The sequence below is a fragment of the Nothobranchius furzeri genome, chromosome 4, assembly GCF_043380555.1.
Source record: "Nothobranchius furzeri strain GRZ-AD chromosome 4, NfurGRZ-RIMD1, whole genome shotgun sequence".
NCBI lineage: Eukaryota > Metazoa > Chordata > Actinopteri > Cyprinodontiformes > Nothobranchiidae > Nothobranchius > Nothobranchius furzeri.
The window spans coordinates 45,517,106-45,589,194 of NC_091744.1; the positions used below are offsets into that span (position 1 = coordinate 45,517,106).

At 43.2% G+C, this 72,089-nt stretch overlaps 1 protein-coding gene across 2 annotated transcripts; it reads left to right on the forward strand.

Moving 5' to 3' along the window:
* The first annotated feature begins 19,917 nt into the window (after positions 1 to 19,917).
* Positions 19,918 to 39,566, forward strand: LOC129160602 (uncharacterized). Of its 2 annotated transcripts, XM_054737491.2 has the most exons (12): positions 19,918 to 20,048; positions 25,281 to 25,397; positions 25,537 to 25,640; positions 26,111 to 26,383; positions 26,483 to 26,576; positions 26,700 to 26,767; positions 26,860 to 27,078; positions 27,181 to 27,246; positions 27,324 to 27,446; positions 27,580 to 27,630; positions 27,709 to 27,771; positions 27,852 to 39,566. In XM_054737491.2, the coding sequence occupies exons 2-12, from the start codon at positions 25,289 to 25,291 to the stop codon at positions 37,359 to 37,361; spliced, it is 10,680 nt and encodes a 3,559-aa protein (XP_054593466.1). In that variant the 5' UTR covers positions 19,918 to 20,048; positions 25,281 to 25,288; the 3' UTR covers positions 37,362 to 39,566. The 2 variants fall into 2 exon arrangements, with proteins under 2 accessions (XP_054593466.1, XP_054593465.1); XM_054737490.2 differs by lacking the exon at positions 19,918 to 20,048 and having other exon boundaries at positions 24,478 to 25,397.
* The last annotated feature ends 32,523 nt before the right edge of the window (positions 39,567 to 72,089 follow it).

Below are 72,089 nucleotides of genomic sequence, written 5' to 3' on the forward strand. Positions count from 1 at the left end.
AGTACTTGGACCAAAATGGCCGACCTCCTGTGCGAAATTGCGCTTGGCTCCAAGAGACTTTTTTGTAGGTCCAGAGACCCTACATGAGTGTACCAATTTTCGTAATCCTCAGTCAAACCTTGTCTTGGGGCTGACAGTTTTAATGGTCCTAGGGGGCGCTATTTCAGAATATAGGCCACGCCCACAAATCTCAGATGCCCATTTCTATTGGGGGTCAGACTAGGATCACTCACCAGACATTTTGTGGCGATGTCACGATAATTGAAGAAATGAGAGGCAAACGTATTGCCATGGCGTGATGGCGAATTTCGCCATGCTCCCAAAGCCCCGCCTTTTTTCAAAACCTGCCAGTACTGTAGACCAAGTGACCTCAACTTGTCAGCTAATATTTACCAGAGATTCCAGGTGATTGGGTAAAAGGAGTCCAATAGGGAGCTGTGAAATAAAGAGTGGCGTGGCGAAAGGTCAAAGTTTGAGGCTTAGCCACGCCCACACCTTTATACTTATTTAAAATCCGACGGTTGAATTTTTTCCTCTATGTCTTAAGAGGATATAGCAGAAGTTTGAAGGTGATTGGTGAAAAGGGCGATGCAGCATCACTCTCCAAACAACGTGTGCGAAAACCACTAAATCGAGTACTTGGACCAAAATGGCCGACTTCCTGTACGACTTTGCACTTGGCTCCGAGAGACTTTTTTGTAGGTCCTGAGACACCACATTAGTGGACCAAATTTCGTAATCCTCAGTCAAAGCATGGCTTGGGGCTGACAGTTTTAATGGTCCTAGGGGGCGCTAATTCAGAAAATAGGCCACGCCCACAAACTTAAACTGACCATTTCTATTGGGGGTCAGACTAGGATCACTCACAACAAATTTTGAGGTGATATCACGATAAATGAAGAAATGAGAGGCAAACGTATTTCCATGGCGTGATGTCGAATTTCGCCATGCTCCCAAAGCCCCGCCTTTTTTCAAAACCTTCCAGTACTGGAGACCAAGTGACCTCAACTTGTCTGCTGCTATTTACCAGAGATTCCTGGTGATTGGGTAAAAGGAGTCCAATAGGGAGCTGTGAAAAAAAGAGTGGCGTGGCGAAAGGTCAAAGTTTGAGGCTTAGCCACGCCCACACCTTTAAACTTATTTAAAATCCGACGGTTGAATCTTTTCCTCTTTGTCTTAAGAGTATATAGCAGAAGATTGAAGGCGATTGGTGAAAAGGGCGACGGAGCATCACTCTCCAAACAACGTGTGTGAAAACCACTAAATAGCGTACTTAGACCAAAATGGCCGACTTCCTGTGCGACTTTGCACTTGGCTCCAAGAGACTTTTTTGTAGGTCCTTAGACACCACATTAGTGTACCAAATTTCGTAATCCTCAGTCAAAGCATGGCTTGGGGCTGGCAGTTTTAATGGTCCTAGGGGCGCTATTTCAGAAAATAGGCCACGCCCACCGCATGTTCACATCAGATCTTTTGGGGGGCCGGACTAGGATCACTCACAAGAAGTTTAGTGACGATATATTTAGAAATGACGAAATGGGAGGCAAACGTAAGGCCACGGCGGTACGCCTGGCTTCGCCGCGCCGCCACAGCCCCGCCCTCTGCCGAAAACTCCCATAAAGTGACGCCAAGCAACCCCCACTTGTCTTGAGTTACCAGCTACAAATTTGTGGTGATTAACTGAAATGGGGCAATTTGGGACCTTTCACAGTAAAACTTGATCTTTTTGGTTCTGAGGGGGCGGGGCTTGTGTGATGTCATCATCCGACCATTCATTTTACTTTGTGGGTGGTTGTCAAATCAGCACAGAAAGTTTGGTAACTCTATTCCATTCAGTTATGAAGTTATAGCAATTTAAATATTTTTGGCGAGTAGTCAAACTTTGAGGCCTGGCCCCTCCCCTTCAACATATACGAAAACTCAGAATCCTCATCTCATTTTTTTCGTCCATCCCTTCTGAGCAATTTTACACAATTTTTGAGACGATAATGCGAAAAATGATCGAGCAATCCACTCAGAAACGGACCCTAAAAACGGCAAAAACGGCTAAAAATCGCCATTTCAACCCAAAATGGCCGACTTCCTGTTTGATATTGACCATGCTTGCAAGAGACTTTTCTGTGCGGACTGTTGAGTACTACAAGTGTACCAAATTTCATAACTGTACGATAAACTAAGCTTTATGGAGAGGTTTTTTTTTCACTTTCTAGGGGGCGCTGTTCAGCCATTTTCTTTGCGATTTTTTTGGGACCTTTAAAATATGAAATTTTTCACCAGGCCTGACAAGTATGCAAAATATCGTGAGTTTTGGGGTATGATAAGGTCCCCAAAAAGCCGTTCAAAGGGGCACCGGAATAATAAATAATAATTAAAGCTGCAAGCAGCGTCGTTCGGCCCTCGCAGCTCCGCGCCGCTCCGGCCTGGCCGGCAGCCCGGGGCACCAGGGCACGTCTGGCAGAACAGAAACGTCAACCACCCCGACACCAGAAACCGCAAATGGCCTCCTCGTCCGCACCTCACCCTGACTCAGCATCCCCTCTGAGCTCACCATTAAATTGAATTGTAAGGTTACGGCGTTACGCCAGAATTCGCCATGGCATCAAAGCCCCTCCCTATCTGGAAAGCTATCAGATCTGAATGGTCATTACAGCATCATGAAGACCGTGCATGACCTTAGTGTCATGTTGACTAAATTAGAGGGGACAAATATGGGCATTTCAGCATAAAACAATAGACTTCCTGTATTCAGGGGGCGGGGCTTAGGTGATGTCAGCTGTCCACATTGTCATTGTTTAAAGATATGGTCAATGATCACACAGACAAAGTTCGAAAAAGATCTGATCATGCACATGGGAGTTATTAAGTCAAGTAAAGTAATGGCGAAAGGTCAAAGTTTGAGACTTAGCCACGCCCACACCTTTCAACTTTTGAAAAATCCGACGGTTGAATTTTTTCTCCTATGTCTTAAGAGTAAATAGCAGAAGTTTGAAGGCGATTGGTGAAAAGGGCAACGGAGCATCACTCTCCAAACAACGTGTGCCAAAACAACTAAATCGCGTACTTGGACCAAAATGCCCGACTTCCTGTGCGACTTTGCACTTGGCTCCAAGAGACTTTTTTGTAGGTCCGGAGACACCTCATTAGTGTACCAAATTTCGTAATCCTCAGTCAAAGAATGGCTAGGGGCTGACAGTTTTAATGGTCCTAGGGGGCGCTATTTCAGAAAAATGGCCACGCCCACAAATTTTAGCTGTCCATTTCTATTGGGGGTCAGACTAGGATCACTCACAACAAATTTCGAGGTGATATCTCGATAACTTAAGAAATGAGAGGCAAACGTATTTCCATGGCGTGATGGCGATTTTCGCCATGCTCCCAAAGCCCCGCCTTTTTTCAAAACCTTCCAGTACTGAAGACAAAGTAACCTCAACTTGTCTACTGCTGTTTGCCACAGAATCCTGGTGTTTGGGTAAAAGGAGTCCAGTAGGGAGCTGTGAAAAAAAGAGTGGCGTGGCGACAGGTCAAAGTTTCAGGCTTAGCCACGCCCACATCTTTCAACTTTTGAAAAATCCGACGGTTGAATTTTTTCCCCTATGTCTTAAGAGTATATAGCAGAAGTTTGAAGGAGATTGGTGAAAAGGGCGACGGAGCATCACTCTCCAAACAACGTGTGCGAAAACCACTAAATCGCGCACTTGGACCAAAATGGCCGACTTCCTGTGCGACTTTGCGCTTGGCTCCAAGAGACTTTTTTGTAGGTCCTGAGACACCACATTAGTGTACCAAATTTCGTAATCCTCAGTCAAAGCATAGCTTGGGGCTATTAGTTTAAATGGTCCTAGGGGGCGCTATTTAAGAAAATAGGCCACGCCCACTAAATTCAGATATCTATGTCGCTTGGGGGTCAGACTAGGATCACGCACCAGAAGTTTCGTAGCAATATCACGATAACTGAAGAAATGAGAGGCAAACATACTTCCACGGCGTGATGGCGATTTTCGCCATGCTCCTGAAGCCCCGCCTTTTTTTGAAACCTGCCAGTACTGGATACCAAGTGACCTCAAGTTGTCTACTGCTGTTTGCCAGAGATTCCTGCTGATTGGGTAAAAGGAGTCCAGTAGGGAGCTGTGAAAAAATGAGTGGCGTGGCGACAGGTCAAAGTTTGAGGCTTAGCCACGCCCACACCGTTAAACTTTTGAAAAATCCGACGGTTGAATTTTTTCCTCTTTGTCTTAAGAGTATATAGCAGACGTTTCAAGGAGATTGGTGAAAAGGGCGACGGAGCATCACTCTCCAAACAAGGTGTGCGAAAACCAGTAAATCGCGTACTTGGACCAAAATGGCCGACTTCCTGTGCGACTTTGCACTTGGGTCCAAGAGACTTTTTTGTAGGTCCTGAGACACCACATTAGTGTACCAAATTTCGTAATCTTCAGTCAAAGCATGGCTTGGGGCTGACAGTTTTAATGGTCCTAGGGGGCGCTATTTCAGAAAATAGGCCACGCCCACCGGATGTTCACATCAGATCTTTTGGGGGGCCAGACTAGGATCACTCACAAGAAGTTTCGTGATGATATCTTTAGAAATGACGAAATGGGAGGCAAACGTAAGGCCACGGCGGTACGCCTGACTTCGCCGCGCCGCCACAGCCCCGCCCTCTGCCGAAAACTCACATAATGTGACACCAAGCAACCCCCACTTGTCTTGAGTTACCAGCTACAAATTTGTGGTGATTTAGTGAAATGGGGCAATTTGGGACCTTTCACAGTAAAACTTAACCTTTTTGGTCCTGAGGGGGCGGGGCTTGTGTGATGTCATCATGCGACCATTCAATTTACTTTGTGAGGTGATGACGAATGACCACAGAAAGTTTGGTAACTCTATTCCATTCAGTTATGAAGTTATAGCAATTTAAAAATTTTTGGCGAGTAGTCAAACTTCGAGGCCTGGCCCCGCCCCTTCAGTATTTACGAAAAGTCAATTTTATTGTCTCATTTTGTTCGCCCATCTCTTCTGAGCAATTTTACAGAATTTTTGAGATGATCGTGCAAAAAATGATCGAGCAATCCAATCAGAAACGGACCCTAAAAACGGCCAAAACGGCAAAAAATCGCCATTTCAACCCAAAATGGCCGACTTCCTGTTTGATATTGACCATGCTTGCAAGAGACTTTTCTGTGCGGACTATTGAGTACTATAAGTGTACCAAATTTCATAACGGTACGATAAACTAAGCTTTATGGAGAGGGTTTTTTTTTCATTTTCTAGGGGGCGCTGTTCAGCCAATTTCTTTGCGATTTTTTTGGGACCTTTAAAATATCAAATTTTTCACCAGGCCTGACAAGTATGCAAAATATTGTGAGTTTTGGGGTATGTTAAGGTCCCCAAAAAGCCATTCAAAGCGGCACCGGAATAATAAATAAAAATAATAATAAACAGAGCAAAAACAAGAGGCCTTCGCAGCGCTTTCGCTGCTCGGGCCTAATTAAAGCTGCAAGCAGCGTCGTTCGGCCCTCGCAGCGAAGCTGCTTGCCTTCCTTCCGCTCCCCCTCCGCTCCATCCCCGACGCTCTCCAAACCCAGCTCCGCGCTTCTCCATCCTGGCCGGTAGCCGGGGGCACCATGGCACGTCTGGCAGAACAGAAAGTCAACCACCCCGACACCAGAAACCGTGAACGGCCTCCTCGTCCACACCTCACCCTGACTCAGCATCCCCTCTGAGCCCAGCATTACACGTCTCACCACTAGGAGATACTCTATCTTTACCACACTGGTGATGTGATGTTCAGTCTCGGGCAAATCGGAGGCTGTTTGTGGAAGTTACAGTCAAACGTAAGGTCACAGCGTCACGCCAGAATTCGCCATGGCATCAAAGCCCCTCCCTTTCGGAAAAGCTATCAGATCTGAATGGTCATTACAACATCATGAAGATAGTGCATGACCTTAGTGTCATGGTGACTAAATTAGAGGGGACAAATATGGGCATTTCACCATAAAACAGTAGACTTCCTGTAGTCAGGGGGCGGGGCTTAGGTGATGTCTGCTGTCCACATTGTCACTGTCTTCAGATGTTGTCAGTGATCACACAGACAAAGTTTGAAACTGATCTGATCATGCACATGGGAGTTATTCAGTCAAGTAATTTTGAGGCTTAGCCACGCCCACACCTTTATACTTATTTAAAATCCGACGGTTGAATTTTTTCCTCTATGTCTTAATACTATATAGCAGGAGTTTGAAGGTTATCGGTGGAAAGGGCAACGAGACATCATTCTCCTAATAACGTGTGCGAAAACCACTAAATCGAGTACTTGGACCAAAATGGCCGACCTCCTGTGCGACATTGCGCTTGGCTCCAAGAGACTTTTTTGTAGGTCCTGAGACACTACATTAATGTGCCAAATTTCGTGATCCTCAGTCAAAGCATGGCTTGGGGCTGACAGTTTTAATGGTCCTAGGGGGCGCTATTTCAGAAAATAGGCCACGCCCACAAACTTCAGCTGTCCAATTCTATTAGGGGTCAGAGTAAGATCACTCATCAGAAATTGTGTGGCGATGTCACAATGATTGAAGAAATGAGAGACAATCGTATTTCCATGGAGTGATGGCGAATTTCGCCATGCTCCCAAAGCCCCGCCTTTATTCAAAACCTGCCAGTACTATAGACCAAGTGACCTCAACTTGTCTGCTGCTATTTGCCAGTGATTTCTGGTGATTGGTTAAAAGGAGTCCAATAGGGAGCTGTGAAAAAAAAGAGTGGCGTGGCGACAGGTCAAAGTTTGAGGCTTAGCCACGCCCAAACCTTTATACTTATTTAAAATCCGACAGTTGAATTTTTTCCCCTTTGTCTTAAGAGTACATAGCAGAATTTTGAAGGCGATTGGTGAAAAGGGCGACGGAGCATCACTCTCCAAACAACGTGTGCAAAAACCACTAAATCGAGTACTTGGACCAAAATGGCCGACTTCCTGTGCGACTTTGCAATTAGCTCCAAGAGACTTTTTTGTAGGTCCTGAGACACCACATAAGTGTGTAAAATTTCGTAATCCTCAGTCAAAGCAGGGCTTGGGGCAGACAGTTTTAATGGTCCTAGGGGGCGCTATTTGAGAAAATAGGCCACGCCCACCGGATGTTCACATCAGATTCTTTTGGGGGCCGGACTAGGATCACTCCCAAGAAGTGTCGTGGCGATATCTCTAGAAATGACGAAATGGGAGGCAAACGTAAGGCCTAAGCGGTACGCCTGACTTCGCCGCACCGCCACAGCCCCGCCTTCTGCAGAAAACTCCCATAAAGTGACGCCAAGCAACCCCAACTTGTCTTCAGTTACCTGCTACAAATCTGGGATGATTATTTGAAAGGACGAATTTAGGAAAATTTCCCAGTAAAACTTGACCTTTTAAGTCCTGAGGGGGCGGGGCTTATGTGACATCATCAATCGACCATTCATTTGTCTTTGGGGGGCGATGACAATTGTCCATAGAAAGTTACTTTAACTGTAGTCCTTTCATTTATGAAATTATAGCAATTTGAATTTTTTTGGCGAGTGCTCGAACTTTGAGGCCTGGCCCCGCCCCTTCAGTATTCACGAAAAGTCAATTTTATTTTCTCATTTTAATCGTCCATCGCTTCTGTTTGATCGTACACTATTTTTGAGACGATAGTGCAAAAAATGACCAAACTGTTCAACCAAATATAGACCCTAGAAATGGCCAAAACGGGGTCAAAATGGCCACTTTAGTCCAAAATGGCCGACTTCCTGTTTGATATTGACCATGGGTGCAAGAGGCTTTTCTGTGCGTATTGTTGAGTTCTACAAGTGTACCAAATTTCATCACTCTACTATGAAAAAAGGTCAAAGCGGAGGGGTATTTTTAATTTTCCAGGGGGCGCTGTCGAAACATTTTTTTACCAACTTTCACATTGCCAGCGAAATACGTAAATTTCACGCACTTTCTGTATTGGGCCAGAATTTGGTGACTTTTTGGATATGCTAAGACCCCCTAAAGGCCACCCAAAGACGCGGAAGAAAAAAAAAAGAAAAATAATAAATAATTAAAGCTGCAAGCAGCGTCGTTCGGCCCTCGCAGCTCCGCGCCGCTCCGGCCTGGCCGGCAGCCCTGGGCACCAGGGCACGTCCGCAGAACACAAACGTCGACCACCCCAACACCAGAAACGGCTAACGTCCACCTTGTCCGCACCTCACCCTGACTCAGCATCCCCTTTGAGCTCACCATTACATTTTATGTCTCACCACTAGGGAATCCTCTATCTTTACCACACTGGTGGTGTGATGACAGTGACCAACTTTAATGCTATTCTGACCATGTTTTTTAAAGTTATCGAAGGATAACGTTATCTAGGTGGCGCTGTGACCAACTACAGAAAAGTCCCATTGAGGTCAGCTTTGGTGACATTATATAACATTCACCAACCGTTTGTGCCTCATTGGCTAAAGGGCATGATTGTTCATTGCCATATTCAGTTTCGGGCAAATCGGAGGCCGTTTGTGGAAGTTACAGTCAAATGTAAGGTCATGGCGTCACGCCAGCATTCACCATGGCATCAAAGCCCCTCCCTTTCTGGAAAGCTATCAGATCTGAATGGTCATTAAAACATCATGAAGACAATGTATGACCTGAGTGTCATTTTCACTAAATTAGAGGGGACAAATATGGCCATTTCACCATAAAACAATAGACTTCCTGTTGTCAGGGGGCGGGGCTTAGGTGATGTCAGCTGTCCACATTGTCGTTGTCTTGAGATGTGGTCAGTGATCACACAGACAAAGTTTGAATTAGATCTGATCATGCATATGGGAGTTATTAAGTCAAGTAATGTCATGGCGAAAGGTCAAAGTTTGAGGCTTAGCCACGCCCACACCTTTATACTTATTTAAAATCCGACGGTTGAATTTTTTCCCCTTTGACTTAAAAGTACATAGCATAAGTTTGAAGGTGATCTGTGTAAAGGGCGACGGGCCATCAATGTCCAAACAACGTGTGCGAAAACCACTAAATCGAGTACTTGGACCAAAATGGCCGACCTCCTGTGCGAAATTTCGCTTGGCTCCAAGAGACTTTTTTGTAGGTCCAGAGACCCTACATGAGTGTACCAATTTTCGTAATCCTCAGTCAAACCTTGTCTTGGGGCTGACAGTTTTAAAGGTCCTAGGGGGCGATATTTCAGAATATAGGCCACGCCCACAAATCTCAGCTGCCCAATTCTATTGGGGGTCAGACTAGGATCACTCACCAGACATTTTGTGGCGATGTCACGATATTTGAAGAAATGAGAGGCAAACGTATTGCCATGGCGTGATGGCGAATTTCGCCATGCTCCCAAAGCCCCGCCTTTTTTCAAAACCTGCCAGTACTGTAGACCAAGTGACCTCAACTTGTCAGCTTTTATTTGCCAGAGATTGCTGGTGATTGCGTAAAAGGAGTCCAATAGGGAGCTGTGAAAAAAAGAGTGGCGTGGCGACAGGTCAAAGTTTGAGGCTTAGCCACGCCCACACCTTTATACTTATTTAAAATCCGACGGTTGAATTTTTTACTTTATGTCTTAAGAGTTTATAGCAGATGTTTGAAGGCGATTGGTGAAAAGGGCGATGGAGCATCACTCTCCAAACAACGTGTGCGAAAACCAGTAAATCACGTACTTGGACCAAAATGGCTGACTTCCTGTGCAACTTTGCACTTGGCTCCAAGAGACTTTTTTGTAGGTCCTGAGACACCACATTAGTGTACCAAATTTCGAAATCCTCAGTCAAAGCATGGCTTGGGGCTGACAGTTTTAATGGTCCTAGGGGGCGCTATTTCATAAAATAGGCCACGCCCACCGGATGTTCACATCAAATTTTTTGGGGGGCTGGACTAGGATCACTCACAAGAGGTTTTGTGGCGATATCTTTAGAAATGACGAAATGGGAGGCAAACGTAAGGCCACGTCGGTACGCCTGACTTCGCCGCGCCGCCACAGCCCCGCCTTCTGGAGAAAACTCCCATAAAGTGACGCCAAGCAATCCCAACTTGTCTACAGTTACCTGCTACAAATATGGGGTGATTAGTTGAAAGGGCGAATTTTGGACAATTTCCCAGTAAAACTTGACCTTTTAAGGCCTGAGGGGGCGGGGCTTATGTGACATAATCAATCAACCATTCATTTGTCTTCGGGGGGCGATGACGATTGTCCATAGAAAATTACTTTAAATGTAATTCTTTTATTTATGAAATTAAAGATATTTGAATTTTTTTGGCGAGTGCTCGAACTTTGAGGCCTGGTCCCGCCCCTTCAGTATTTACGAAAAGTCAGTTTTATTTTCTCATTTTAATCGTCCATCGCTTCTGTTCGATCGCACACTATTTTTGAGACAATCGTGCGAAAAATGACCAAACTGTTCAACCAAATATAGAGCCTAGAAATGGCCAAAACGGGGTAAAAATGGCCACTTTAGTCCAAAATGGCCGACTTCCTGTTTGATATTGACCATGGGTGCAAGAGGCTTTTCTGTGCGTATTGTTGAGTTCTACAGGTGTACCAAATTTCATCACTCTACTATGAAAAAAGGTCAATGCGGAGGGGTATTTTTAATTTTCCAGGGGGCGCTGTTGAAACATTTTTATACCAACTTTCATGTTGACAGTGAAATACGTAAATTTCACGCACTTTCTATATTGGGCCAGAATTTGGTGACTTTTTGGATATGCTAAGACCCCCTAAAGGCCACCCAAAGACGCGGAAGAAAAAAAAAGAAAAAAAAAGAAAAATTAAAGCTGCAAGCAGCGTCGTTCGGCCCTCGCAGCGAAGCTGCTCGCCCTCCTTCCGCACCCCCTCCGCTCCATCCCCGACGCTCTCCAAACCCAGCTCCGCGCTTCTCCGTCCTGGCCGGCAGCCGGGGGCACCAGGGAACGTCTGGCGGAACAGAAAGTCAACCACCCCGACACCAGAAACCGTGAACGGCCTCCTCGTCCACACCTTACCCTGACTCAGCATCCCCTCTGAGCCCACCATTACACGTCTCACCACTAGGAGATACTCTATCTTTACCACACTGGTGATGCGATGTTCAGTCTCGGGCAAGTCGGAGGCTGTTTGTGGAAGTTACAGTCAAACGTAAGGTCACAGTGTCACGTCAGAAATCGCCATGGCATCAAAGCCCCTGCCTTTCTGAAAAGCTATCAGATCTGAATGGTCATTACAACATCATGAAGACAGTGCATGACCTTAGTGTCATCTTGACTAAATTAGAGGGAACAAATATGGGCATTTCACCATAAAACAGTTGACTTCCTGTAGTCAGGGGGCGGGGCTTAGGTGATGTCAGCTGTCCACATTGTCACTGTCTTCAGATGTGGTCAGTGATCACACAGACAAAGTATGAAATTGATCTGATCATGCACATGGGAGTTGTTAAGTCAAATAAGGTAATGGCGACTGGTCAAAGTTTGAGGCTTAGCCACGCCCACACCTTTATACTTATTTAAAATCCGACGGTTGAATTTTTTCCTCTATGTCTTAAGAGTATATAGCAGAGGTTTGAAGGTGATCGGTGGAAAGGGCGAGGAGATATCATTCTCCTAATAACGTGTGCGAAAACCACTAAATTGAGTACTTGGACCAAAATGGCCGACCTCCTGTGCGACATTGTGCTTGGCTCCAAGAGACTTTTTTGTAGGTCCTGGTACACTACATTAGTGTGCCAAATTTTGTGATCCTCAGTCAAAGCATGGCTTGGGGCTGACTGTTTTAATGGTCCTAGGGGGCGCTGTTTCAGAAAATAGGCCACGCCCACAAACTTCAGCTGTCCAATTCTATTAGGGGTCAGAGTAGGATCACTCATCAGAACTTGTATGGCGATGTCACAATGACTGAAGAAATGAGAGACAAACGTATTTCCATGTCGTGATGGCGAATTTCGCCATTCTTCCAAAGCCCCGCCTTTATTCGAAACCTGCCAGTACTATAGACCAAGTGACCTCAACTTGTCTGCTGCTATTCGCCACTGTTTGGTGGTGATTGGTTAAAAGGAGTCCAATAGGGAGCTGTGAAAAAAAAGAGTGGCGTGGCGACAGGTCAAAGTTTGAGGCTTAGCCACGCCCACACCTTTATACTTATTTAAAATCCGACGGTTGAATTTTTTCATCTATGTGTTAAGAGTATGTAGCCGAAGTGTGAAGGCAATTGGTGAAAAGGGCGACGGAGCATCACTCTCCAAACAACGTGTGCGAAAACCACTAAATTGCGCACTTGGACCAAAATGGCCGACTTCCTGTGCGACAATGCACTTGGCTCCAAGAGACTTTTTTGTAGGTCCTGAGACACCACATTAGTGTACCAAATTTCGTAATCCTCAGTCAAAGCATGGCTTGGGGCTGTCAGTTTTAATGGTCCTAGGGGGCGCTATTTCAGAAAATAGACCACGCCCACCGGAATTTCACATCAGATCTTTTGGGGGGCCAGACTAGGATCACTCACAAGAAGCTTCGTGGCGATATCTCTAGAAATGACGAAATGGGAGGCAAACGTAAGGCCTAAGTGGTACGCCTGAATTCGCCGCGCCGCCACAGCCCCGCCTTCTGCAGAAAACTCCCATAAAGTGAAGCCAAGCAACCCCAACTTGTCTTCAGTTACCCGCTACAAATTTGGGGTGATTATTGGAAAGGGCGAATTTTGGAAAATTTCCCAGTAAAACTTGACCTTTTAAGTCCTGAGGGGGCGGGGCTTATGTGACATCATCAATCGACCATTCATTTGTCTTCGGAGGGCGATGACAATTGTCCACAGAACATTTCTTTAACCGTAATTCTTTCATTTATGAAATTATAGCAATTTGAATTTTTTTGGCGAGTGTTCGAACTTTGAGGCCTGGCCCCGCCCCTTCAGTATTTACGAAAAGTCAATTTTATTGTCTCATTTGAATCGTCCATCGATTCTGTTCGATCTCGCACAATTTTTGAGACGATGGTGCGAAAAATGACCAAACTGTTCAACCAAATATAGACCCTAGAAATGGCCAAAACGGGGTCAAAATGGCCACTTTACTCCAAAATGGCCGACTTCCTGTTTGATATTGACCATGGTTGCAAGAGACTTTTCTGTGCGGACTGTTGAGTACTACAAGTATACCAAATTTCATAACTGTACGATAAACTAAGCTTTATGGAGAGGGGTATTTTTCACTTTCTAGGGGGCGCTGTTCAGTCACTTTTTGACGAACTTTCACATCGCCAGTGAAATACGTAAATTTCACGCACTTTCTATATTGGGCCAGAATTTGGTGACTTTTTGGATATGCTAAGACCCCCTAAAGGCCATTCAAAGACGCGGAAGAAAAAAGAATAATAATAAGAAGAAACGGAGCAGATACAATAGGCCTTCGCAGCTTCACTGCTCGGGCCTAATAAACGGAGCAGATACAATAGGCCTTCGCAGCGCTTCGCTGCTCGGGCCTAATAATAATAAACGGAGCAGATACAATAGGCCTTCGCAGCGCTTCGCTGCTCGGGCCTAATTAAAGCTGCAAGCAGCGTCGTTCGGCCCTCGCAGCGAAGCTGCTCGCCCTCCTTCCGCACCCCCTCCGCTCCATCCCCGACACTCTCCAAACCCAGCTCCGCGCTTCTCCATCCTGGCCGGCAGCCGGGGGCACCAGGGCACGTCTGGAAGAACAGAAAGTCAACCACCCCGACACCAGAAACCGTGAACGGCCTCCTCGTCCACACCTCACCCTGACTCAGCATCCCCTCTGAGCCCACCATTCCACGTCTCACCACTAGGAGATACTCTATCTTTACCACACTGGTGATGTGATGTTCAGTCTCGGGCAAATCGGAGGCTGTTTGTGGAAGTTACAGTCAAACGTAAGGTCACAGCGTCACGCCAGAAATCGCCATGAGGTTTTAACTACAGTCTCTTAGCAGGTAAATAACAAGGTCATCACAATCTCTAATATTTCGTACACACTAAATGCACTGATGCAGCTCTAGCTCCCTCAGGTGGACATGTAATAAACTCCAGCAGCAGGTAGATTGAGTTAGGAACAGGTTTAACTTGTGTTTGTTATTTAATCTGAAGTCCCCTGCTAGAAAACATCAGTTTAGTTAAGAAATAAAAGATTATCACATTAAATGCTCAGGAAATGTTGAATATGTAATGATGTTTTGCAAAAGCTTTTCTTTTCCTGTCTTTTCCTCCTTGAACGGTTGATCAAAGGCTCTTTCCCTTGACAAGCTAGAATTTAAATAGCACACTGAGCAGGATAAGCATTTCATCAGATGGTACAGTTCAAAACGGCTTCATGTTAATTATAGTTGGTCTTCTCAGTTCAAAATTGATGGCTTATTGATTATAGATTATTTGATTCATCTGTGCCTAATTATATTTAAATATGTGATGCTATTTTTATGAACTTGGCGTCCTATTATTACATCAGACAGAAAGGAGGTGTGAAGCTGTGCCTTGGTCGAAAATTAATAAGAAGCGCCAGCTTGCTTAACACGTCTCGATAGCTGGGGGTTTTAATGTGAAGAAATGCAAACCTCTGTAGTGTTCAACTGGTTCAAATCATGGTTCTGGTGTAAACTGCGCATGCATCACATACCAGAAGTACGTCGGCTGAGGAGAGCCTAGAGTCTAGAGTGGAAAAAGGTTTTCTACTATTTTGTGTGGCCAAGACCGCTGCATGGCTAATCTGAAAGGGTTTTCAATGCAAATGTTCAGTTAAAGGCCAGATGGACTAATTCAATGGTCAAGACAAAAGGTTACATATTAACGCTCTTGGAAAACATGAAGCTTCAGAATACTGTCAACAGCAGCTCTTTAGATGTCATGGTACACCTCATTTCTACTAAAGTTGTGCATAAACTGAATCCTTTAAATGGCGCTCATCATTTTGATGAATGTTAAATTCGTGGTTATTTAATTTAGGGCTGCAGCTATCGAATATTTTTGTAATCGAGAACTCTATCGAATCTTTTATCGATTAATCGAGTACTCAACTCTTTTGCTTTTGTAAATCATTAAATCAAATAGCATGTTATAAAATATGAAAGACCTCTTAAAATGAGCAAGCAATTGCCAGTTATTTTTCAAGTTTTATTCAGAATTAGTTTTCAAAACTTCAGCACTTCAACTTTACTTCACAGTAAACAAATGCCTGTGCAAAAAATAAGTATGCAACCTGAGCCGATTTTCCCCTCGTGAGAGAATCTGCCAGCACCAGAACCGTTCACGGCGCATGCTCAAACACGGCTCGCCAGCTGTTTGCCTATTAACACACGTCCGTTTTAATTTCTACACTTTTTTCACACAATAACAAGGATTGTTGAGAAAGCATGTTTGCCGCGTAGGGATGGGTACCTTTGGTATTTGAATCGATTCGGTACTAATTCCCGGTACCTACGAATCGATACCGGTACTTAACGGTACCAGTTTTCGATACTTTTGAGTGTTTAATATTTTTAATTCTCATTTATAATTTAGTATATATTTTTCTTAATTTATAACCATATTTGATAAATGTCACGATAAATAACATACAACTGTTTGTATTTTAACATCGTCCTTGTAGTTTTATAAGTTGATAATTAAACTGAAGCAAACATCTTTACTGTGAACTAAATTTACTGTGTATCTTCATTCCTTTTGCCGTCCTTTTTCATTGATTTTTCCTACTGGGAAGTTAGAATTTCCGAGGAGAAAGCGAACGCACCATTAGATGATAACAATGGTGGCAATGGAAGCTAACATATCAAGCTAACATTATCTTAAACAGTTTATTTAACTGCTGGAGCAGATTTAAACGATGATGCCTCACACTTAAATCGTTGTCGCTGGTTTCATCTTCACCCAATCACCCGTCGCATTTAGTAAAGTGAAGCCAAACTTTAGAGCGCGCTCATGTTCTTCTAGTTGGAATTTTGGAGTTCCGAGGAGAAAGCGAACGCACCATTAGTGAAACGGAAGCTAACAAATCAAGTTAACGTTATCTTAAACATTTTATTTACCTACCGGAGCAGATTAAGATGAGGATGTTTCACTTAGATTGTTGTTGCTGGTTTCACCATGCTGCTGTTTACAACTCGCTTGCAGCGACCGATGACATAACGCTCTTGCGCATGCGCAGCTGTCTAGGCAAGTTCTCGTTATGAAGGACGGGTACCGAAACGAGGCACAGTTTCAAATGAAGTGAATCGGTGCTCGTTCGGTACTGTGGAATTCGGTTGTTACCTTAAAAAGTACAGAATTCGGTACCCATCCCTAAACATTTATTTACTTTTTCGTTTTCCTCCGCCAGTCTCATAAATAACTGTGTCCTCCTGCAACAATCTCGAGGAGCAACAGACATCAATAACAACGCAATAAAAAGTCCGACGTGTTGTGTAAAAACTGCTATTTTTAGCACATTTTTAGATACGACGTGTTGCTACCAGACGCACAGTGTGAGCTGAAACTGAGTGCTACAAACGAGAAAGTCGCACAGCGTCCGCAGAATATATAGCGGACCCCCGAGTCGGCTTGCAGAAGTGACATTTACACGTGGATGTTTCCTGGTCAGGTGCTGTAGCATGGAGGATGTGGTGTTGTGGTAGGCTACCATCCTTTGACCCCTTTAAAGATTACAATTAATTTGTGGATCCATCTAATCTTCACCCTTCTCTCTCACACCCCCCTGAGCAGACCGTACCTCCAGTGGAGTGAGCACTACAAGTGAATTATCATTACTCCACTGATCCTCCTGTGGAGTACTTTTTGTGTATCTCGCTTGTGAATAAATCTTCTTTAAGTTATTCAGTTTGTCTCTGGGTCAGCTAATTTGAGTCCATCATTATTCATTATGACACAGTTTTAACTCACCACGGTGTGAGGGTTGTTTTGTTGACTTCTGGCAACTGTATGGTAGTCTCCTCCATGATTGTGATGTTGTTCAGGATGCACTCTCTAATGTGCTTGTAAGTACGAATGATGAGGGTCCACCTTGAAAATGCCACACCTTCCACTGTCTTTGGGTTTGGGTAAGCCATGCAGAGCTGGACAAAAAGGGCTTCAACAATCCGGCCACTGTCCAGGAATGCGTGCTCCAGAATAGAACCTAGGAGGACAAAAGTAAGAGAAATGGACTCAGGCAAGATCTGTAGAAGAATATGCATCAGTGGCTGAACAGCTGTGAGCAATATACCGTTTTGTCGACTCAACGCCTGGTGCAACGATTTTTTTTGTTGCTCTAAAACGGCCTTTGTTCAGGGTTGTTTGGTGGCGTGGTTAAAAAACAGTGCGCTCCTTCTTGTGCTTTGACAATCTTTTCCAAAGAGCGACAATGTTATTGGAGTCTTCAAGGGTGAGAGCCAGGCTGTGCTCTCTCAGACTGAAGAGTGCTTCAGTCAAATTCTGCACAGCTCTGAAACCTTATGTGTTGTCGGGGCCAACGGAGTCCTAAATGTTGTTTGTCACGTATTTATAATAAAAGAAATGGGCAAAAGTAGCAAAATCATATCTAACTTACCTGTCTCCTTGATGTCCCTGGAGCAGGTGTCATCAGAGTGGAAATCAGGCAGCCTTGATGGAGATGCAGCTAAACATTAGTATCAAAACCTTTTATTAAACACACACACACACACACTTTCAGACACAGGTTCATAGAACAAAATTAATCAGTAACCTGGTTCTAAAGTCACTTATGTCATGTGACTTTACATAATAAAAGAATCCATCTTGACTTTCCCATCTATGTGATATTTGGGCATGAACATCACTCACTTTCTTTTATTGCATCCACAGGAGCATGTTTAACTTCTACAGATGCTATCTCTAGGAAGGGTTCAGATGCAGGTGATGTCAAGAAGTCATGTGAACAGGCAGGTTGAGGAGTCTGGAGCATGGTTTCCAAAATGGGAACTGTGAGATCCACAAAATCCTCAGACTCTTCAAAGTCCTCATCTTCTGCCACAGCTACGTCCTCTGTCTCCAATGCTGCATTTGCCACTCTGCGGTCCTCAAGAACATCTCCTGTTTGGTCGTAGATATACTTGACCCCAATGAGTTTCCCTGAAAGCAATCAATCAAAAATTAACTTTAACTTTAATTAACGTTTGTTTTAACTGTAAGTCACTGTCACGACACAATTTCAGCAAACAAACACATTGTTGACTTTTAATTAGCTAGCATGAAATATTAATCTAATCAGAGCTTGGTCAAAGCTGAACTTCGTCTCCTCTGACTCGTGCATCAGCTCAGGTAACACACCTGTGTACGCCTGTGGCCCTGTGTAATTCACACAGCTCTTCCCGAGAACTTCCTGTGACAGCTGGTTTGCAGCATGCCTCAGGAGGCTGCTTTAGGGGTGAGGCTCTTATCTCCCTTCTGCTGACATGGTCTTCGTTACACCTGGCCAGGCCATCCAACAGATACGCTTGAAAAAAGGTGTCACTTGCCAGCAGTGGCGGCTGGTGAAAAATATTTTTGTTGGGGCTGTGCTATTTTTTTTTAAACAAACTTGTGCTTTTTGAGTTTTGTGCACAACTTCACTATTTCTTGAATTAAGCACAGCTCTTTTATTTCCTGTCTTACATTATTGGACAAAGGGATTAATCCACGTATGTCTGACTACTGGCACGCTGCCTTGCGGACCAAGGTTGAAAAATACTGCATTAAATTGCACATAAAATAACATGACCATATATGGTCCACATCCACATTACTGTTTGTGAAACTAACATACTGGAGAATTTAATCAGAATAATATTAAATAAACAAGTATGTACCTGATCTTTTGCATGCTGTTGGTGAAGCTCTGGATGACCCCTGTGATGGAGACAGAGTCAATGTTCCTCTTCTGCAGCTGTCCACATGTGGCATGATCTTGTGACACACAATGCCAGCAGAAAGCCGTAATCTTCCTCCAGCAGTCTCACAAAGCCTCCTGCCTCTCTCTCAGTGACTGGATTAAAGTCATCCGAGTCTCTGATCATCTGGAAAAATCTGAGGAGGTCATCCTTGTGCTCATACACTGTGTTGACAACTCTCTCTTGGACAAAATGTGCCGGTTCTGATCCACTTCTTCATTGTGTTTATTCACTGCAAGCCTGCGTCCCTCGTCTCTATCTGCATGGCTATGTTAGCTCTGCCTAGCATAGCTAGCTTCACCGTGTTGTCCATGTGTGACCGGGATAACTCATGTTTCTTCACCTTCTCAGAAAAATGTTTCATGTCCGTAACTCCTGACTCAATCCATGCCTCATCTGTCACAGTCGTTTGGAAAGCAAAATAACGCATTAGCGTGATTGCATCCAGCTAGCCAAGCCTTCCCGAAGCCTCGTGTGTACAGTTTACCTCTCTCCTCCTCCTGCTGGCTTATCTTTACGTCGGGCTGATCTGGTCCAAGCTCTTTGATATTAAGTTTTTCCACCATAGTTCTCCTCTTGAACGGATATTGGAGAAGAGACCGAACTGAATTCATTGGCTGCTGAGATCCGGTATCCATGCTGCTGCTGGTTGTAGGCGCACTGGCGTCCATGTTTGTTACGTCTGCGTGATGGCCGTGAGGAGTGACGGCCAAAAACGTGCTGGAGTCGAGAATCTCCGAGTTCTACCGAGCACTAACGAAAGCCTTTGGCGGTAGCTCTATTGCCCATCATCATCAAAGCTGAGTCCACGTATCTTCGGCTTCGTGAGGGGGCGGTCTCATGTAAAACCGAAACCATACATGGATGTAACGTGGTCTGTCGTTCAAGAAACTGATTGGTTTATTTTGAAATTTCCGAGTCTGGCTTACTGATTGGACGATAGTACATTGTGTGTTGAATAAACTTCAATCTAATTGGGAGTTTTTTTCCACGTGATGTTTTCCATCCCGCCGATTGGCTCACAGTTTGGCTATATATGTGTCATTTGAACTGCATCTAACGTCTTTTTTAGTAAGACTTCTCAGAGTGCACACGTACGTTTGTTTGGATCTTTATCTGTTGCGTTTCTTGTTCTCTGTCGTTTGTTTTAGTATGTTTGTTTATTTTTAAGCATTTTTAGTTGTTTTCATCTTGTTCACTTCTTGTCATGGTGAGTAATGAATGCTTTGATAAATAACTTCTTGTCATGGTGAGTAATGAATGCTTTGATAAATAATTTCTTGTGCAGATCTTTAAGCAAGCAGTTTTATTATCCCTGTGATTTAATTTGGAACCGAGTAAAGCTAACTGGTTGGATGGTGTGGATTCAGTTACACAGAGAGTGAAAGTGTTTGCTCAGTGCGCTAATCTGCCTATCTTTTTTGTTGAGAGATCAGCAGTGTTTGGATCCACAAAGTGTGACTACTTTGATAGTGGAAACTGTGTTTATGGCTTATTTTGTGCATTTAAAGTTCAACCGCCATTGATAGTTGTTAAAAGTTGTTAAACCTGTGCATATGAAACAAAAAATAACGCTTTTTGTTATCGATTTATTGTGAAATAACGGAAGGTGTGCTTGCTCCTTTTCCTGTTGAGCGGTTGTGATTTCTGTCCATTGACTGCGTAAGTGCTCCGTGTGTCTCCGCACTGACGCAGAAGAATGTAACGGTTTCAATATTGATTGCTGAAGTATGTTACAAAGTTGTAGACATATTCGTTTTGTGGGTCATTTTTGTCACGTTTTATTTAATAGTCAATACTTGAACATTTTTCTGCATAGCAATAAAGACGTAAATGCTACATGTGCGTTTGAGAAGCAATGGCCCATCCGCCATTTTGGGTGGGTGTTTCAGTCTTCAAATGCAAGGGAACTTGTCCGTCTAACGAATGCAATGTGTTGAATGGCTTCCCATTAAACATGGCGCTGTTTCCGTCATTTTGGGTGGGTTTTTTAACTTCAATGATGTGAGTGGGTACCCATCTAAGATGGCGGTCAGCTGCTACGTCATTTCTTCCTTCAGTCGTGTAGATCAGGGATTCCCAAAGTGTGGTGCGTGCGCGAGCTGCCGCTAGGGGGTGCGCGAGGTGAAAAGTGTAATGGCTGCAGAGCTCAGAGAATTCTGTCAAAAGTCACCATTAGCGTAGCCAGAAACTCATTTGTGGGTGGTAGGGATCATGATAAAGATCTATTGGAGATCTAACCCAACTTTTGGACTGCTCTGCCAGTCACTGTGGCTCAAGCTGAGAGGAGCTTTTCAAAACTTGATCAAGTCATACCTGAGGTCACCTATGTTTCAGGGGCGGCTGACTAACCTGGCTCTGATTAGTATCAATCACTCAGTAGGGGAGCAGATTTCATATGTTGACATTATTGATGACTTTGCATCAAGGTTAGGTTTTAATTTTAGTTTGTGTTTTCTGTTCTAAGTGTAATGCTGTAGTGATTATCTTTAGTTTGTTATGTGTGAAATAATTTTGCTATTTAGTAGGGCTGCACGATATTAGGGAAACCTGCGATATTCGATAACAGTGCTTAATTTTGCAATACCGATATTACTCACGATAGATGAACAAATACTAAAGTATGCAGTGTTGATGTCGTCTGGTGTGTGACGTCTGCTCTGGGTTCAAAGCAAACAAAAACTAATGCATGAATTCCATTACAGCATACCATTTTTATTGAAAAAATATGCAGCTGCACCTGCTACTGTATTAGCAGCAAAACAACAAACTGCATGCAGGCAGTTTCTCAGTGACTTTAAAACATCACCTCCACCATAAAACTTTTTCTGATGCTCCAAATACAGGAAAACATCCCTTACCAGGGTTTTTGAATAAATAAAAAAAAAACAGAAAATAAGTTTAAATGTTAAATAATAGTTAACATCACTTAAATGCAACAGCAAATTCTCTCATTGCTACTGAACATTTTCTCCACTTATGTGGTTATGATATAAGGCTGTTGCTGTAATTGGGAAGTGAACTGTGCTGGGCCAAACTAGGAGAATATTAAGATTTTCTGAGGGAAAGAGAAAAACAATTGTCTACCTTTCAGAAGAGGAACTGGCAAAAAACTACATGGAAAATATGTGAAAACGTTTGTTTTTAACCCCAAATTGAACAAGTTTACCTGGATCTCAAAAAGCAGCTCAGATGATGAAACTGCAACTATGACTCTGATAACAAGCTAACAAATTGAACTAGCTCCTCTAAGATAACCGGCTAGCAGAGCTTCTGACTGACAGTGTATGTGCAGCAGCAAATCAACTATCCTGATTAACAAGGTTATAAAAGATCATAAATGAAAAATCACTTTGATGTGTGGGGGAACTTTTCCAGGCCCTCTTTAGCAGGGTGGGACTGGGAGGAGAGTGCTGTAGCCTTTTAGCTGGAAGCTAACTGGAGCCTGGGGCTAACGGTGGGTTGGTTCACAGGCACGTGTCGGAGTCAACCCCGTTATTATCAGCTGCTTAATGACACCGAGCGGACTCACGTTCACGTTTGAAAGCAACACTGATTACAGAAACCTCAGCACAAAGTGAGTTCGTTAATCTGAGCCAGCATGACGAACAAGGGAAGCGAGCGGCAGTGGAAAGCGGGGGGCAGAGCAGAGATAGTGGAATTTTGGGGTAAGGGTCTACGTAGGGGGCGGGCGTATTACGTGAACGGACCCGTCTGATTGGCTGCATATCAGAAGGGCTACATTTGATTGGTCAAATAATACTTCCGCTTAAAAAACAGAGTTGGTTTACAAAAAGTTGATGTATGACACGGATACCTCAAAGGGGGACTTGCCCGGGGAGTAATTCCATGTAGAACCGCCACTGGGAACAAGCACAATTCAGCCAAAGTTTCATCATCAGGGAACATTTTCTGTGAGAAGTCTCTCTGAGAAACCGGGTTTGGAAAACTCTCGCTTCAGTGGAAGGAATCTTCCTGCATGGTTCTGCAACGATCTCCAAGCCCCTCTCCACATCTTCAGCTCGCTGTGCACCTTATGTACATGCTGACAGTGAGCTGCACTGAGCGGTGTCCAGCTCAGATGTTCAGAAGGGAATCTTTTCTTGAGTGATTTAGCAACATCTGCGATTTGCGAAACGAATAAAGTGTCAGTTCGTCTGCGTGCGTCGGAGTAATTCTTTCTTTCTCCGTCAAAATAAATGGCCAAATACGGGAACTGTCCGGTCAACACAAGCCCTGCTTTTAACTGTTCTGTTTTCTTGTGAAAATAGATCAAATTAAACTTGATTAACACCAGAGGCAGGCGCACTGCGCCATTATCTCTGTCACTATAAATGAGGGAAAAATAAAATGATCGGATCCTTTTCTGACCTTCCCCACCTACAAAGTTTAATTACAACAATCAAACGTGACAGAGCCTGGATTTGTATTCTGAAGTCTAAACATGTTTTTTAAAAAGAAACGTATGACAAAAGTGGCACCTGCTCAGTAAAACCACCAACAGGGTGTAAAATATCAAAATATTGTAGGCAGAGACGGGCTACAGCTTCTGGATCCACTTTATATAAATCGTTTTATTGATTATCATCTTATGAAAGAGCTTTGACGTACACGAGCGACTGGTACCGGCTGTTGTCACCTGTTGTGAGCAGCGCTCTGCTGTCTGACGGTTTTGTGTTCTGGGGCAGCGGCTGGATCTCTGGGACTTGGAGCTCTCTTAGTCTCCTACACATCTTTGGGGGCAGATCTGTGGCCCCTCACGCTCTCTATTGGATGCTTTTATAGAGAAATCTTACATAAACAAGCGCGTGTACACACACAAGTGCTCACACGGTGCTCTCATAAGTATGGGGTTGGGCACGTTCCACACATGTCTTAACGCTGTCGTTGCCACTAAATGCACTATGATTTATTATTATCGTGTGATTGTATTTCTTCAAGTTGACACAGTGATGGCTTGCTCCTGTTGTGTTGTTGTGTGTCCCATTTTTTCTCTCTCTTTCTGCAGGCCTAGAAGCAGACTCTTGTTCATTATTGTTTATTTTTGTGGACCCCCACCCCCTTTTTCTCCCCCCACCTTTTGTCTTTGTCTTTATCTTTCACCTCTGATTCCGTGTCTGGTCGGAATGACAAATTATTCAAAAGCAATAAAGTTTAAAGTATCAGACGTGACATTAGCTTTGATGCTCCACCTGAGAGTAAATCTGTAAGGCTTTTCACCAACATTCAGACATCAATTCTGTTTGCTTCACAGCCAGACAGGACACGGGGGAAAAATTATAATAAAAATAATGTAATATTGTGAGTTTATTTTTAGTCATGCGAAGTTTAATGTAGAAATAAGTAAAACGTTATTAAAAGTTACAGTACTTAAAGCTAAACTGAGATTAAGTAAAATAATGTAAATACCATAAGACTATTCAAAAGTTTGACTGATAACAATGGGGTGTTTAAACTATTAAAGTTGCATTGTTTAAGACTAAATTAAAAAATATGTTGTGACTGAATATTTCATACAATGCAGTTATAAATAAATGTTTTTTAGTACATGTATTGCTGACTATTTAAATTAGTCTAAGCATTCTATATAAAATACAGCAGGTGTATGTGCACTTTCATAAGTGCAAGTAAGTACTAATCAAACTTGACATTTAATAACTTTTGATATTTTTAAACAATAGTTTGAAATTTAGCATGATTTAAAACTTCATTCTTGGGGTTTGATTAGATATTTTCATTTTTATATTATGATTCCTTGTTCAGGGGTTATCAGTAAAGTAGTAATAATTATGTTAATGTATTTTGTCATAGATGTCACACACAAGTTATGAATTTTTATCCTTTAAATTAGATTATACTGTGATTAACTCATTTAAAGAGCAAGTTGCCCCCAAATCAACTTTTTTTCTGATAAACTATATAAATGTGTGTCTAATCGTGCTACAGAAATGCGCAGTCAATAGTTCTGCACTTTAGTGCATTTTAGTTAAGATTTTAATTTTCTGCCTAAAACTGTCAGTGTTGTGCCGTTGTCAGATAAAAACTCTGCACTGCATTTGAATTTAAATCTGTCATAGCTATTGACTAAGAGGTACACAGTGATGTTAGATGGTAGATTATGATGTCACAATGTTGTGAGTGTGTGTATTTGTTTGTGGCTCTACCCTCTCTGTCTGCTAGACAACAGCATTTGTTGCATTTTTCAAACAGGAAGTGGGAGTTGAGTAAGAATGTGGTCATGGGTGACTTGCTCTTTAAAATTTAGGATTGTTTTTACATTTATATAAGTTTAGCAAATTGATGGTTGCATAAGATTCTAAAAGGTGTGAGTGAGTGAGTCTAATTCTGTCTTTACTGAGTACAGACACATGATAACATAGAAATCCATAGTGTTTGTGTTGCTTTTCTAATAGTGCTGTCATGTATTTTATGTTTCAAACAGCATTCACTATGCCTGGCAAAGAGTCCAAACGCAAGGCGGATGCTGCTAAGCGCAGCAATCGTCCAGCTCCGCCTATTCGTATCGGGATTCCAACGCACAGCAATGATGATGCTAATTGTATGTATTGCAGTATTATTTCGCAGAACAAAATATTGTAGTGTTTTGCAATTCATTTAATCTATACTGTATTTATGTAAGATGAAAAATTATTAGCCAAAAAGATTGTTAATTTTTGTGTGTGTTTTTGTTTTGTAAGTTTCTGGAACTGGCTTTCGTCATCGAGTTCGTCGTTGGCCGACCAGTGTGATTTCTAACAAAGCTCACAAGTTGGTCCTTCCAGATGAGATTCCTGAGAAGAAAGTGAGTGTAATGTCCACAAATATTTAAAATATAAATATAGATTTTCTTCCAATACTATCTAGCAGTACTCTGGGATTCTAAGGAAACGATCAGATGGTGTTGAAGCCGCTATCAGTTACAGTGCTGCAAACAGACTGAATCGGCTTCTTTTTGACATGTGCCTCAAGTCTACCAACTTTTGAATCTTAATAGAAAACCTAGTTGTGTTCATCTTCCTTTTTAGTCGGTGCTTCTCAATCTGTGATTTAGAACTTAAGCTGCTCAGTTATTTTTACATATCTTTATTTGTATTTATGTTGGTGTATTCTGTGATTAGTTTTACCATTTCATGTTTTATTGTTTGTAAACTTTGACTGTTTAATGTGATCTCTTTCTTCCTGAAAAGCATATTGCATTGCCGTTTGTATGAAATGTCATAGAAATACAGATTGTTTTATATTGAAATGTATTTATTAATTTTTCTAATTTAGTTCATCCTACTTGTTGGGGACTCCCACTTGAGGTCCGTGGCAGACGGCATAGTCCCTATGCCGGTTGGCGGCCTCGCTTTTGGTGTGATGTCCACTCCAGGAGCTTGTGCAGATCTTCTGCGCCTTGAGGTTTCACAGGCTGTGTTACCTCGGGAGCCTGATGCTGTTTGCGTCATGGCTCCTTCTAACAACCTTACGGCCAGCAGAACAGTTGAAGAGGCAGGGGATGCATTTGAGCGGTACCTTTTGGCTGTTCTCAGTCGCTGGCCTAAGGTGAGAGGCTGATTTGTGTAATTTTGAAGGTATGAGAAATGACAGTAAACGTACATCTTTAAAAATAATTGTATTCTTTCTTCTTTTTTTTTTTTTTAGGTTTTCTGTACCTCCATGATTCCCCGTTTAGTTGGTTCCTGGGAGCGTCAAGACCTGTTTCAGCAGGAGTACCACCGCAGATCGGCTAAGCTTGGTAAGTTGCAACATAATTAGATGAAACGGTAGTATTAACGACAAGCGTTATTGCTATTTACTCTTAGGTATCAAACAATCACAATGTATAACTTTACATGAATTTTTTCTTTCTGCTTCGAAGGTGTAAGTTATGTGCCGATCCACGATCACCTACCCAGGTACCGTCTTAAACTGTGGTGCCGTGATGGTGTAAGTATATTGCTTGGAAGAAAACAAGGTAAAGGTTCTTAAGTTTGAGATGATAAATTTGTATTTTCTTTTGTTCGTGTTTGTGGTTGCAGATCCACCTCAGTGATAATCACGGGATGCCTATACTCACGCAACTGATGTGGAATGCCTCCTATCAGTTCTTGGAGACACACGCACCAAAGCCACTGGTGCAGCACCAGGTGTCTCGTCCGCAGAAAGCGAGTATTGTGCCCCGTGTGGTTGTGAAGGGTGTGGAACGCATTCCACCTCCACGCCCTTCCGAATGGACGTTTGTGAGACCTAGCGGGAAGGTGAGAGACTTTATAAAGTATAAATATTGTAAAATGTTTATAATTTTAGGCAACTGGGCCAGTAATGCTTCTAAATGTGTTTTCTTTTATTTACCATTGCAGAGGAACCATTCAGGGGAATTTGAAAAGACTTCTAATTCCCCCAAGAAACGAGTGGTTGTTTCTAAGGTTTGTGAATGTTTTTGATTGATCTTTTTCAAAGAATTTTGATTAGATGATAATATGTGGTGAATTTTCTTCAATAGGCTGATGACACTTCAGTGGCCTTGAAGGAGTGTTTCATCCCCCTGAATCCCGTTAGGTTCTCACCTTCAATTCTGGCTGCCATGGACACGATTGCTCCAGCGGATGGTCCCACAGATATACAAGTAGCTTTAAAGCAAAAGTTTATTATTATCTTTTAATGTAAAGTGTAATGTTGTTCCTGGTGCTTGTAATATGGGCTGTCTGTATGGTATATTTGAAAATATTGTACTTAACCGTATTATTTTCTGTTTGTAGACTACATCTGTGCGACATTTTAAGAAAGCAGCTAGGCGTGTCCAGCAGGAGGTTGATTCATTAAATTATCTGGCATACAAATACATTGTGGTGTTATTTTTCTTCACCGTTGTTGTTCTTGAATTATAGGTTGCATCCACACCTTGCATAAATCCTCTTGCAGAGGTGGAGTCTGTTCGGTCTAGGAAGGAGGTAAGAAGCGTGTGTTTCAAACATAAAATCTAAACTAATCTTTATTGACGATGTATTGACCTTTAATTTCTTCTGTATAGGTGTTGGACTGTGACCAGCCGCCTTCACCCCACCATCAGGAGGCATCTGGTTGTCCTGGGTCTGTCTCTGGGTCTGTTGCTGCCCATGCTGTGATGCTTCCTTCTGGCCATCATGCGCATGCATCACCCAGAGGTCAGTCTGCTAACACCCCTTCTTGCGTGCGTTCACAGGTTTTGCTGTCGTCTCTAGTTCCAGAGACAACTGTTCAAAATCCTGTTGTAAATAATTTTGATAAAGATAAAACAATTTTACACAACAATGATACAGTTTTAGACTCTGTCCTAGGATCATTTCACCAGGGAGATGGGCGTTTTAAATATGGGGGAGTTCAGTGTGCAGCTATTACTGTTGTTGCTTTAACAAAGCACAAACAGAAGAGTGTTTTCTCTTGGGATTTTGCCGTGTTGGATAATGTTGTTGAGTTAGGAGATGAGCTGTACACAGATTTTCGCGACAACAAGAAGATTAGAGGTGGACATGAGTTTCTCTCTGTTCCAGACTTGCCAAAGGAAATTGACATGGAAGAACAGCGTTTTAAGCTTGTTTATGGGGATTTCGTTTTAGGAGATGTAGATGTAGCTGAAGGCGAGTTAATAGATGCTGGTGTGTACACTCCTCTCCTGGATGGATTGAAGAAGATGTGCACACAGCATGAAACTTGCATTATGACATTAAGTGGCAATACTTGTGCTATCATTTGTGATAATGGACGTTATGCTGTAGTAGATTCCCATGCACGCTCCGCAGACGGCATGGTAGACCCGACAGGACAGAGTGTAGTTCTGTACTTTGCGAACCTTGATAATGTTTTTCAACATTTTCAGAGGTTTGCTAGTGAACTGGTGGGATCTCAGAGGTTATTTGAGATCACTGGAGTGGATATTGTTCAGATGGACACATTTAAACATGTATCTGAACAAACAGATGACATTGACATAAACCCTGTTATTTTTGTTAGTGATGCTAGTACTAAAGATTTTCATTTCAGTCCCGTTTCTACAGACGTGTCACAGGCATTGAGTAAATGTCTGAATGTGAAGTCTGCGATGGTTGAATCATCTCCTGTTCCTTCATGTAGCACAAGTGTGGTTAACGTTGATGATGACAACAGTATTGTAAACAATGATACAATTTTAAGCTCACTTACAGGATCATTTAATCAGAGCGATGGGCGTTTTAAATATGGCGGCGTTCAGTGTGCAGCAATAAGTCTTGTTGCTTTAACTAAGCACAACATACAAAGTGTTTTTTCATGGGATTTTGCCATGTTAGACAATGTTGTTGTTTTGGGCGATGAGCTGTACACATATTTACGTGACAGTAATCTAATAAGTGCTGGGAATGTGTTTCTTTCTGTTCCAGAATTGCCAAAGGAAATCGTTATGGGCAAACAGACTTTTAAGTTGAATTATGGGGATTTTGTTTGTGGAAATGTAGATATCGTTGAAGGCGAACTTATAAATGCTGGAGTGTACACTAGTCTTTGGGATTGTTTGAATAAGATGTGTACACAATATGAAACATGTTTTATTACACTTGGAGACAATACTTGCGCTTTACTTAGTGAAGATGGACATTATGCTATTGTTGATTCACATGCTCGTTCTGCAGATGGAATGGTTGACCCAAACGGTAAAAGTGTAATTCTATATTTTAGTAGTCTTGACAATGTTTTTAGATATATTCTGAGGTTTGCCAGTAAATTAAATGGAACTCAGAAGTTATTTGAGATTAGTGGAGTTAACATTGTTCAGATGGACACATTAAAAAATGTTTCTGAACAAACAAGGTTGCCTCCAACAACAGGAAAGGAGGTTAGGCGTGAAGAGTCATTTCCACTCTCGGAACCAAAAAAGTTACAGACAGATGACACCGACATAAACCCTGTTGTTTTTGTTAGTGATGTTAGCACTAAAGATTTTCATTTCAATCCCATTTCTAGAGACGTGTCACAGGTGTTGAGTAAACGTCTGAATGTGAAGTCGGCAATGGTTGATGAATCATCTCGTGTGATTGGTGAATTGGGTGTACCATGCATGAATCAATCAATAGTGGCAGATGGAAACTGTTTTTTTAGAGCACTTAGTCAAGCTGTTTATAGCACCCAGGAATATCATAGAAAAATCCGTCTTGCTTTGGTCAATCAGTTAAAAAAGAATCCTCAAACGTATCAAACCATTTTAAGAAGTGAGTATTCCTCAGTTTCGCAGTACCTCACCTCATCCAGGATGCAGTACGTTGGCAGTTGGGCAACTGAAGTGGAAATTCAAGCTGCTGCTGATTATTTTGGCATTAACATATTTACTTACTGTAATGATAAATGGCTTAAATATACTTCCAACAGCATCTTTTCACAGCAGGCTGTTTATTTGGAGAATAGTAATGGTAACCATTATGAGACAGTGGTTTGTGTAAAACAACCTAACACAGGAACTTGTTATGGTTATTGTGGCCCTGTAGATAGTGTTTCTGGTAGATACAATACTCGACATGCTGCTACAGAACATTTAAAATGTTCAGTAGAAACTGTGACGCTTGAGCCGAGTTCCATAGATACAGATGGTGTTGGTGTTCATTCAAATACTTTATTTACTCCTATGTCTGCAGATTTTTGTAAAACTCTGTGTAATCGGTTGAAAATTGATTTTGAGAAACACAATTCCCAAGAGTCCACATCAGGTGGGCCTTTAGGAAATGTGTGTAAGACAGAACATATTATTGAAGATGGTAACAGTTTTTTTAGAGCTGTAGCTCATGTAATTAGTGGGTCACAGAAGGGCCATCGTAAGATCAGACTCGCTGTTGTTTCTTATATGTCCAAAAATGCTGAAGAGTGTGAGAAGTTTCTGGGAAAAGAACATGCTTCTGTGTCAGAATACATAAAAAAGTCACAGATGAATTATGTCGGTCACTGTGCTACAGATGTAGAATTTAGAACTACAGCCAGTGTTTTAGGGATACCCATATTTATCAACAATGGCACAGAGTGGGTCAAATATAGTTCTCAAGCTGGTAATTTCGTCACTGAGGGACTATATTTGTCAAACTGTAATAATCATTTTGAACCCATTATTTGCATAAGACTGGGTAATAAAGAAACATGCTTTGGGTTTTGTAAAGTTGATTCTTTGTCAGACAACGTAAACAAATGCAGGTCAACTATGATGCAGGTAAATGCTGACCCAAACATGGAAAAGGTAAAAACGAGGAAGAGTTTTTCCAGATATTTAAAGCAAAATAAGGCTCATGCAGAAGCCTCTAATTATAAAACGATAAGTGCAGTTAAAGACAAAATAAAAAGTCAGAAGAAAAATGCATACAAGGAACATGTTGCTTACAGAATGAAAAAGATCAGCACGACCAAATTTAAATACAAATTTCTTCTTGCACATAATGAGAAAGTGAAAAAGATGGCTTTGTTTAACTACCATTGCAACTTGTCTAAGAAAGAGAAAGTTAAACAGAGGGCCAAACATAGGTCCATTTTCAACTACCATCATAATTTGGCTCACAAAGACAAAGTTAAACAGAGGGCCGTTTTCAACTACCATCATAATTTGGCTCACAAAGACAAAGTTAAACAGAGGGCCGTTTTCAACTACCATCATAATTTGGCTCACAAAGACAAAGTTAAACAGAGGGCCGTTTTCAACTACCATCATAATTTGGCTCACAAATTCAAAGTTAAACAGAGGGCCGTTTTCAACTACCATCATAATTTGACTCACAAAGACAAAGTTAAACAGACGGCCAAACATAGGTCCATTTTCAACTACCATCATAATTTGACTCACAAAGACAAAGTTAAACAGAGGGCCAAACATAGGTCCATTTTCAACTGCCATCATAATTTGACTCACAAAGACAAAGTTAAACAGAGGGCCAAACATAGGTCCATTTTCAACTACCATCATAATTTGACTCACAAAGACAAAGTTAAACAGAGGGCCAAACATAGGTCCATTTTCAACTACCATCATAATTTGGCTCACAAAGACAAAGTTAAACGCAGGGCCATTTTCAACTACCATCATAATTTGGCTCACAAAGACAAAGTTAAACGGAGGGCCATTTTCAACTACCATCATAATTTGGCTCACAAAGACAAAGTTAGACGGAGGGCCGTTTTCAACTACCATCATAATTTGGCTCATCAAGACAAAATGAAAGAGTTGAGTAGAAAGAAATACCTTAATGTTAAACATAAGACATGTTTAATAGAAAGTATCCAGCATAAAAGAATGCTGATTAAAGTAAATTCACAAAACTTTGATTTTGTTGTAGATCAGTTTTTAGAGAAGGTGAAAGATGGACCTGATTTTGTGTGTTGTGTCTGCTCACGGTTGTTGTTTAGACATCAGGTCTTAAATTTTAATCAAGAATACTATAGAAAAACCAAAGAAATGTCACTTATAGCAGATAAATGTATAAGTGACAATCATCTACACAAATGCAATGATGCGTGTAGATTACCTTGCAAATTGAATGTATGTAGAAATAAACTGTACATCTGTTACACGTGTCATTATAAAATTAGTAAATGTCAGATACCCCCAGAAAGTTCAATCAACAGGCTGACTGTTGATCCCATCCCACCTCAACTGGCATGTTTAAATACATTAGAGCAACATTTAATAGCGATGAATATACCATTTATGAAAATGTTGGCTCTGCCCAAAGGTGGTCAGAATGGGGTTCATGGCCCGATATGTTGTGTTCCTGCAAATATAGTGGAAACGTGCAGTTTGTTACCACGTACCAACATGGAGGGGTCTTTATTACCTGTAAAGTTAAAGCGTAAATTGACATATAAAGGACACTATGATTATCAGTATGTTGACACACAGCATGTTCAGGAAGCTCTTCAGTATTTAAAACATCATAATTTGCATTACAAAGATGTAGAGTTCAATGAGTCTTGGATTAACACTTTTACTCAGGAAGATGAGTCATCGGTCTTGGAAGACGATAGTGGTTCTAGTAAAGATGAAGATACTTGCATAGATGGAGAAGATGAGTTATTGCATGACAGACAACAGCACTGTATGTTTCAGGACACCTGTCTCATGCCAGTAGATATAGGACAAGAAGCATTGGACCAGTATGTGGATAACATATTAAATTTAGCTCCAGGTGAAGGTAACAATCCAGTGAAATTGCTTTCAGATTTTACAAATGAAGCAAAATGTTTTCCCGTCTTGTTTCCTTCAGGATCGAATACTTACTATGAAAGCAGACAATTTCGTTTGACTCTGAATCGGTATTTCAACAACAGGCTTCTTCATGTCGATGGTCGATTTGCTAACAATGTAGAATATATATTTTTTGCACAGTACATGTCTGAACTAGAGCAAGTTGTGTCCAAAGTTTCTATAGCTTTGCGTAAAGGTAAAAGCGGTGAATCTCAGAAGTTGGGTAATTTGATACAGGATCAGGATTCTTTGAATAAGCTGTTAGAGTTTGATGATGGCTACCGGTTTCTTAAACCAATTCGCGGCACACCTGCTTTTTGGCAATCTGCACAGCGAGACCTCCTGGCCTGTGTAAAAATGTTGGGCAAACCTACTTGGTTCGCATCATTTTCGTCGGCAGATTTGAGGTGGACTAACCTTCTTTATAGTATTTTGAAACAGGAAGGCAGAACAGAGACAGTGGAACAGCTGGAGTGGGCTGATAAATGTGACCTCCTACGTAGGAATCCAGTAACTGCTGCCCGAATGTTTGATTTTAGATGGCATGTCTTCTTAAGGGAAGTGCTAATGTCTCCTGCCAATCCCATTGGTAAAATAGAAGATTATTATTATCGTGTTGAGTTCCAGCAGCGTGGTTCTCCTCACTGTCATTGCCTTTTCTGGGTTTCTGGTGCTCCCATTTTAGATAAGAACACAGATGAGGAGGTCATTGCATTTGTTGATGAATATGTGACATGTGAACTTCCTTCTGAAGACGATTCACTACATGAAGTTGTCTCATCTGTCCAGCAGCACTCCAAACGGCATTCAAAGACTTGTAGAAAGAAAAAAACTGTTTGTCGTTTTAATTTTCCACGACCCGCATCTGTTAGAACTTTTATTAGCCGCGGTGAAAAGTATCAAGATGCAGTGAAGAGTTGCAAGTGTGATAAAACAGATAGCACTGTACAGTGTGCCTGTGCGTCTCAAGATAAAGGTCGTAAACAGGAAATGGACAAAGAAGTAGCAAGTGCCATTTTAACTAAAGTGAAGACTGCTATTTCTAGTGAAGACTGTCCATATAACAGTGTAGAAGGTCTGTTTCAGGGCCTAGGTATCAGTCAGGAACTATTTGAAATGGCATATAAACGATTTAGTCGAAATACACATGTTGTTTTGAAAAGGGAAGTTAATGAAATCTGGATTAATCAGTATAGCAAGTTGCTGTTAAAAGCTTGGAATGCTAATCTTGATATCCAGTATTGCGTCGATGCTTATGCGTGCTGTGTATACATAATATCATACATGTCTAAAAGTGAACGGGAAATTGGCCTTCTGCTTGCTAATTCTCAAAGAGAAGCAGCCAAAGATGGTAATCTTAGTGCAAAAGAGGCCTTGAAGAGTCTTGGCAATGTTTATCTTCATAATCGGGATGTTTGTGCGCAGGAAGCAGTCTACAGGCTAACTAACATGCATCTAAAGGAGTGTTCTAGGAAAGTTGTGTTTGTTCCCACCGGTGATAATATAGTGAAAATGAGTTTGCCTATTTCTGTTTTGAGGCAAAAAGCAGCATCACAGGATCTTACTTCAGATGACATGTGGATGACCGGATTAGTTGATCGTTATAAGAAGAGGCCAAATGATGATGTGTTCAATGATATGTGCCTGGCTACGTTTGCATCAGAATATCGTGTTTTGAGTAAAAACGAAAAATGTAGAAATCCTATAAAGTTAAGTAATGATTTAGGATTTGTTACAAAAAGAACTCGGACTAAACCAGCGGTTGTTCGTTACGCGCGTTTCTCTGAAACCAAAGACCCAGAGAAATTTTTTCAAAGCATGTTGCAGTTGTTTTTACCGTACCGCCATGATAGTCAACTTAAGCTTAACTGTGAAACTTTTGAGGAATTTTACAGAACTGGTTTAATTAGATTTTTTGATGGAACAAACCACTCTGTAAAGGCTGTTGTAGATTTAAATCGGAGTAAATTTGAGTTAGAATCTGATCATTTGGATGCTGTGAATAATCTAGTCGGTGATGTAATGTTAGAAGATGCATGGTGTGAGTTGTGTCCGGCAGTTGAAATGGAACGTTTGGAGTGTGTTGAAATACTGAAAGAATCAGAACCGACAGTAAGTGACGAGGCAGAAGTAATCCCAGATTTGGCTCCATGTTCAAACCAAACTGCACATTTAGAGAAGAGAAACACGATGAGTAGAGGTGAAGGTCTGGCATTGATTAGGTCTTTAAATGAAAAACAGTTTTCTGTTTTTAATCAAATCAGGCAGTGGTGTGTAGATAAAGTTAATGGTAATAACCCTGAACCGCTGCATGTTTTTGTTACAGGCGGGGCGGGCGTTGGGAAAAGTCATTTAATTCGAGCAATTGAGTATGAAACGCAGAGATTACTGTCACCAAGCTGTAGACATCCTGATAATGCATGTATAGTATTGGCAGCTCCTACTGGGATTGCAGCATATAATTTAGGTGCAACAACAATCCACACTACACTGTCTATAGGAAAGGATGTACGCTTACCGTACACTCCTCTGGGTGAAGAAAAACTAAATTCTTTACGTACAAAATATTGTGATCTGCAGCTCCTTATTATTGATGAAATATCAATGGTAGATCATAACCTGTTGTCCTATGTTCATGGTAGATTACGTCAAATTAAACAAACGGGTGATTTTTCACCTTTTGGAAATGTCAGTGTAGTGGCTGTTGGAGATTTCTTCCAGCTACCTCCTGTTAAAGGGAAGCCACTCTATTCTGATGGTGTAGGTAGCAACTTATGGTCAAGCCTATTTAAAGTTGTACAGTTAACTGAAGTCGTTAGACAGAAAGATGCTGTGTTTTCTGGACTGCTAAATAGAATCAGAACTCATACAAAAGGTACACCATTATTACCTGAGGATTTAAAGGTTTTAAAAACGTGTGAAACCGGTGAGGCAAGCTCAGCATTGCACATATTTGCAACAAATAATCAAGTAAATAATCACAACATCCATCAGTTATGTCACGTTTGTCCTGATTACATATCAATTACAGCCAAAGATTATGTTAATGATAAAAGAACAGGCAAACTGAAGTTGTTGGAAGGGAATCATGCCAGAGCTTCTAATACTAACTTGTCAGAAGTGTTACAGTTGGGGAAGGGTGCTCGTGTAATGTTGTGTAAAAATGTGGATCTCAATGACGGTTTGGTAAACGGAATTTGTGGTACATTGACAGAAATGGTAATGTTAGAAAATGACACCTTTCCTAAAAAGGTTTATGTTCAGTTTGATGACCATCGTGTCGGCTTGCAGAGGAGGAAAACCTCCCAGTCTCTGTCAGCAAATTTAGCTGGATCTACACCTATTGAACCCGAGGAGGAAAGAGCCACTGTTAAAGGTGGATTACGTCGACAATTTCCTCTTAAATTAGCTTGGGCGGTTACGGTTCATAAAGTTCAGGGACTCACTCTTGAAAACGCCGTTGTTAGTTTTAGGAAAATATTTGCACCAGGTCAAGCATACGTAGCACTTAGCCGTGTAACAAGTCTTTCAGGGCTCACAATTCAGGACTTTGATGAAAAACGAATCTATTGTAAAGATGACATTACAGTTGCAGTTAGTAATATGACACCTTTTTTGACTCCAAACTCACAGTTCGACAGATTTAACTCTTCTGCATTCACTGTGTTTTTAATGAATGTCCAAAGTCTGAATCGACACGTTAAAGACTTAGCTTTCTGCACACAGCATTTGCAACCTAATTGCATTGCTGTCACAGAAACATGGGTATCTACAGACAGATCAGATGCAGTACAGATTGATGGCTATAGTTTTTACAACTGCCCACGAGGTTTAGCTTATTCTAGTACCCATGAGTCTTTGATTGCTTTTCAAGAACAACAACATGGTGGTGTTGGCTTTTATACTGCAGATGGTGTGGCATTTAAAATGTTGCAGGCTCCAGACGTCAACTTGGAGAGTTTAGTGTATAACTTTGTTAACTTACACATAGTACTTGGACTCATTTATCGACCTCCTTTGTATCCCCTTTCTTTGTTTAAAGTAAATTTAACAAAGTTGCTTGATTGGCTGGAGGTACAAAGCGAGACATTAGTACTAATGGGAGATTTTAATGATGACATTTTAAAATCATCAACAATATTAAAACTTTTGACTGACAGAGGCTATGCCCAAATAGTCAAACAGCCAACAACCGAGAAAGGCACTTTAATAGATCATGTCTATGTAAAATCCAACAAGTATATAACAGAAGCATCTGTTATTCCAACATATTTTAGTGATCATCAGGGCATCATGTGTTATTTTACACGGCTTTAGTTTACCTCAAAAAGCACATTTGATTTGATCAACACCTAACTACAGAATTTGTAATGTAAAAAGGTGTGTGTGTGTGTGTGTGTGTGTGTGTGTGTGTGTGTGTGTGTGTGTGTGTGATCAATTTTAGCTTTACTTTTACTAATATTACCTTTCCTTACATGAGCTATCTCTACTGAGAGCAAAATCTATTTCGTTGTACATCTATGCAATGACAATAGAACATATATATATTGTACATATAGTCTGTCAGAACTTTTCTATATGAAATATATTGGATGTATTGTTTTTAAGCAGTGTACATGTTTCGATGCTGTTGAGGGGTTGTGCACACTCAGGACAACTTCGCTGCCGCGTTCCATGTGTGAGAGCAGGGGTTGCAGGACATTGTGCGCACAGGAGTGTAGCAAGATTTTTAAACTGTGGGTGTTGAAATTTCTCTGATGCATATAGGTGAGAAGTGTTACATTCGCAAACTATTTCGCTGTCGTGAGAGCAACGAAGGGGGTAATAACGCGCGGAACGTTTTGGTGTCGTGCATTTGTCATGGCACTAGAATTTCGGGTGTGGTGCAGCACCACGCCTATGTAGGAAAAACCACTAACTGCTGTTGTATGCTTCACCATTTCTGTGTTTTTTTTTTTTTTTTTTTTTTTCAAATTTCATGTCCCCAACTGACCTAGTCAAAATAACATTTAGCCATTTCCCTCCTTCTCTCAGCTCTAGAATGCTCTTTCCCCTTGTCCTCTGCATTAATCTCTCACCCACGTTTTAATCAAAACTAAAAACATTTCTGTCCAGATCAGCAATTAATACACTAATTTTATTGTTTTAATGTGTGTGTGTGTGTGTGTGTGTGTGTGTGTGTGTCATCTTCTTTGTTGCAAAATGTCTAGGATGTATTGGAAAGCTTTTAAACATGTCTTTTTTTTACATCAAAATTAAATGTGTTATTAAATTAAAAGCTTTCTAAAGGTTTCGTTTCCTGCATTAAGATGGCATTTATTGAAATTAAACTGAAAACCTTTTGTACAATTGGCTTCTCATTCATCACTATTGATGATGTAACAATTCAACACCAAATTATGCATGATGTTAAAAATTAAACTGGTTAATTACATGCTGTTTTAATGCAGGGTTTGCTTTACCTGGTAAAATGCACAAAAAAGCAAAGGCAATGGTCTGGTCTCCCACTTGTGGGACAGGGTTCAAATCCCTGTGTTGCCCTGCTAATTGTGTTGATCAGTGGAAAAAACTATTATTCAAAAAGGCGAAAAACAATAAAATGTAAGTTTAAAATCTTACTTGCTGCAATTCACCCTAGAACTAAACACCCATTTTGATTTCAAGGACAACTGATAAGATCACACCCATGGGCATTTCTAGCCTGCTTTTGTGAGTACTGAAGCACCCCTAAATTCATCTCTAGCACCCCTAAAGTTTAACATTTATTTATGTATTTTTACAATTTATGGTGATTTTTAAACACATTACTAATATCTAAAAACAATAGAACAAAACATTGTTTTACAAACAATAATATAGCAAATCTCCCCTGTCTCAAAAATGGTTTGATCGTGCTCACCTTTCCAGCCTCTACTCTGAGCCTTCCTGAGTGGCTGACATGCTGCCATTAGGAACCACGTTTCTTTCTGTGGGAAAGTCCTGAATCTACATTATTTTTCACAGGTCTTTGAATCTTGCATAAACTGATTGTGAGGTGAAAACAGCAGCTGTCAATCAAACTAGAAGGTGGGACTTTGACGCAGGTCTAGCCACTCACGAACCTCCAAATGGTAACGTCAGAGTGATCCAGGACTCATGGGAGATGAGCGCAGTGGAGAAATGCTGTTACAATAAAGGCTGAAGGGTTAAGCTTGGTTTATGCTTGACACATTCACTTTCCGCGCGGTGATGCGGCTCGCGGCTGGAACGCGCTTCACAACTCGCAGTGTTTATGGTTTGTGCGGCTCGTCTCTGCGGTGAGCCAATATTCTCCCAAACTGAACGGGGCAGCATGGAGCTCTACGGCATGCATCCAACACTACACCACAGTAGAAGTAGAAATCACTGTTTACAACATGGCATTTCAGCATTTTTAACAGCGTTCTCGTCTTTTCCGACAGTGCGAGCTATTTCTCTCCAAGAATTATTAACAACATGTTGATCACGGTGATCTTTGAGCGCTGAATCATACAAATGTCTGTATTTACGAACCTCTGCCGTGCCGGTCCGCCATGTTTTTCCGCGTCCGACCGTCCGCGTGGTTAGAAATTTTCCGAGGTGCGCGTTGCGAAAATCTTGGGCCGTGCGGAGACGCGGTGGAGGGGCGTGGTTGTTAAAATGACGCAACTTTTCCGCGCGGAGCCGTGCGGACCTCGCGGACGCGTCAAGCATAAACCAACCTCTAAACTTGCTCAGGTTCTTCAGTAATCAGACAGGCTGGTGCTAAAGAAGCCCAATAATAAGCTTCTAATACAGACAAGGTACTTGTGTTGTTTCATAGCCAAACCCTTTTGAATAGCATTTAACAGTTGAAAAAATCTAATTAAATCCTTGATTATTTCTTCAGACATGTCTGAGGAAAAAAATCAGAACATTAAATTTAAATCTAACTTATGTCAGAGATCAAAGTCACTAATTATTGTTTTCTCTCCTCTAAATTTCTACTGTAAGAGACTATTTGTCATTTTTGCTAAGCCACCATTCTGTTTTAGTTTTTTAATTTCTGGGGGGAAAAAAAGACAATTTATCAAAAAAATTGGATTTATTTCAATGGGATGTTGATATTAGTGGAAAATTGTGAAAAAAATCAAATCATGCATATGTCATACAAAGCAAACAATGTTTAAGGAAATGGTGCTATATTGATTTTGCTGAGCTAGTAAAAACATTTACCAGTGTTGTGTGATAAAATACAACAACTTTGGCATGTTTGTGACTTTATTTGTTGATGTTGTTCAAGTTTTAATTCATCTAGATGTTGCTGTCTTTAATTCACGTAAAATCTCTTTGAGCTGTTCTTGAGAGAACCAAAATCAATGTGGTGTAAATTGGTGTAAATTACACTGCATATTTTATCTAGAGCCAATTGTCTGTAGAAATTATTACACTTTTAAAAGTTTGTAGGTTGCACTGTAGAGAAAATGGATCACATGCAAGAACAATTTTCACATAGTTCAGTTAGAGGTTGCATTTATAGGCGCTTACCAACTGCATAAGTTCCTAGAACCATCCTTCCAGTAAGAACATTTTCACGTTGCATTCGCACAGCACTCAGAAACCTTTTGGAGGCGGCCATGACAAAACCACATACAGCAGTGTGAAATGTTAAGTGCCGGAATAACAACACCAAGAAGCTAAGCTCACAATTACACTAACGGGGCTGAGGAGGTGAGACTCTGCATCCCCTCTGAGCCCACCATTATATTACACGTCTCACCACTAGGGCATACTCTATCTTTACCACACTGGTGGTGTGATGACAGAGACAAACTTTAATGCTTTTCTGACCACGTTTTTTTTTAAGTTATTGTAGATTAAATTTATCTAGAGGGCGTTGTGACCAACCACAGAAAAATCCCAGTGAGGTCAGCTTTGGTTGACAAAGATGGTTTTCTGTTATTTTGACATTAATCAGACACTGTGTGTTCTTTCTAAAACCAGTGAGCTGAAAGGGGCGGAGCTACAGGGATTAAAACCAACAACCACATCAATGTGTTTGGTGCAGCCACGTGATGTCTCGGGCAGATCGGAGGCTGTTTGTGGAAGTTACAGTCAAACGTAAGGTCATGGCGTCACGCCAGAATTCGCCATGGCATCAAAGTCCCTCCCTATCTGGAAAGCTATCAGATCTGAATGGTCATTACAACATCATGAAGACAGTGCATGACCTTAGTGTCATGTTGACTAAATTAGAGGGGACAAATATGGGCATTTCACCATAAAACTAGACTTCCAATAGTCAGGGGGCGGGGCATAGGTGATGTCAGCTGTCCACATTATCTTTGTCTTCAGATGTGGTCAGTGATCACACAGACAACGTTTGATATACGATCTGATCATGCACATGCGAGTTAAGTCAAGTAATGTAATGGCGAAAGGTCAAAGTTTGAGGCTTAGCCACGCCCACACCTTGATACTTATTTAAAATCCGACGGTTGAATTTTTTCCCCTTTGTCTTAAGAGCCCATAGCAGATGTTTGTAGGTGATCGGTGAAAAGGGCGACGGGGCATCAAGGTCCAAACAACATGTGCGAAAACCACTAAATCAAGTACTTGGACCAAAATGGCCGACCTCCTGTGCGACTTTGCACTTGGCTCCAAGAGACTTTTTTGTAGGTCCTGAGACACTACATTAGTGTACCAAATTTCGTGATCCTCAGTCAAAGCTTGGCTTGGGGCTGACAGTTTTAATGGTCCTAGGGGGCGCTATTTCAGAAAATAGGCCACGCCCACAAACTTCAGCTGTGCAGTTCTATTGGGGGTCAGACTCAGATCACTCACCAGACATTTTGTGGCGATGTCACGATAATTGAAGAAATGAGAGGCAAACGTATTGCCATGGCGTGATGGCAAATTTCGCCATGCTCCCAAAGCCCCGCCTTTTTTTCAAACCTGCCAGTACTGCAGACCAAGTGACCTCAACTTGTCAGCTGCTATTTGCCAGAGATTGCTGGTGATTGGGTAAAAGGAATCCAATAGGGAGCTGTGAAAAAAAGAGTGGCGTGGCGACAGGTCAAAGTTTGAGGCTTAGCCACGCCCACACCTTTAAACTTATTTAAAATCCGACGGTTGAAATTTTTCCTTTATGTCTTAAGAGTATATAAGAGAAGTTTGAAGGCGATTGGTGAAAAGAGCGATGGAGCATCACTCTCCAAACAACGTGTGCGAAAACCAGTAAATCGAGTACTTGGACCAAAATGGCTGACTTCCTGTGCAACTTTACATTTGGCTCCAAGAGACTTTTTTGTAGGTCCTGAGACACCACATTAGTGTACCAAATTTCAAAATCCTCAGTCAAAGCATGGCTTGGGGCTGACAGTTTTAATGGTCCTAGGGGGCGCTATTTCAGAAAATAGGCCACGCCCACCGGATGTTCACATCAAATTTTTTGGGGGGCTGGACTAGGATCACTCCCAAGAGGTTTTGTGGCGATATCTTTAGAAATGACGAAATGGTAGGCAAACGTAAGGCCACGTCGGTACGCCTGACTTCGCCGCGCCGCCACAGCCCCGCCTTCTGGAGAAAACTCCCATAAAGTGACGCCAAGCAACCCCAACTTGTCTTCAGTTTCCTGCTAGAAATATGGGGTGATTAGTACAAAGGGCGAATTTTGGACAATTTCCCAGTAAAACTTGACCTTTTAAGGCCTGAGGGGGCGGGGCTTATGTGACATCATCAATCAACCATTCATTTGTCTTCGGGGGGCGATGACGATTGTCCATAGCAAATTACTTTAACTGTAATTCTTTCATTTATGAAATTATAGCAATTTGAATTTTTTTGGCGAGTGCTCGAACTTTGAGGCCTGGCCCCGCCCCTTCAGTATTTACGAAAAGTCAGTTTTATTTTCTCATTTGATTCGTCCATCGCTTCTGTTTGATCGCACATTATTTTTGAGACAATCGTGCGAAAAATGATCAAACTGTTCAACCAAATATAGAGCCTAGAAATGGCCAAAATGGGGTAAAAATGGCCACTTTAGTCCAAAATGGCCGACTTCCTGTTTGATATTGACCATGGGTGCAAGAGGCTTTTCTGTGCGTATTGTTGAATTCTACAGGTGTACCAAATTTTATCACTCTACTATGAAAAAAGGTCAATGCGGAGGGGTATTTTTAATTTTCCAGGGGGCGCTGTTGAAACACTTTTATACCAACTTTCACATTGCCAGTGAAATACGTAAATTTCACGCACTTTCTATATTGGGCCAGAATTTGGTGAGTTTTTGGATATGCTAAGACCCCCTAAAGGCCGTCCAAAGACGCGGAAGAAAAAAAAAAAAAAAAGAAAGAAAGAAAGAAAAAAAAAGAAACGGAGCAGATACAATAGGCCTTCGCAGCGCTTCGCTGCTCGGGCCTAATTAAAGCTGCAAGCAGCGTCGTTCGGCCCTCGCAGCTCCGCGCCGCTCCGGCCTGGCCGGCAGCCCGAGGCACCAGGTTACGTCCGTGGAACAAAAATTTTGACCACCCCGACACCAGAAACAGCTAACGGTCACCTCGTCCGCACCTCACCCTGACTGAGCATCCCCTCTGAGCACACCAAGTTTGGTGCAGTTACGACCTCGTCTGTAGAAGTTATCACAGTTTTAATGTTGTGTAGGGGGTGCTGTGGTGTTATTATACGAATTTCACCAACCATTTGTGTCTCATTGGCTAAAGGGCATGATTGTTTATTGCCATGTTCAGTCTCGTGCAGATGGGAGGCTGTTTGTGGAAGTTACGATCAAACGTAAGGTCATGGCGTCATGCCAGAAATCGCCATGGCATCAAAGCCCCTCCCTATCTGGAAAGCTATCAGATCTGAATGGTCATTGCAACATCATGAAGACAGTGCCTGACCTTAGTGTCATGTTGACTAAATTAGAGAGGACAAATATGGGCATTTCACCATAAAACAATAGACTTCCTGTTGTCAGGGGGCGGGGCTTAGGTGATGTCACCTGTCCACAATGACGTTGTCTTGAGATTTGGTCATTGATCACACGGACAAAGTTTGATATAGATCTGATCATGCACATTGGAGTTGTTAAGTCAAGTAATGTAATGGCGAAAGGTCAAAGTTTGAGGCTTAGCCACGCCCACACCATTATACTTATTTAAAATCCGACGGTTGAATTTTTTCCCCTTTGTCTTAAGAAAATATAACAGAAGTTTGAAGGTGATCGGTGAAAAGGGCGACGGGGTATCATTGTCCAAACAACGTGTGCGAAAACCACTAAATCGAGAACTTGGACCAAAATGGCCGACTTACTGTGCGACTTTGCACTTGGCTCCCAGAGACTTTTTTGTAGGTCCTGAGACACCACATTAGTGTACCAAATTTTGCAATCCTCAGTCAAAGCATGGCTTGGGGCTGACAGTTTTAATGGTCATAGGGGGCGCTATTTCAGAAAATAGGCCACGCCCACAAACTTCAGCCATCCATTTCTATTGGGGGTCAGACTAGGATCACTCACAACAAGTTTCGAGGTGATATCACGATAAATGAAGAAATGAGAGGCAAACGTATTTCCATGGCGTGATGGCGAATTTCGCCATGCTCCCAAAGCCCCGCCTTTTCTCAAAACCTTCCAGTACTGGAGACCAAGTGACCTCAACTTGTCTGCTGCTATTTACCAGAGATTACTGGTGATTGGGTAAAATGGGTCCAATAGGGAGCTGTGAAAAATAGAGTGGCGTGGCGAAAGGTCAAAGTTTGAGGCTTAGCCACGCCCACACCTTTATACTTATTTAAAATCCGACGGTTGAATTTTTTCCTCTATGTCTTAAGAGTATATAGCAGAAGTTTGAAGGCGATTGGTGAAAAGGGCGACGGAGCATCACTTTCCAAACAACGTGTGTGAAAACCACTAAATCGCACACTTGGACCAAAATGGCCGACTTCCTGTGCGACTTTGCACTTGGCTCCAAGAGACTTTTTTGTAGGTCCTTAGACACCACATTAGTGTACCAAATTTCGTAATCCTCAGTCAAAGCATGGCTTGGGGCTGACAGTTTTAATCGTCCTAGGGGGCGCTATTTCAGAAAATAGGCCACGCCCACCGGATGTTCACATCAGATCTTTTGGGGGGCCGGACTAGGATCACTCACAAGAAGTTTCGTGACGATATCTTTAGAAATGACGAAATGGGAGGCAAACGTAAGGCCACGGCGGTACGCTTGACTTCGCCGCGCCGCCACAGCCCCTCCCTCTGCCGAAAACTCCCATAAAGTGACGCCAAGCAACCCCCACTTGTCTTGAGTTACCAGATACAAATTCGTGGTGATTAAGTGAAATGGGGCAATTTGGGACCTTTCACAGTAAAACTTGATCTTTTTGGTCCTGAGGGGGCGGGGCTTGTGTGATGTCATCATCCGACCATTCAATTTACTTTGTGGGTGGATGACGAATGACCACAGAAAGTTTGGTAACTCTATTCCATTCAGTTATGAAGTTATAGCAATTTAAATTTTTTTGGCGAGTAGTCAAATTTTGAGGCCTGGCCCCGCCCCTTCAACATATACGAAAACTCAGAATCCTCATCTCATTTTGTTCGCCCATCCCTTCTGAGCAATTTGACACAATTTTTGAGATGATGGTGCGAGAATTTATCGAGCAATCCAATCAGAAACGGACCCTAAAAACGGCAAAAACGGCTAAAAATTGCCATTTCAACCCAAAATGGCCGACTTCCTGTTTGATATTGACCATGCTTGCAAGAGACTTTTCTGTGCGGACTGGTGAGTACTACAAGTGTACCAAATTTCATAATTGTACGATAAACTAAGCTTTATGGAGAGGGTTTTTTTTCACTTTCTAGGGGGCGCTGTTCAGCCATTTTCTTTGCAATTTTTTTGGGACCATTAAAATATCAAATTTTTCACCAGGCCTGACATCTTTGCAAAATATTGTGAGTTTTGGGGTATGATAAGGTCCCCAAAAAGCCATTCAATGCGGGCTAAGAATAATAAATAAAAATTAAAGCTGCAAGCAGCGTCGTTCGGCCCTCGCAGCTCCGCGCCGCTCCGGCCTGGCCGGCAGCCCGGGGCACCAGGGCACGTCTGGCAGAACAGAAACGTCAACCACCCCGACACCAGAAACCGCAAATGGCCTCCTCGTCCGCACCTCACCCTGACTCAGCATCCCCTCTGAGCTCACCATTAAATTGAATTGTAAGGTTACGGCGTTACGCCAGAATTCGCCATGGCATCAAAGCCCCTCCCTATCTGGAAAGCTATCAGATCTGAATGGTCATTACAGCATCATGAAGACCGTGCATGACCTTAGTGTCATGTTGACTAAATTAGAGGGGACAAATATGGGCATTTCAGCATAAAACAATAGACTTCCTGTATTCAGGGGGCGGGGCTTAGGTGATGTCAGCTGTCCACATTGTCATTGTTTAAAGATATGGTCAATGATCACACAGACAAAGTTCGAAAAAGATCTGATCATGCACATGGGAGTTATTAAGTCAAGTAAAGTAATGGCGAAAGGTCAAAGTTTGAGACTTAGCCACGCCCACACCTTTCAACTTTTGAAAAATCCGACGGTTGAATTTTTTCTCCTATGTCTTAAGAGTAAATAGCAGAAGTTTGAAGGCGATTGGTGAAAAGGGCAACGGAGCATCACTCTCCAAACAACGTGTGCCAAAACAACTAAATCGCGTACTTGGACCAAAATGCCCGACTTCCTGTGCGACTTTGCACTTGGCTCCAAGAGACTTTTTTGTAGGTCCGGAGACACCTCATTAGTGTACCAAATTTCGTAATCCTCAGTCAAAGAATGGCTAGGGGCTGACAGTTTTAATGGTCCTAGGGGGCGCTATTTCAGAAAAATGGCCACGCCCACAAATTTTAGCTGTCCATTTCTATTGGGGGTCAGACTAGGATCACTCACAACAAATTTCGAGGTGATATCTCGATAACTTAAGAAATGAGAGGCAAACGTATTTCCATGGCGTGATGGCGATTTTCGCCATGCTCCCAAAGCACCGCCTTTTTTCAAAACCTGCCAGTACTGGAGACAAAGTAACCTCAACTTGTCTACTGCTGTTTGCCACAGAATCCTGGTGTTTGGGTAAAAGGAGTCCAGTAGGGAGCTGTGAAAAAAAGAGTGGCGTGGTGACAGGTCAAAGTTTGAGGCTTAGCCACGCCCACATCTTTCAACTTTTGAAAAATCCGACGGTTGAATTTTTTCCCCTATGTCTTAAGAGTATATAGCAGAAGTTTGAAGGAGATTGGTGAAAAGGGCGACGGAGCATCACTCTCCAAACAACGTGTGCGAAAACCACTAAATCGCGCACTTGGACCAAAATGGCCGACTTCCTGTGCGACTTTGCGCTTGGCTCCAAGAGACTTTTTTGTAGGTCCTGAGACACCACATTAGTGTACCAAATTTCGTAATCCTCAGTCAAAGCATAGCTTGGGGCTATTAGTTTAAATGGTCCTAGGGGGCGCTATTTAAGAAAATAGGCCACGCCCACTAAATTCAGATATCTATGTCGCTTGGGGGTCAGACTAGGATCACGCACCAGAAGTTTCGTAGCAATATCACGATAACTGAAGAAATGAGAGGCAAACATACTTCCATGGCGTGATGGCGATTTTCGCCATGCTCCTGAAGCCCCGCCTTTTTTTGAAACCTGCCAGTACTGGATACCAAGTGACCTCAAGTTGTCTACTGCTGTTTGCCAGAGATTCCTGCTGATTGGGTAAAAGGAGTCCAGTAGGGAGCTGTGAAAAAATGAGTGGCGTGGCGACAGGTCAAAGTTTGAGGCTTAGCCACGCCCACACCGTTAAACTTTTGAAAAATCCGACGGTTGAATTTTTTCCTCTTTGTCTTAAGAGTATATAGCAGACGTTTCAAGGAGATTGGTGAAAAGGGCGACGGAGCATCACTCTCCAAACAAGGTGTGCGAAAACCAGTAAATCGCGTACTTGGACCAAAATGGCCGACTTCCTGTGCGACTTTGCACTTGGGTCCAAGAGACTTTTTTGTAGGTCCTGAGACACCACATTAGTGTACCAAATTTCGTAATCCTCAGTCAAAGCATGGCTTGGGGCTGACAGTTTTAATGGTCCTAGGGGGCGCTATTTCAGAAAATAGGCCACGCCCACCGGATGTTCACATCAGATCTTTTGGGGGGCCAGACTAGGATCACTCACAAGAAGTTTCGTGATGATATCTTTAGAAATGACGAAATGGGAGGCAAACGTAAGGCCACGGCGGTACGCCTGACTTCGCCGCGCCGCCACAGCCCCGCCCTCTGCCGAAAACTCACATAATGTGACACCAAGCAACCCCCACTTGTCTTGAGTTACCAGCTACAAATTTGTGGTGATTTAGTGAAATGGGGCAATTTGGGACCTTTCACAGTAAAACTTAACCTTTTTGGTCCTGAGGGGGCGGGGCTTGTGTGATGTCATCATGCGACCATTCAATTTACTTTGTGAGGTGATGACGAATGACCACAGAAAGTTTGGTAACTCTATTCCATTCAGTTATGAAGTTATAGCAATTTAAAAATTTTTGGTGAGTAGTCAAACTTCGAGGCCTGGCCCCGCCCCTTCAGTATTTACGAAAAGTCAATTTTATTGTCTCATTTTGTTCGCCCATCTCTTCTGAGCAATTTTACAGAATTTTTGAGATGATCGTGCAAAAAATGATCGAGCAATCCAATCAGAAACGGACCCTAAAAACGGCCAAAACGGCAAAAAATCGCCATTTCAACCCAAAATGGCCGACTTCCTGTTTGATATTGACCATGCTTGCAAGAGACTTTTCTGTGCGGACTATTGAGTACTATAAGTGTACCAAATTTCATAACGGTACGATAAACTAAGCTTTATGGAGAGGGTTTTTTTTCATTTTCTAGGGGGCGCTGTTCAGCCAATTTCTTTGCGATTTTTTTGGGACCTTTAAAATATCAAATTTTTCACCAGGCCTGACAAGTATGCAAAATATTGTGAGTTTTGGGGTATGTTAAGGTCCCCAAAAAGCCATTCAAAGCGGCACCGGAATAATAAATAAAAAAAATAATAATAAACAGAGCAAAAACAAGAGGCCTTCGCAGCGCTTTAGCTGCTCGGGCCTAATTAAAGCTGCAAGCAGCGTCGTTCGGCCCTCGCAGCGAAGCTGCTCGTCCTCCGTCCGCGCCCCCTCCGCTCCATCCCAGATGCTCTCCAAACCCAGCTCTGCGTTTCTCCGTCCTGGCCGGCAGCCGGGGGCACCAGGGCACGTCTGGCGGAACAGAAAGTCAACCACCCCGACACCAGAAACCGTGAACGGCCTCCTCGTCCACACCTCACCCTGAGTCAGCATCCCCTCTGAGCCCAGCATTACACGTCTCACCACTAGGAGATACTCTATCTTTACCACACTGGTGATGTGATGTTCAGTCTCGGGCAAATCGGAGGCTGTTTGTGGAAGTTACAGTCAAACATAAGGTCACAGCGTCACGCCAGAAATCGCCATGGCATCAAAGCCCCTCCCTTTCTGAAAAGCTATCAGATCTGAATGGTCATTACAACATCATGAAGACAGTGCATGACCTTAGTGTCATGTTGACTAAATTAGAGGGGACAAATATGGGCATTTCACCATAAAACAGTAGACTTCCTGTAGTCAGGGGGCGGGGCTTAGGTGATGTCAGCTGTCCACATTGTCACTGTCTTCAGATGTGGTCAGTGATCACACAGACAAAGTTTGAAATTGATCTGATCATGCACATGGGAGTTATTAAGTCAAATAACGTAATGGCGACTGGTCAAAGTTTGAGGCTTAGCCACGCCCACACCTTTAAACTTATTTAAAATCCGACGGTTGAATTATTTCCTCTATGTCTTAAGAGTATATAGCAGGAGTTTGAAGGTGATCGGTGGAAAGGACGACGAGACATCATTCTCCTAATAACGTGTGCGAAAACCACTAAATCGAGTACTTGGACCAAAATGGCCGACCTCCTGTGCGACATTGGACTTGGCTCCAAGAGACTTTTTTGTAGGTCCTGAGACACTACATTAGTGTGCCAAATTTCGTGATCCTCAGTCAAAGCTTGGCTTGGGGCTGATAGTTTTAATGGTCCTAGGGGGCGCTATTTCAGAAAATAGGCCACGCCCACAAACTTCAGCTGTCCAATTCTATTAGGGGTCAGAGTAAGATCACTCATCAGAAATTGTGTGGTGATGTCACAATGATTGAAGAAATGAGAGACAAACGTATTTCCATGGCCTGATGGTGAATTTCGCCATGCTCCCAAAGCCCCCTCTTTATTCGAAACCTGCCAGTACTATAAACCAAGTGACCTCAACTTGTCTGCTGCTATTTGCCAGTGATTGCTGGTGATTGGTTAAAAGGAGTCCAATAGGGAGCTGTGAAAAAAAGAGTGGCGTGGCGACAGGTCAAAGTTTGAGGCTTAGCCACGCCCACACCTTTATACTTATTTAAAATCCGTAGGTTGAATTTTTTCCCCTTTGTCTTAAGAGTCTATAGCAGAAGTATGAAGGTGATTGGTGAAAAGGGCGATGGTGCAACACTCTCCAAACAATGTGTGCGAAAACCACTAAATCGAGTACTTGGACCAAAATGGCCGACTTCCTGTGCGACTTGGTGCTTGGCTCCAAGAGACTTTTTTGTAGGTCCTGAGACACCACATTAGTGTACAAAATTTCGTAAACCTCAGTCAAAGCATGGCTTGGGGCTGACAGTTTTAATGGTCCTAGAGGGCGCTATTTCAGAATATAGGCCACGCCCACCGGATTTTTACATCACATTTTTTGGGGGGCAGGACTAGGATCACTCCCAAGAAGTTTTGTGGCGATATCTTTAGAAATGACGAAATGGGAGGCAAACGTAAGGCCTAAGCGGTACGCCTGACTTCGCCGCGCCGCCACAGCCCCGCCTTCTGGAGAAAACTCCCATAGAGTGACGCCAAGCTACCCCAACTTGTCTTCAGTTACCTGCTACAAATTTGGGGTGATTATTTGAAAGGGCGAATTTTGGAAAATTTCCCAGTAAAACTTGACCTTTTAAGTCCTGAGGGGGCGGGGCTTATGTGACATCATCAATCGACCATTCATTTGTCTTCGGAGGGTGATGACGATTGTCCATAGAACATTTCTTTAACTGTAATTCTTTCATTTATGAAATTATAGCAATTTGAATTTTTTTGGCGAGTGCTCGAAATTTGAGGCCTGGTCCCGCCCCTTCAGTATTTACGAAAAGTCAATTTTATTGTCTCATTTGATTCGTCCATCGCTTCTGTTCGATCGCACACTATTTTTTAGACGATCGTGCGAAAAATGACCAAACTGTTGAACCAAATATAGACCCTAGAAATGGTCAAAACGGGGTCAAAATGGCCACTTTAGTCCAAAATGGCCGACTTCCTGTATGATATTGACCATGGGTGCAAGAGGCTTTTCTGTGCGTATTGTTGAGATCTACAAGTGTACCAAATTTCATCGCTCTACTATGAAAAAAGGTCAAAGCGGAGGGGTATTTTTAATTTTCCAGGGGGCGCTGTTGAAACATGTTTTAACCGACTTTCACGTTGCCAGTGAAATACGTAAATTTCACGCACTTTCTATATTGGGCCAGAATTTGGTGAGTTTTTGGATATGCTAAGACCCCCTAAAGGCCGTCCAAAGACGCGGAAGAAAAAAAAAAAAAAAAAGAAAGAAAGAAAGAAAAAAAAAGAAACGGAGCAGATACAATAGGCCTTCGCAGCGCTTCGCTGCTCGGGCCTAATTAAAGCTGCAAGCAGCGTCGTTCGGCCCTCGCAGCTCCGCGCCGCTCCGGCCTGGCCGGCAGCCCGAGGCACCAGGTTACGTCCGTGGAACAAAAATTTTGACCACCCCGACACCAGAAACAGCTAACGGTCACCTCGTCCGCACCTCACCCTGACTGAGCATCCCCTCTGAGCACACCAAGTTTGGTGCAGTTACGACCTCGTCTGTAGAAGTTATCACAGTTTTAATGTTGTGTAGGGGGTGCTGTGGTGTTATTATACGAATTTCACCAACCATTTGTGTCTCATTGGCTAAAGGGCATGATTGTTTATTGCCATGTTCAGTCTCGTGCAGATGGGAGGCTGTTTGTGGAAGTTACGATCAAACGTAAGGTCATGGCGTCATGCCAGAAATCGCCATGGCATCAAAGCCCCTCCCTATCTGGAAAGCTATCAGATCTGAATGGTCATTGCAACATCATGAAGACAGTGCCTGACCTTAGTGTCATGTTGACTAAATTAGAGAGGACAAATATGGGCATTTCACCATAAAACAATAGACTTCCTGTTGTCAGGGGGCGGGGCTTAGGTGATGTCACCTGTCCACAATGACGTTGTCTTGAGATTTGGTCATTGATCACACGGACAAAGTTTGATATAGATCTGATCATGCACATTGGAGTTGTTAAGTCAAGTAATGTAATGGCGAAAGGTCAAAGTTTGAGGCTTAGCCACGCCCACACCATTATACTTATTTAAAATCCGACGGTTGAATTTTTTCCCCTTTGTCTTAAGAAAATATAACAGAAGTTTGAAGGTGATCGGTGAAAAGGGCGACGGGGTATCATTGTCCAAACAACGTGTGCGAAAACCACTAAATCGAGAACTTGGACCAAAATGGCCGACTTACTGTGCGACTTTGCACTTGGCTCCCAGAGACTTTTTTGTAGGTCCTGAGACACCACATTAGTGTACCAAATTTTGCAATCCTCAGTCAAAGCATGGCTTGGGGCTGACAGTTTTAATGGTCATAGGGGGCGCTATTTCAGAAAATAGGCCACGCCCACAAACTTCAGCCATCCATTTCTATTGGGGGTCAGACTAGGATCACTCACAACAAGTTTCGAGGTGATATCACGATAAATGAAGAAATGAGAGGCAAACGTATTTCCATGGCGTGATGGCGAATTTCGCCATGCTCCCAAAGCCCCGCCTTTTCTCAAAACCTTCCAGTACTGGAGACCAAGTGACCTCAACTTGTCTGCTGCTATTTACCAGAGATTACTGGTGATTGGGTAAAATGGGTCCAATAGGGAGCTGTGAAAAATAGAGTGGCGTGGCGAAAGGTCAAAGTTTGAGGCTTAGCCACGCCCACACCTTTATACTTATTTAAAATCCGACGGTTGAATTTTTTCCTCTATGTCTTAAGAGTATATAGCAGAAGTTTGAAGGCGATTGGTGAAAAGGGCGACGGAGCATCACTTTCCAAACAACGTGTGTGAAAACCACTAAATCGCACACTTGGACCAAAATGGCCGACTTCCTGTGCGACTTTGCACTTGGCTCCAAGAGACTTTTTTGTAGGTCCTTAGACACCACATTAGTGTACCAAATTTCGTAATCCTCAGTCAAAGCATGGCTTGGGGCTGACAGTTTTAATCGTCCTAGGGGGCGCTATTTCAGAAAATAGGCCACGCCCACCGGATGTTCACATCAGATCTTTTGGGGGGCCGGACTAGGATCACTCACAAGAAGTTTCGTGACGATATCTTTAGAAATGACGAAATGGGAGGCAAACGTAAGGCCACGGCGGTACGCTTGACTTCGCCGCGCCGCCACAGCCCCTCCCTCTGCCGAAAACTCCCATAAAGTGACGCCAAGCAACCCCCACTTGTCTTGAGTTACCAGATACAAATTCGTGGTGATTAAGTGAAATGGGGCAATTTGGGACCTTTCACAGTAAAACTTGATCTTTTTGGTCCTGAGGGGGCGGGGCTTGTGTGATGTCATCATCCGACCATTCAATTTACTTTGTGGGTGGATGACGAATGACCACAGAAAGTTTGGTAACTCTATTCCATTCAGTTATGAAGTTATAGCAATTTAAATTTTTTTGGCGAGTAGTCAAATTTTGAGGCCTGGCCCCGCCCCTTCAACATATACGAAAACTCAGAATCCTCATCTCATTTTGTTCGCCCATCCCTTCTGAGCAATTTGACACAATTTTTGAGATGATGGTGCGAGAATTTATCGAGCAATCCAATCAGAAACGGACCCTAAAAACGGCAAAAACGGCTAAAAATTGCCATTTCAACCCAAAATGGCCGACTTCCTGTTTGATATTGACCATGCTTGCAAGAGACTTTTCTGTGCGGACTGGTGAGTACTACAAGTGTACCAAATTTCATAATTGTACGATAAACTAAGCTTTATGGAGAGGGTTTTTTTTCACTTTCTAGGGGGCGCTGTTCAGCCATTTTCTTTGCAATTTTTTTGGGACCATTAAAATATCAAATTTTTCACCAGGCCTGACATCTTTGCAAAATATTGTGAGTTTTGGGGTATGATAAGGTCCCCAAAAAGCCATTCAATGCGGGCTAAGAATAATAAATAAAAATTAAAGCTGCAAGCAGCGTCGTTCGGCCCTCGCAGCTCCGCGCCGCTCCGGCCTGGCCGGCAGCCCGGGGCACCAGGGCACGTCTGGCAGAACAGAAACGTCAACCACCCCGACACCAGAAACCGCAAATGGCCTCCTCGTCCGCACCTCACCCTGACTCAGCATCCCCTCTGAGCTCACCATTAAATTGAATTGTAAGGTTACGGCGTTACGCCAGAATTCGCCATGGCATCAAAGCCCCTCCCTATCTGGAAAGCTATCAGATCTGAATGGTCATTACAGCATCATGAAGACCGTGCATGACCTTAGTGTCATGTTGACTAAATTAGAGGGGACAAATATGGGCATTTCAGCATAAAACAATAGACTTCCTGTATTCAGGGGGCGGGGCTTAGGTGATGTCAGCTGTCCACATTGTCATTGTTTAAAGATATGGTCAATGATCACACAGACAAAGTTCGAAAAAGATCTGATCATGCACATGGGAGTTATTAAGTCAAGTAAAGTAATGGCGAAAGGTCAAAGTTTGAGACTTAGCCACGCCCACACCTTTCAACTTTTGAAAAATCCGACGGTTGAATTTTTTCTCCTATGTCTTAAGAGTAAATAGCAGAAGTTTGAAGGCGATTGGTGAAAAGGGCAACGGAGCATCACTCTCCAAACAACGTGTGCCAAAACAACTAAATCGCGTACTTGGACCAAAATGCCCGACTTCCTGTGCGACTTTGCACTTGGCTCCAAGAGACTTTTTTGTAGGTCCGGAGACACCTCATTAGTGTACCAAATTTCGTAATCCTCAGTCAAAGAATGGCTAGGGGCTGACAGTTTTAATGGTCCTAGGGGGCGCTATTTCAGAAAAATGGCCACGCCCACAAATTTTAGCTGTCCATTTCTATTGGGGGTCAGACTAGGATCACTCACAACAAATTTCGAGGTGATATCTCGATAACTTAAGAAATGAGAGGCAAACGTATTTCCATGGCGTGATGGCGATTTTCGCCATGCTCCCAAAGCACCGCCTTTTTTCAAAACCTGCCAGTACTGGAGACAAAGTAACCTCAACTTGTCTACTGCTGTTTGCCACAGAATCCTGGTGTTTGGGTAAAAGGAGTCCAGTAGGGAGCTGTGAAAAAAAGAGTGGCGTGGCGACAGGTCAAAGTTTGAGGCTTAGCCACGCCCACATCTTTCAACTTTTGAAAAATCCGACGGTTGAATTTTTTCCCCTATGTCTTAAGAGTATATAGCAGAAGTTTGAAGGAGATTGGTGAAAAGGGCGACGGAGCATCACTCTCCAAACAACGTGTGCGAAAACCACTAAATCGCGCACTTGGACCAAAATGGCCGACTTCCTGTGCGACTTTGCGCTTGGCTCCAAGAGACTTTTTTGTAGGTCCTGAGACACCACATTAGTGTACCAAATTTCGTAATCCTCAGTCAAAGCATAGCTTGGGGCTATTAGTTTAAATGGTCCTAGGGGGCGTTATTTAAGAAAATAGGCCACGCCCACTAAATTCAGATATCTATGTCGCTTGGGGGTCAGACTAGGATCACGCACCAGAAGTTTCGTAGCAATATCACGATAACTGAAGAAATGAGAGGCAAACATACTTCCATGGCGTGATGGCGATTTTCGCCATGCTCCTGAAGCCCCGCCTTTTTTTGAAACCTGCCAGTACTGGATACCAAGTGACCTCAAGTTGTCTACTGCTGTTTGCCAGAGATTCCTGCTGATTGGGTAAAAGGAGTCCAGTAGGGAGCTGTGAAAAAATGAGTGGCGTGGCGACAGGTCAAAGTTTGAGGCTTAGCCACGCCCACACCGTTAAACTTTTGAAAAATCCGACGGTTGAATTTTTTCCTCTTTGTCTTAAGAGTATATAGCAGACGTTTCAAGGAGATTGGTGAAAAGGGCGACGGAGCATCACTCTCCAAACAAGGTGTGCGAAAACCAGTAAATCGCGTACTTGGACCAAAATGGCCGACTTCCTGTGCGACTTTGCACTTGGGTCCAAGAGACTTTTTTGTAGGTCCTGAGACACCACATTAGTGTACCAAATTTCGTAATCCTCAGTCAAAGCATGGCTTGGGGCTGACAGTTTTAATGGTCCTAGGGGGCGCTATTTCAGAAAATAGGCCACGCCCACCGGATGTTCACATCAGATCTTTTGGGGGGCCAGACTAGGATCACTCACAAGAAGTTTCGTGATGATATCTTTAGAAATGACGAAATGGGAGGCAAACGTAAGGCCACGGCGGTACGCCTGACTTCGCCGCGCCGCCACAGCCCCGCCCTCTGCCGAAAACTCACATAATGTGACACCAAGCAACCCCCACTTGTCTTGAGTTACCAGCTACAAATTTGTGGTGATTTAGTGAAATGGGGCAATTTGGGACCTTTCACAGTAAAACTTAACCTTTTTGGTCCTGAGGGGGCGGGGCTTGTGTGATGTCATCATGCGACCATTCAATTTACTTTGTGAGGTGATGACGAATGACCACAGAAAGTTTGGTAACTCTATTCCATTCAGTTATGAAGTTATAGCAATTTAAAAATTTTTGGCGAGTAGTCAAACTTCGAGGCCTGGCCCCGCCCCTTCAGTATTTACGAAAAGTCAATTTTATTGTCTCATTTTGTTCGCCCATCTCTTCTGAGCAATTTTACAGAATTTTTGAGATGATCGTGCAAAAAATGATCGAGCAATCCAATCAGAAACGGACCCTAAAAACGGCCAAAACGGCAAAAAATCGCCATTTCAACCCAAAATGGCCGACTTCCTGTTTGATATTGACCATGCTTGCAAGAGACTTTTCTGTGCGGACTATTGAGTACTATAAGTGTACCAAATTTCATAACGGTACGATAAACTAAGCTTTATGGAGAGGGTTTTTTTTCATTTTCTAGGGGGCGCTGTTCAGCCAACTTCTTTGCGATTTTTTTGGGACCTTTAAAATATCAAATTTTTCACCAGGCCTGACAAGTATGCAAAATATTGTGAGTTTTGGGGTATGTTAAGGTCCCCAAAAAGCCATTCAAAGCGGCACCGGAATAATAAATAAAAAAAATAATAATAAACAGAGCAAAAACAAGAGGCCTTCGCAGCGCTTTAGCTGCTCGGGCCTAATTAAAGCTGCAAGCAGCGTCGTTCGGCCCTCGCAGCGAAGCTGCTCGTCCTCCGTCCGCGCCCCCTCCGCTCCATCCCAGATGCTCTCCAAACCCAGCTCTGCGTTTCTCCGTCCTGGCCGGCAGCCGGGGGCACCAGGGCACGTCTGGCGGAACAGAAAGTCAACCACCCCGACACCAGAAACCGTGAACGGCCTCCTCGTCCACACCTCACCCTGAGTCAGCATCCCCTCTGAGCCCAGCATTACACGTCTCACCACTAGGAGATACTCTATCTTTACCACACTGGTGATGTGATGTTCAGTCTCGGGCAAATCGGAGGCTGTTTGTGGAAGTTACAGTCAAACATAAGGTCACAGCGTCACGCCAGAAATCGCCATGGCATCAAAGCCCCTCCCTTTCTGAAAAGCTATCAGATCTGAATGGTCATTACAACATCATGAAGACAGTGCATGACCTTAGTGTCATGTTGACTAAATTAGAGGGGACAAATATGGGCATTTCACCATAAAACAGTAGACTTCCTGTAGTCAGGGGGCGGGGCTTAGGTGATGTCAGCTGTCCACATTGTCACTGTCTTCAGATGTGGTCAGTGATCACACAGACAAAGTTTGAAATTGATCTGATCATGCACATGGGAGTTATTAAGTCAAGTAACGTAATGGCGACTGGTCAAAGTTTGAGGCTTAGCCACGCCCACACCTTTAAACTTATTTAAAATCCGACGGTTGAATTATTTCCTCTATGTCTTAAGAGTATATAGCAGGAGTTTGAAGGTGATCGGTGGAAAGGACGACGAGACATCATTCTCCTAATAACGTGTGCGAAAACCACTAAATCGAGTACTTGGACCAAAATGGCCGACCTCCTGTGCGACATTGGACTTGGCTCCAAGAGACTTTTTTGTAGGTCCTGAGACACTACATTAGTGTGCCAAATTTCGTGATCCTCAGTCAAAGCATGGCTTGGGGCTGATAGTTTTAATGGTCCTAGGGGGCGCTATTTCAGAAAATAGGCCACGCCCACAAACTTCAGCTGTCCAATTCTATTAGGGGTCAGAGTAAGATCACTCATCAGAAATTGTGTGGTGATGTCACAATGATTGAAGAAATGAGAGACAAACGTATTTCCATGGCCTGATGGTGAATTTCGCCATGCTCCCAAAGCCCCCTCTTTATTCGAAACCTGCCAGTACTATAAACCAAGTGACCTCAACTTGTCTGCTGCTATTTGCCAGTGATTGCTGGTGATTGGTTAAAAGGAGTCCAATAGGGAGCTGTGAAAAAAAGAGTGGCGTGGCGACAGGTCAAAGTTTGAGGCTTAGCCACGCCCACACCTTTATACTTATTTAAAATCCGTAGGTTGAATTTTTTCCCCTTTGTCTTAAGAGTCTATAGCAGAAGTATGAAGGTGATTGGTGAAAAGGGCGATGGTGCAACACTCTCCAAACAATGTGTGCGAAAACCACTAAATCGAGTACTTGGACCAAAATGGCCGACTTCCTGTGCGACTTGGTGCTTGGCTCCAAGAGACTTTTTTGTAGGTCCTGAGACACCACATTAGTGTACAAAATTTCGTAAACCTCAGTCAAAGCATGGCTTGGGGCTGACAGTTTTAATGGTCCTAGAGGGCGCTATTTCAGAATATAGGCCACGCCCACCGGATTTTTTCATCACATTTTTTGGGGGGCAGGACTAGGATCACTCCCAAGAAGTTTTGTGGCGATATCTTTAGAAATGACGAAATGGGAGGCAAACGTAAGGCCTAAGCGGTACGCCTGACTTCGCCGCGCCGCCACAGCCCCGCCTTCTGGAGAAAACTCCCATAGAGTGACGCCAAGCTACCCCAACTTGTCTTCAGTTACCTGCTACAAATTTGGGGTGATTATTTGAAAGGGCGAATTTTGGAAAATTTCCCAGTAAAACTTGACCTTTTAAGTCCTGAGGGGGCGGTGCTTATGTGACATCATCAATCGACCATTCATTTGTCTTCGGAGGGTGATGACGATTGTCCATAGAACATTTCTTTAACTGTAATTCTTTCATTTATGAAATTATAGCAATTTGAATTTTTTTGGCGAGTGCTCGAAATTTGAGGCCTGGTCCCGCCCCTTCAGTATTTACGAAAAGTCAATTTTATTGTCTCATTTGATTCGTCCATCGCTTCTGTTCGATCGCACACTATTTTTTAGACGATCGTGCGAAAAATGACCAAACTGTTGAACCAAATATAGACCCTAGAAATGGTCAAAACGGGGTCAAAATGGCCACTTTAGTCCAAAATGGCCGACTTCCTGTATGATATTGACCATGGGTGCAAGAGGCTTTTCTGTGCGTATTGTTGAGATCTACAAGTGTACCAAATTTCATCGCTCTACTATGAAAAAAGGTCAAAGCGGAGGGGTATTTTTAATTTTCCAGGGGGCGCTGTTGAAACATGTTTTAACCGACTTTCACGTTGCCAGTGAAATACGTAAATTTCACGCACTTTCTATATTGGGCCAGAATTTGGTGAGTTTTTGGATATGCTAAGGCCCCCTAAAGGCCACCCAAAGACGCGGAAGAAAAAGAAAAAATAATAAACGGAGCAGATACAATAGGCCTTCGCAGCTTCACTGCTCGGGCCTAATTAAAGCTGCAAGCAGCGTCGTTCGGCCCTCGCAGCTCCACGCCGCTCCGGCCTAGCCGGCAGCCCGGGGCACCAGGGCACATCTGCGGAACAGAAACGTCAGCCACCCCGACACAAGAAACCGCAAACGATCACCTCATCCGCACCTCACCCTGACTCAGCATCACCTCTTATCCCGCCATTATATTACACGTCCCACAACTAGGGCATACTCTACCTTTACGACTCTGGTGGTGTGATGACACAGACCAACTGTAATGCTTTTCTGACCACGTTTTTTGAAGTTATTGTAGGTTAAACTTATCTAGGGGCTCTGGAAAGCTTTCAGATCATGACAAACATGGGCATTTCACCATAAAACAATAGACTTCCTGTAGTAGGGGGCGGGACTTAGGGGATGTCAGCTGTCCACATTGTCATTGTCTTCAGATGTGGTCAGTGATCACACAGACAAAGTTTGATATAGATCTGATCGTGTACATGGGAGTTATCAGGTCAAGTAATGTTATGGCGACAGGTTAAAGTTTGAGGCTTAGCCACGCCCACACCTTTCTACTTATTTAAAATCTGACGGTTGAATTTTTCCTCTATGTCTTAAGAGTGTATAGCAGAAGCTTGAAGGTGACTGGTGAAAAGGGAGATGGAGCATCACTCTCCAAACAACGTGTGCGAAAACCACTAAATCGAGTACTTGGACCAAAATGGCCGACTTCCTGTGCGACTTTGCACGTGGCTCCAAGAGACTTTTTTGTAGGTCCTGAGACACCACATTAGTGTACCAAATTTCGTAATCCTCAGTAAAAGCATGGCTTGGGGTTGACAGTTTTAATGGTCCTAGGGGGCGCTATTTCAGAAAGTAGGCCACGCCCACAAACTTAAGCTGACCATTTCTATTGGGGTTGAGACTAGGATCACTCACAACAAATTTCGAGGTGATATCACGATAAATGAATAAATGAGAGGCAAACGTATTTCCATGGCGTGATGGCGAATTTCGCCATGCTCCCAAAGCCCCGCCTTTTTTCAAAACCTTACAGTACTGGAGACCAAGTGACCTCAACTTGTCTGCTGCTATTTACCAGAGATTCCTGGTGATTGGGTAAAAGGAGTCCAATAGGGAGCTGTGAAAAAAAGAGTGGCGTGGCGAAAGGTCAAAGTTTGAGGCTTAGCCACGCCCACACCTTTATACTTATTTAAAATCCGACGGTTGAATTTTTTACCCTATGTCTTAAGAGTATATAGCACAAGTTTGAAGGAGATTGGTGAAAAGGGCGACGGAGCATCACTCTCCAAACAACGTGTGCGAAAACCACTAAATCGCGTACTTGGACCAAAATGGCTGACTTCCTGTGCAACTTTGCACGTGGTTCCAAGAGACTTTTTTGTAGGGCTTGAGACACCACATTAGTGTACCAAATTTCGTAATCCTCAGTAAAAGCATGGCTTGGGGCTGACAGTTTTAATGGTCCTAGGGGGCGCTATTTCAGAAAGTAGGCCACGCCCACAAACTTAAGCTGACCATTCCTATTGGGGGTGAGACTAGGATCACTCACAACAAATTTCGAGGTGATATCATGATAAATGAAGAAATGAGAGGCAAACGTATTTCCATGGCGTGATGGCGAATTTCGCCATGCTCCCAAAGCCCCGCCTTTTTTCAAAACCTTACAGTACTGGAGACCAAGTGACCTCAACTTGTCTGCTGCTATTTTCCAGAGATTCCTGGTGATTGGGTAAAACGAGTCCAATAGGGAGCTGTGAAAAAAAGAGTGGCGTGGCGAAAGGTCAAAGTTTGAGGCTTAGCCACGCCCACACCTTTATACTTATTTAAAATCCGACGGTTGAATTTTTTCCCCTATGTCTTAAGAGTATATAGCACAAGTTTGAAGGAGATTGGTGAAACGGGCGACGGAGCATCACTCTCTAAACAACGTGTGCGAAAACCACTAAATCACGTACTTGGACCAAAATGGCCGACTTCCTGTGCGACTTTGCACTTGGCTCCAAGAGACTTTTTTGTAGGTCCTGAGACACCACATTAGTGTACCAAATTTCGTAATCCTCAGTCAAAGCATGGCTTGGGGCTGACAGTTTTAATGGTCCTAGGTGGCGCTATTTCAGAAAATAGGCCACGCCCACCGGATGTTCACATCAGATCTTTTGGGGGGGCGGACTAGGATCACTCACAAGAAGTTTCGTGGCGATATCTTTAGAAATGACGAAATGGGAGGCAAACGTAAGGCCACGGCGGTACGCCTGACTTCGCCGCGCCGCCACAGCCCCGCCCTCTGCCGAAAACTCCCATAAAGTGACGCAAACCAACCCCCACTTGTCTTGAGTTACCAGCTACAAATTTGTGGTGATTGAGTGAAATGGGGCCATTTGGGACCTTTCACAGTAAAACTTGTCCTTTTTGGTCCTGAGGGGGCGGGGCTTGTGTGATGTCATCATCCGACCATTTAATTTACTTTGTGGGTCGATGACGAATGACCACAGAAAGTTTGGCAACTCTATTCCATTCAGTTATGAAGTTAAAGCAGTTTAAATTTTTTTGGCGAGTAGTCAAACTTCGAGGCCTGGCCCCACCCCTTCAACATATACGAAAACTCAGAATTTTTGTCTCATTTTGTTCGCCCATCCCTTCTGAGCAATTTTACACCATTTTTGAGACGATCGTGCAAAAAATGATCGAGCAATCCAATCAGAAACGGACCCTAAAAACGGCAAAAACGGCTAAAAATCGTCATTTCAACCCAAAATGGTCGACTTCCTGTTTGATATTGACCATGCTTGCAAGAGACTTTTCTGTGCGGACTGTTGAGTACAACAAGTGTACCAAATTTCATAACTGTACGATAAACTAAGTTTTATGGAGAGGGTTTTTTTTCACTTTGTAGGGGGCGCTGTTCAGCCATTTTCTTTGCGATTTTTTTGGGACCTTTAAAATATCAAATTTTTCACCAGGCCTGACAAGTGTGCAAAATATTGTGAGTTTTGGGGTATGTTAAGGTCCCCAAAAAGCCGTTCAAAGGGGCACCGGAATAATAAATAATAATAAACAGAGCAAAAACAAGAGGCCTTCGCAGTGCTTTCGCTGCTCGGGCCTAATTAAAGCTGCAAGCAGCGTCGTTCGGCCCTCGCAGCTCCGCGCCGCTCCGGCCTGGCCGGCAGCCCGGGGCACCAGGGCACGTCTGGCAGAACAGAAACGTCAACCACCCCGACACCAGAAACCGCAAATGGCCTCCTAGTCCGCACCTCACCCTGACTCAGCATCCCCTCTGAACTCACCATTAAATTGAATTGTAAGGTCACGGCGTCATGCCAGAACTCGTCATGGCATCAAAGCCCCTGCCTATCTGGAAAGCTATCAGATCTGAATGGTCATTACAACATCATGAAGACAGTGCATGACCTTAGTGTCATGTTGACTAAATTAGAGGGGACAAATATGGGCATTTCACCATAAAACAATAGACTTCCTGTGTTCAGGGGGCGCGGCTTAGGTGATGTCAGCTGTCCACAATGACGTTGCCTTGAGATGTGGTCAGTGATCACACATACAAAGTTTGATATAGATCTGATCGTGCACATGGGAGTTAATAAGTCAAGTAATGTAATGGCGAAAGGTCAAAGTTTGAGGCTTAGCCACGCCCACACCTTTATACTTATTTAAAATCCGATGGTTGAATTTTTTCACCTATGTCTTAAGAAGATATAACAGAAGTTTGAAGGTGATCGGTGAAAAGGGCGACGGAGCATCACTCTCCAAACAACGTGTGCGAAAACCACTAAATCGAGTACTTGGACCAAAATGGCCGACTTCCTGTGCGACTTTACGCTTGGCTCCAAGAGACTTTTTTGTAGGTCCTGAGACCCCACATTAGTGTACCAAATTTCGTAATCCTCAGTCAAAGCATGGCTTGGGGCTATTAGTTTAAATGGTCCTAGGGGGCGCTATTTAAGAAAATAGGCCACGCCCACAAATTTCAGCTATGGATATCTCTTGGGGCTCAGGCTAGGATCACTTACAAGAAGTTTCGTAGCGCTATCACAATAACTGAAGAAATGAGAGGCAAACGTATTTCTATGGCGTGATGGCGATTTTCGCCATGGTCCCAAAGCCCCGCATTTTTTCGAAACCTGCCAGTACTGGAGACCAAGTAACCTCAACTTGTCTACTGCTGTTTGCCACAGAATCCTGGTGATTGGGTAAAAGGAGTCCAGTAGGGAGCTGTGAAAAAAAGAGTGGCGTGGCGACAGGTCAAAGTTTGAGGCTTAGCCACGCCCACACCTTTCAACTTTTGAAAAATCCGACGGTTAAATTTTTTCCGCTATGTCTTAAGAGAATATAGCAGAAGTTTGAAGGCGATTGGTGAAAAGGGCGACGGAGCATCACTCTCCAAACAACGTGTGCGAAAACCACTAAATCTCGTACTTGGACCAAAATGGCCAACTTCCTGTGCGACTTTGTGCTTGGGTCCAAGAGACTTTTTTGTAGGTCCTGAGACACCACATTAGTGTACCAAATTTAATAATCCTCAGTCAAAGCATGGCTTGGGGCTATTAGTTTAAATGGTCCTAGGGGGCGCTATTTAAGAGAATAGGCCACGCCCACAAACTTCAGCTGTCTATTTCTCTTGGGGGTCGGACTAGGATCACTCTCCAGAAGTTTCGTAGCGATATCACGATAACTGAAGAAATGAGAGGCAAACGTATTTCCATGGCATGATGGCGATTTTCGCCATGCTCCCAAAGCCCCGCCTTTTTTCAAAACCTGCCAGTACTGGAGACCAAGTAACCTCAAGTTGTCTACTGCTATTTGCCAGAGAATCCTGGTGATTGGGTAAAAGGAGTCCAATAGGGAGCTGTGAAAAAAAGAGTGGCATGGCGAAAGGTCAAAGTTTGAGGCTTAGCCACGCCCACATCTTTCAACTTTTGAAAAATCCGACGGTTGAATTTTTTCCTCTATGTCTTAGTAGTATATAGCCGAAGTTTGAAGGAGATTGGTGAAAAGGGCGACGGAGCATCACTCTCCAAACAACGTGTGCGAAAACCACTAAATCGCGTACTTGGACCAAAATGGCCGACTTCCTGTACGACTTTGCACTTTGGTCCAAGAGACTTTTTTGTAGGTCTTGAGACACCACATTAGTGTACCAAATTTCGTAATCCTCAGTCAAAGCATGGCTTGGGGCTGACAGTTTTAATGGTCCTAGGGGGCGCTATTTCAGAAAATAGGCCACGCCCACCGGATGTTCACATCAGATCTTATTCGGGGCCGGACTAGGATCACTCACAAGAAGTTTCGTGACGATATTTTTAGAAATGACGAAATGGGAGGCAAACGTAATGCCACGGCGGTACGCCTGACTTTGCCGCGCCGCCACAGCCCCGCCCTCTGTCGAAAACTCCCATAAAGTGACGCCAAGCAACCCCCACTTGTCTTGAGTTAACAGCTACAAATTTGTGGGGATTGAGTGAAATGGGGCCATTTGGGACCTTTCATAGTAAAACTTGACCTTCTTGGTCCTGAGGGGGCGGGGCTTGTGTGATGTCATCATCCGACCATTCATTTTACTTTGTGGGTGAATGACGAATGACCACAGAAAGTTTGGTAACTCTATTCCATTCAATTATGAAGTTATAGCAGTTTTAATTTTTTTGGCGAGTAGTCAAATTTCGAGGCCTGGCCCCGCCCCTTCAACATATACGAAAACTCAGAATCCTTGTCTCATTTTGTTCGTCCATTTCTTCTGAGCAATTTTATACCTTTTTTGAGACGATCGTGCGAAAAATGATCGAGCAATCCAATCAGAAACTGACCCTAAAAACGGCAAAAACGGCCAAAAATCGCCATTTCAACCCAAAATGGCCGACTTCCTGTTTGATATTGACCATGCTTGCAAGAGACTTTTCTGTGCGGACTGTTGAGTACTACAAGTGTACCAAATTTCATAACTGTACGATAAACTAAGCTTTATGGAGAGGGTTTTTTTTCACTTTGTAGGGGGCGCTGTTCAGCCATTTTCTTTGCGATTTTTTTGGGACCTTTAAAATATCAAATTTTTCACCAGGCCTGACAAGTGTGCAAAATATTGTGAGTTTTGGGGTATGTTAAGGTCCCCAAAAAGCCATTCATTTCGCGCACGGAATAATAAATAATAATAATTAAAGCTGCAAGCAGCGTCGTTCGGCCCTCGCAGCTCCGCACCGCTCCGGCCTGGCCAGCAGCCCGGGGCACCAGGGCACGTCTGGCAGAACAGAAACGTCAACCACCCCGACACCAGAAACCGCAAATGGCCTCCTAGTCCGCACGTCACCCTGACTCAGCATCCCCTCTGAGCTCACCATTAAATTGAATTGTAAGGTTACGGCGTTACGCCAGAATTCGCCATGGCATCAAAGCCCCTCCCTATCTGGAAAGCTATCAGATCTGAATGGTCATTACAGCATCATGAAGACCGTGCATGACCTTAGTGTCACGTTGACTAAATTAGAGGGGACAAATATGGGCATTTCAGCATAAAACAATAGACTTCCTGTATTCAGGGGGCGGGGCTTAGGTGATGTCAGCTGTCCACATTGTCATTGTTTAAAGATATGGTCTATGATCACACAGACAAAGTTCGAAAAAGATCTGATCATGCACATGGGAGTTATTAAGTCAAGTAAAGTAATGGCGAAAGGTCAAAGTTTGAGACTTAGCCACGCCCACACCTTTCAACTTTTAAAAATTCCGACGGTTGAATTTTTTCTCCTATGTCTTAAGAGTAAATAGCAGAAGTTTGAAGGCGATTGGTGAAAAGGGCAACGGAGCATCACTCTCCAAACAACGTGTGCCAAAACAACTAAATCGCGTACTTGGACCAAAATGACCGACTTCCTGTGCGACTTTGCACTTGGCTCCAAGAGACTTTTTCGTCGGTCCGGAGACACCACATTAGTGTACCAAATTTCGTAATCCTCAGTCAAAGCATGGCTAGGGGCTGACAGTTTTAATGGTCCTAGGGGGCGCCATTTCCGAAAATAGGCCACGCCCACAAATTTTAACTCTCCATTTCTATTGCAGGTCAGACTAGGATCACTCACAACAAATGTCGAGGTGATATCTCGATAACTGAAGAAATGAGAGGCAAACGTATTTCCATGGCGTGAGGGCGATTTTCGCCATGCTCCCAAAGCCCCGCCTTTTTTCGAAACCTGCCAGTACTGGAGACCAAGTAACCTCAAGTTGTCTGCTGCTATTTGCCAGAGAATCCTGGTGATTGGGTAAAAGGAGTCCAATAGGGAGCTGTGAAAAAAAGAGTGGCATGGCAAAAGGTCAAAGTTTGAGGCTTAGCCACGCCCACAACTTTCAACTTTTGAAAAATCCGACGGTTGAATTTTTTCCCCTTTGTCTTAAGAGTATAAAGCAGAAGTTTGAAGGAGATTGGTGAAAAGGGCGACGGAGCATCACTCTCCAAACAACGTGTGCGAAAACCACTAAATCGCGTACTTGGACCAAAATGGCCGACTTCCTGTGCGACTTTGCACTTGGCTCCAAGAGACTTTTTTGTAGGTCCTGAGACACCGCATTAGTGTACCAAATTTCGTAATCCTCAGTCAAAGCATGGCTTGGGGCTGACAGTTTTAATGGTCCTAGGGGGCGCTATTTCAGAAAATAGGCCACGCCCACCGGATGTTCACATCAGATATTTTGTGGGGGAGGACTAGGATCACTCACAAGAAGTTTCGTGGCAATATCTTTAGAAGTGACGAAATGGGAGGCAAACGTAAGGCCACGGCAGTACGCCTGAATTTGCCGCGCCGCCACAGCCCCGCCCTCTGCCGAAAACTCCCATGAAGTGACACAAAGCAACCCCCACTTGTCTTGAGTTACCAGCTACAAATTTGTGGTGAATGAGTGAAATGGGGCCATTTGGGACCTTTCACAGTAAAACTTGACCTTTTTGGTCCTGAGGGGGCGGGGCTTGTGTGATGTCATCATCCGACTATTCAACTTACTTTGTGGGTGGATGACAAATGACCACAGAAAGTTTGGTAACTCTACTCCATTCAGTTATGAAGTTATAGCAATTTAAATTTTTTTGGCGAGTAGTCAAACTTCGAGGCCTTGCCCCGCCGCTTCAACATATACGAAAAGTCAGAATCCTTGTCTCATTTTGTTCGCCCATCCCTTCTGAGCAATTTTACACAATTTTTGAGTTGATCGTGCGAAAAATGATCGAGCAATCCAATCAGAAACGGACCCTAAAAACGGCAAAAACGGCAAAAAATCGCCATTTCAACCCAAAATGGCCGACTTCCTGTTTGATATTGACCATGCTTGCAAGAGACTTTTCTGTGCGGACTGTTGAGTACTACAAGTGTACCAAATTTCATAACTGTACGATAAACTAAGCTTTATGGAGAGGGGTTTTTTTCACTTTCTAGGGGGCGCTGTTCAGCCATTTTCTTTGCGATTTTTTTGGGACCTTTAAAATATCAAATTTTTCACCAGGCCTGAGAAGTGTGCAAAATATTGTGAGTTTTGGGGTATGTTAAGGTCTCCAAAAAGCCGTTCAAAGCGGACACGGAATAATAAAAAATAATAAACAGAGCAAAAACAAGAGGCCTTCGCAGCGCTTTCGCTGCTCGGGCCTAATAATCAGAGCAAAAACAAGAGGCCTTCGCAGCGCTTTCGCTGCTCGGGCCTAATTAAAGCTGCAAGCAGCGTCGTTCGGCCCTCGCAGCTCCGCGCCGCTCCGGCCTGGCCGGCAGCCCGGGGCACCAGGGCACGTCCTCAGAACACAAACGTCGACCACCCCAACACCAGAAACTGCTAACGGCCACCTTGTCCGCAACTCACCCTGACTCAGCATCCCCTTTGAGCCCACCATTATATTTTATGTCTCACCACTAGGGAATCCTCTATCTTTACCACACTGGTGGTGTGATGACAGTGACCAACTTTAATGCTATTCTGACCATGTTTTTTAAAGTTATCGAAGGATAACGTTATCTAGGTGGCGCTGTGACCAACTACAGAAAAGTCCCATTGAGGTCAGCTTTGGTGACATTATATAACATTCACCAACCGTTTGTGCCTCATTGGCTAAAGGGCATGATTGTTCATTGCCATATTCAGTTTCGGGCAAATCGGAGGCCGTTTGTGGAAGTTACAGTCAAATGTAAGGTCATGGCGTCACGCCAGCATTCACCATGGCATCAAAGCCCCTCCCTTTCTGGAAAGCTATCAGATCTGAATGGTCTTTAAAACATCATGAAGACACTGTATGACCTGAGTGTCATTTTCATTAAATTAGAGGGGACAAATATGGGCATTTCACCATAAAACAATAGACTTCCTGTTGTCAGGGGGCGGGGCTTAGGTGATGTCAGCTGTCCACATTGTCGTTGTCTTGAGATGTGGTCAGTGATCACACAGACAAAGTTTGAATTAGATCTGATCATGCACATGGGAGTTATTAAGTCAAGTAATGTCATGGCGAAAGGTCAAAGTTTGAGGCTTAGCCACGCCCACACCTTTATACTTATTTAAAATCCGACGGTTGAATTTTTTCCCCTTTGACTTAAAAGTACATAGCATAAGTTTGAAGGTGATCGGTGTAAAGGGCAACGGGCCATCAATGTCCAAACAACGTGTGCGAAAACCACTAAATCGAGTACTTGGACCAAAATGGCCGACCTCCTGTGCGAAATTGCGCTTGGCTCCAAGAGACTTTTTTGTAGGGCCAGAGACCCTACATGAGTGTACCAATTTTCGTAATCCTCAGTCAAACCTTGTCTTGGGGCTGACAGTTTTAATGGTCCTAGGGGGCGCTATTTCAGAATATAGGCCACGCCCACAAATCTCAGATGCCCATTTCTATTGGGGGTCAGACTAGGATCACTCACCAGACATTTTGTGGCGATGTCACGATAATTGAAGAAATGAGAGGCAAACGTATTGCCATGGCGTGATGGCGAATTTCGCCATGCTCCCAAAGCCCCGCCTTTTTTCAAAACCTGCCAGTACTGTAGACCAAGTGACCTCAACTTGTCAGCTGCTATTTACCAGAGATTCCAGGTGATTGGGTAAAAGGAGTCCAATAGGGAGCTGTGAAAAAAAGAGTGGCGTGGCGAAAGGTCAAAGTTTGAGGCTTAGCCACGCCCACACCTTTATACTTATTTAAAATCCGACGGTTGAATTTTTTCCTCTATGTCTTAAGAGTATATAGCAGAAGCTCGAAGGCGATTGGTGAAAAGGGCGACGGAGCATCACTCTCCAAACAACGTGTGTGAAAACCACTAAATCGAGTACTTGGACCAAAATGGCCGACTTCCTGTGCGACTTTGCACTTGGCTCCAAGAGACTTTTTTGTAGGTCCTGAGACACCACATTAGTGTACCAAATTTCGTAATCCTCAGTCAAAGCATGGCTTGGGGCTGACAGTTTTAATGGTCCTAGGGGGCGCTAATACAGAAAATAGGCCACGCCCACAAACTTAAGCTGACCTTTTCTATTGGGGGTCAGACTAGGATCACTCACAACAATGGTCGAGGTGATATCACGATAAATGAAGAAATGAGAGGCAAACGTATTTCCATGGCGTGATGGCGAATTTCGCCATGCTCCCAAAGCCCCGCCTTTTTTCAAAACCTTCCAGTACTGGAGACCAAGTGACCTCAACTTGCCTGCTGCTATTTACCAGAGATTCCTGGTGATTGGGTAAAAGGAGTCCAATAAGGAGCTGTGAAAAAAAGAGTGGCGTGGCGAAAGGTCAAAGTTTGAGGCTTAGCCACGCCCACACCTTTATACTTATTTAAAATCCGACGGTTGAATTTTTTCCTCTATGTCTTAAGACTATATAGCAGAAGTTTGAAAGTGATTGGTGAAAAGGGCGACGGAGTATCACTCTCCAAACAACGTGTGTGAAAACCACTAAATTGCGCACTTGGACCAAAATGGCCGACTTCCTGTGCGACTTTGCACTTGGCTCCAAGAGACTTTTTTGTAGGTCCTGAGACACCACATTAGTGTACCAAATTTCGTAATCCTCAGTCAAAGCATGGCTTGGGGCTGACAGTTTTAATGGTCCTAGGGGGCGCTATTTCAGAAAATAGGCCACGCCCACCAGATGTTCACATCAGATCTTTTGGGGGGCCGGACTAGGATCACTCACAAGAAGTTTCGTGACGATATCTTTGGAAATGACGAAATGGGAGGCAAACGTAAGGCCACGGCGGTACGCCTGAATTCGCCGCGCCGCCACAGCCCCGCCCTCTGCCGAAAACTCCCATAAAGTGACGCCAAGCAACCCCCACTTGTCTTGAGTTACCAGCTACAAATTTGTGGTGATTAAGTGAAATGGGGCAATTTGGGACCTTTCACAGTAAAACTTGATCTTTTTGGTCCTGAGGGGGCGGGGCTTGTGTGATGTCATCATCCGACCATTCAATTTACTTTGTGGGTGGATGACGAATGACCACAGAAAGTTTGGTAGCTCTATTCCATTCAGTTATGAAGTTATAGCAATTTAAATATTTTTGGCGAGTAGTCAAACTTCGAGGCCTGGCCCCGCCCCTTCAACATATACGAAAACTCAGAATTCTCATCTCATTTTGTTCGCCCATCCGTTCTTAGCAATTTTACACAATTTTTGAGACGATCGTGCGAAAAATGATCGAGCAATCCAATCAGGAACGGACCCTAAAAACGGCAAAAACTGCAAAAAATCGCCATTTCAACCCAAAATGGCCGACTTCCTGTTTGATATTGACCATGGTTGCAAGAGACTTTTCTGTGCGGACTGTTGAGTACTACAAGTGTACCAAATTTCATAACTGTACGATAAACTAAGCTTTATGGAGAGGGGTTTTTTCACTTTCTAGGGGGCGCTGTTCAGCCATTTTCTTTGTGATTTTTTGGGGACCTTTAAAATATCAAATTTT

Coding starts and splice junctions, on each gene's coding strand:
- LOC129160602 (XM_054737490.2), top strand. CDS start 25,259: ATGTATTTTATGTTTCAAACAGCATTCACTATGCCTGGCAAAGAGTCC. Junction 26,384..26,482: donor TTCTCAGTCGCTGGCCTAAG/GTGAGAGGCTGA, acceptor TTTTTTTTTTAG/GTTTTCTGTACCTCCATGAT. Junction 27,772..27,851: donor CTGTTCGGTCTAGGAAGGAG/GTAAGAAGCGTG, acceptor TCTTCTGTATAG/GTGTTGGACTGTGACCAGCC.